Here is a 72,089-nt window from a genome sequence, read left to right on the forward strand (position 1 = left end):
CCTTATCAAGGAGACTGAAGCTTCTAGAAACTAGACACGGGAGGCTCAACAGACAGAGCCCTCCTGGTGTTAGTTCGCCGTGTGGCGCGTAACGATGAACTGGAAAGAGCTGCTATCGACCGAGTCATGTAGGTTGATGTTGCTACTGAAATCAACATCGTTCACATTCGCAATCTAGAAGACAGTCATTATGCGACAAGGGATCATGCTAATTTCTTGCAAAGAGAACTGGCGGCATCCCAAGCCGAAGTTAGACAACTGCTAGAACGACAAATAATACAAGACATGTGTATGTACAAAATAGAATGTCAGTTAGCCAAATCCAGGGCCGGATCTAGTAGGAAGTAGATCATACTCTACTCGTTCACAACTTACTCTTTTGGTTATAGTTTAAGTCTACGGATATGTTTTAGTGTTATTTTTTATGTCTTTCTGTACGACCGCGAAAATTTCATTTTCGGTAGGTCGGTTTGATGTCGATGTTTTCCCAGTATTGTGGTGTATTGTAGACCTATTTAGGGTCAAGTTTTCCAAACTCTATGTAGTTAATATGCCAATACAATCGACATGTATTTTCATACTCTTTAAAAAATAACCACTCAAATTCATATTATCTTTAAAAAATACAATCAACATGTATTTTCATACTCTTTAAAAAATAACCACTCAAATTCATATTATCTTGTTGCAAGTTGTACTTGTAGTAGAATTCTATTTCCAATTCCTTACAAGATTCATAATGAACTAAGTGTTTTAGTTCTGAGATATCAAATTCATGTTCATTTTTGGTATCTAACTATCTCTTTATCTTTTAATTCTTAAAGTGAAAGATGCCTCCACGGAGAAACCCAAGGCGTTTCAATGTTAATGAAGTGACAACACCACCTCCGCCACCACCTTCTCAATTTGACGCTGCCATGTTTCAGGCGGCGGTCACTGCAGCTATTGCATCTGCTATGTCTCATATAACCACCATTGTTGCAAGTGGATCGGGGAGTGGCACACACCCTTCCAATCAGGGTGATAGTCACGGGTACCATCGTTAGTGTACCTATAAGGACTTTTCAAACGCCAAACCCAAGACCTTTAACGGGACTGGTGGAGTTATGGCGTTAAGGCAATGGATTGAGAAAACAGAGGCAGTCTTCGAGATTTGCTCATGCCCAGAAGGTAGCAAGGTTAAGTTCGCTGCTTTTACCTTTGCTGATAGAGCCCTAACATGGTGGAACAGCCATGTTAAGTCACTAACTTTAGTAGTGGCTAACTCAATAAGTTAGGAAAACTTGAAGACAATGCTGATGCAGGAGTACTGCTCGCAGGGTGAAATTCAGAAGCTCGAGCAAGAGCTATGGGGTCTTACTATGGTTGGTTCAGACATAACAACCTGCACTAATAGGTTCTGTGAATTAGCGATTCTATGTCTAGAAATGGTTGTTCTGGAGAGCAAAAAGATTGAAAGGTACAGCGGGAGGCTGTCGCCTCAGATTCAGGGGAGTGTCATTGCTTCTAGGCCTGTTACCTTTGACAGTGCTAAAGAGCTAGCACAGTCGCTTATTGACCATGGAGCTGATCAAAACTTTGTTGTTGCTGCTCCAGAACAACCCAAGGGAAACAACGTCAACAATAACAACAACAACAACAACAAGAAAGCCTGAAATAAAAGGAAGGGCAAATCTTCTCAGGAACCCTTGAAAAAGCAACAGTTAGTAGCAGTCCATGCTGCTACTGTACCAGGTGTTGTTCCTGCTAACCCCACACCAACTAAGCCTTATGCTGGTAATCTCCCTAAATGTAACAGGTGTAATTTCCACCACAACAAAAAATTTCCGAGAAATGCAGTTTCAAAACTGCAACAGGAAAGGGCATACAACCCGATTCTATAAATCACCACCCCGACCGATTAACCAAGTACCTGCCGCTGGAGTAGGTCAAGCATGTTATGGATGCGGGGAAGTTGGACATTTCAAAAGAGATTGTCCGAAAGCTGGAAATGTCGGTGGAGTTGGAAGGATAGTAGCAATAGGTCACAAAGAAGCTGTGGCAGACCCTATGGTGGTCACGGGTACGTTTCTTCTCAACAATACTTATGCATGCATTCTATTTGATAGTGGTGCTGAGAAGAGCTTCGTGAGCCATAATTTCGATCACCTACTAAAACAAAACTCCCAACTGCTAAATGAACCCTTCATAGTAGAAATGGCCAATGGGAAATCCGAATACACTAACGATATATACATAGGATGTACCGTTACCTTGAATAACTTTTCTTTCCCAATAAACCTTATGTCGGTCTCTATCAAACGTTTCGACGTCATTATTGGTATGGATTGGTTGTGTTCTAACCATGCTGACATCCTATGTTATGAAAGAGCTATTCGCCTGAACTTGCCGAATAACGAAACTCTTATCGTCTACTATGACAAGCCCGGAAAAAACCTTCAGATCATTTCTTGTATAAAGGCACAAAAGTATCTTCACAAGGAGTATTGTGCTTTCTTAGCTCACGTGGTAGACAAAAAGCAAGAAGTGAAAGAAATCGCGAGCATTCCTGAGGTTTGAAACTTTCCTGACAAATTTCCCGACGATCTCCCAGGAGTGCCACCTGAACGACAAGTCGAATTCAGAATCGACTTAATCCCTAGGGCTACCCCTGTAGCCAAATCCCCATATCGTCTTGCACCATCAGAAATGCAGGAATTGTCCAACTAGCTGAATGAACTCCTTAGCAAAGGATTCATAAGACCAAGCTCCTCACCATGGGGAGCATCGGTCTTGTTCGTGAAGAAGAAGAATGGATCATTCCGTATGTGCATAGATTATCGCGAGCTGAATAAACTTACCGTTAAGAACTGATATCCTCTACCTCGCATTGACGATGTGTTCGAGAAACTTCAAGGTGCGAGCTACTTCTCGAAAATAGACTTAAGATCTGGGTAACACCAACTACGAATTCTGGAGCATGATATTCCTAAAACAACGTTTAGAACTCGTTATGGTCATTATGAGTTTATAGTGATGCCTTTCGGATTGACGAATGCACCTGCTGTGTTCATGGACTTAACGAATTGAGTGTGTTGTCCTTACCTGGACAAATTCGTCATAGTCTTCATTGACGACATCCTTATCTACTCAATAAGCGAAGAGGAGCATGGCCAATATCTTCATCAAGTATTACAAACTCTGAGATTAGAGAAGCTTTATGCGAAGTTCTCAAAATGTGGATTTTGGATCAAGAAGGTAGATTTCCTGGGCCACGTGGTCAGTCAAGAGGGAATACATGTGGACCCTTCTAAAATCAAGGCAATCGAGAACTGGTCAGCACCCAAAACACCTAAAGAAACCCAACAATTCTTAGGTCTTGTTGGCTACTATTGCAGATTTATCTAGAATTTCTCCCAAGTTGCTAAACCGCTTACCACCCTGACACAAAAGGGTGTAACTTTTAGCTGGGGAGAGAAGCAAGAAACAACTTTCCAAACGCTGAAGTGAGCCCTGTGCAATGCACCGATCTTGTCTCTTCCTAAAGGGACAAAAGACTCTATAGTGTAGTGTGATGCATCTAACCAAGGGATTGGATGTGTTCTTATGCAACAAAGAAAGGTTATATCCTACGCCTCGAGACAACTTAAGACACATGAGGTCAACTATACAACACATGACCTTGAACTAGGAGCAGTGGTATTTGCTCTGAAGATATGGAGACATTATCTATATGGCACGAAATGCACAATATTCACGTACCATAAAAGTCTTCAGCATATCTCTGACCAAAAGGAGCTAAACACAAGACAACGATGGTGGGTGGAGCTACTAAACGATTATGAATGCGAGATTCCTTTATCACTTTGGTAAAGCTGATGTAGTAGTTGACGCCCTTAGCAGAAAAAAATACCCGGGGCGCCAAGTAAAGTCGTTGACCATGACAATCAATTCACATCTGTCCACACAGATCAAAGAGGCTCAACTCGAGGCCTTGAAACCTGAAAACGTGGCAGGTGAAACCTTTAGAGGAATGGATAAGAACTTCGAAATCAGGGTTGATGGAGTCTATTGTTTCATGAAGCACACAAAACCCGATACTCCATTCATCCAGGTTTAGACAAGATGTATCTAGACCTTAAGAAACTTTACTGGTGGCCTAACATGAAGGCCGAGATTGCTACATTTGTGGGCAAGTGCCTTACTTGTGCCAAAGTCAAGGTAGAGTACCAGAAACCTTCAGGTCTATTGCAACAACCTGAAATCCTTGAATGGGAGTGGGAGCGGATTACGATGGATTTCATAACTAAGTTACCCAAGACATTGGGTGGTTATGACACTATTTGGGTAATCGTCGATAGATTGACCAAATCCGCACTCTTCTTGCCAATAAAAGAAAACGACGAGATGGAGAAGCTAATACGAACTTACCTCAAAGAGATAGTTAGACTGCATGGTGTCCCAATATCTATTATTTCTGACCGTCTTTACAAAACTCTCTGGGAACTAGGTTGGACATGAGTATAACCTACCATCCACAGACAGACGGACAAAGTGAGAGGACGATTCAAACTCTAGAAGATATATTGCGAGCCTTCGTGATAGACTTTGAAAAGGCATGGGATACTCATTTACCCCTTGTCGAGTTCTTTTACAACAACAATTATCACACTAGCATAAAGGCTGCTCCATTCGAAGCCCTTTATGGCCATAAGTGCAGATCACCTCTCTGTTGGGTTGAAGTGGGTGATACCCAACTAGATAGAGGTCAAGTTCCTGACAGTACTCTCACTGGTCCGGAAATCATTCGGGAAACCACAAAGAAAATTGTACAAATACGGGAGCGACTTAAAGCTTCCAGAGATAGACAGAAAAGTTATGCTGACAAAAGAAGAAAACCCTTGGAATTCCAGGTTGGTGACCGCTTCTTGTTGAAGGTCTCACCCTAGAAGGGCATGATACGCTTTCGAAAGTGTGGCAAAATGAACCCAAGGTACATAGGACCATTCGAGATTCTTGCTAGAATCGGTCCAGTAGCTTACAAACTCTGACTACCTCAAGAACTAAGTAACATACACCCTACCTTTCACGTCTCTAACCATGTATTCTTTCTTATGTTTATTCTAAGTCTGTGGTGATATGCTTATATTATGATATGCGTAGGTACATTTCTTGTATGTTCTGTGTCTGCCTTGGTGTTATTTGACTCGGGTGCGAGTCGGTCTTTTGTGTCGTTAGCCTTTAGTCAGCACATCAGTATTTGTCGTGAGGCATTGAGTCGACCTTTGTGAGTCTCCATAGCTGACGAGAGAGCAGTGTATGCCACTAATGTGATTCGAGGATGTGTACTCGAGATTTTCGGCGTAGGGTTTCCGATTGATTTGGTCCCGATTGCTATGGGAGATGTTTGTGTCATTCTGGGCATGGACTGGTTGAGCAGATTTGGAGCGGTTATCGACTGCGAGCAGAAGCTGGTGACTATACGAGACCCTAGTGGGGTAGTTCTTACGGTATACTGTGAGGGTACGCGTTCTGGGTCGGCATTTTGTTCGGCCGCTAGAGCGAAGCAGAGTCTACAGCGGGGCTGCAGTGGGTTTGTGGCGTATGTGATGGATACGAGGGTTGATTCAGAGAGACCGAGGTCAGTTGATGAGGTTTCGATAGTGCGAGAGTTCCCGGATGTTTTCCCTGAGGATTTTTCGGGTGTGCCTCCCGAGAGGCAGGTAGAGTTCCGTATCGATTTGGTTCCGGGGGCAGCGCCTATCGCCAAGGCGCCCTATCGCCTTACACCTCCAGAGATGTAGGAGTTATCCTCGCAGCTTCAGGAGCTGCTGGGGAAGGGGTTTATTCGGCCGAGTAGCTCGCCGTGGGGAGCACCGATCCTTTTTGTCAAGAAAAAGGATGGTTCACACCGGATGTGCATTGATTACCGGGAGTTGAACAAGCTGACGGTCAAGAACCGTCACCCCTTGCCGAGGATCGACGATTTGTTCGATTAGTTGCAGGGAGCGTCTTGGTTCTCCAAGATTGATTTGAGGTCTGGATATCATCAGATGAGGGTGCGTGATGAGGATATCCAGAAGACGGCGTTCAGGACTCGTTATGGGCATTATGAGTTCGTGGTGATGCCTTTCGGGCTCACCAATGCACCGAAAGCGTTCATGGATCTCATGAACAAGGTGTGTAGGTCGATGTTAGATCGTTCGGTGATCGTGGTCATTGATGATATATCGGTGTATTCGATGTCCAGAGAGCAGCACGAGGAGCATTTGAGGGAGATCCTCAGAGTTCTGAGATCGGAGAGGCTGTACGCTAAATTCTCCAAGTGTGATTTCTGGTTACGGGAGGTCCAGTTTCTAGGGCACCTCGTCAACCAGAATGGGATATTGGTCAATCCGGCCAAGATTGAGGCGGTGATGAACTGGGTAGTACCGAGATCCCGTTTGGAGATTAGGAGTTTCCTGGCGTTGGCCGGATATTATCGGAGATTCATTCAGGATTTCTCCAGGATTGCGTTTCCTCTCACCAGGCTGACCCGGAAGGGCGTGACTTTCAGTTGGGGCCCGGAGCAGCAGGCCTCCTTCGAGACACTTCGCCAGAAGTTGTGCGAAGCCCCAGTGTTGGCCCTTACGAAGGGAATGGAGGACTTTGTGGTATATTGTGACGCGTCGATATCAGGTCTGGGCGCGGTGCTGATGCAGAGAGGGCATGTCATAGCATATGCATCGAGGTAGCTGAAGCCTCATGAGACAAGATATCCTACGCACGATCTGGAGCTGGGGGTTGTGGTGTTCGCCCTCAAGATCTGGCGTCACTATTTGTATGGGGTTTGGTGTACCATATACACGGACCACAAGAGCTTGAAGTATTTGATGGATCAGCCCAACCTGAACATGCGCCAAAGGAGATGGTTGGATGTGGTAAAGGATTACGATTGTGAGATCCTGTATCACCCGGGCAAGGCTAACGTTGTAGCCAATGCCCTGAGTCATAGGGCGGAGAGCACCCCGATACGAGATGTTTGTATGAGATTGACAGTGATGACTCCGGTGTTGGACACCATTCGAGGGGCCCAAGATGAGACCGTGAGACCGGCGAACCATAAAAGAGAGCGGGTTATCGGATAGGTATCAGAGTTCGTCACCGATAGCCGAAGGCTTATGACCTTCCAGGGTCGGATTTGGGTGCCATTTGTGGGCGGGGCATGTACCATTCTGATGGAGGAGGCACACCGATCGAGGTTTTCAATCCAACCCAGGGCCACTAAGATGTATTTAGACTTGAAGAGAGAGTATTGGTGGCCCTGTATGAAGAGGGTTGTCGCATGGTTCGTAGAGAGGTGTTTGACCTATCGCAGGGTTAAGACCGAGCACCAGCGTCCGCATGGTAAGTTGCATCCTTTAGAGATTCCCGAGTGGAAGTGGGAACAGATTACCATGGACTTTATCACCAAATTGCCAAGGACTGCAAGAGGTGTTGATGCAATTTGGGTGATTGTGGACAGGTTGATGAAGAGCGCTCACTTTCTTGCTTTCAGTGAGAGCTCTTCTGCTGAGAGGCTAGCAGAGTTGTACGTGAGGGAGGTGATATCGCGGCATAGAGTACTGATCTCGATCATCTCAGATCGAGATGTGCGTTTCACTTCCAGGTTCTGGAAGAAATTTCATGAGGAGTTGGGAACGAGGATGCATTTTAGTACTACATACCACCCACAGACTAATGGGCAGAGCGAACGGACGATTCAGATGCTCGAGGACATGCTTCGGGCATGTGTATTGGACTTCGGAGGGAGTTAGGACACGTATTTACCCTTGGCTGAGTTTTCCTATAACAACAGCCATCATTCGAGCATTGGTATGCCACCCTTTGAGCTGTTGTATGGGAGGAGGTGTCGGACTCCCATCTGTTGGGGAGAAGTAGGGCAGCGAGTAATGGGCAGTACAGAGATAGTGCTCCAGACGACAGAGCAGATACAGCAGGTCAGGCAGAGGTTGTTGACCGCCCAGAGTCGCCAGAAGAATTAAGCGGATAGGCAACGATCCGAGCTCGAGTTTCAGGTCGAAGATTTCGTACTCCTGAAGGTATCTCCTTGGAAAAGAGTGATCCGAAGATGTTTGGTTGGCAGGTACGCGGGGCGTACGCTCAGCGTACTTGTCTGCGTTCGGATCGTGAAGGATTGCCAGGTACGCGGGGCCTACCCAGCCCAGAAGAGAAACCCTAATTCCTCGAGCCTCCTTATTTAAGCAACCTTATGGCCCTTTTGTTGGCCACCTTTCCCAGAGAATTATCATTCCTAAACCCTAAATCTCATTCATATAGCAAGGGAGTGTCTAGGAGAGCTTTGTAGTGTGTTCCTGGCCATTTGGAGCAAAGTGAAAGCCTTGGAAAAGGAAGAGTTAGAGCTAAAGCTTGTAGATCCGAGATTAGCAGTGAAAGAAGCTTCATTTTGAGGTAAAAAGCTTCAAGGTTTACATCTTTTCTATTCATACCTTGTAAGAGAAGTTTTAGGGTTTTTGTCCCCAAGTTGATAGCTTTATGAGTTAATGAGCTCTTAGAAGCCGAGATCTGTCCCATGCTAGCCCATTTAGGGTTGTTATGTGATAAAAATCCAGTATTGGTTGTCAAAAGTTGTTCATGCATGAGATTTGGACCTCTAAAGGTTGGAAATGGGGTGGTTTGGGTGTTAGTGACTTCCACATCCATACAAAGGCTTAAAGTCGCCAACTTTATGGATTAAGTCGTATTAGAGAAGTCAGATCTGGAATTTGGACGCAAGTCTTAACTGATTAAGACCCAAAAATCAAAGAAGAATGAGACTAGGAGTTACGTCGGGCGTAATCCCAGTACGCGGGGGCGTAGGGGTCGCGTTCCCCCATTTCTGTGAGATTGTCGGGTACGCCCAGCGTATATGTTTGGTACACGCAGCGTAACCCGGAGAGGGTTGACTTTTGTTGACTTTTAGGGTTTGGTCAATATTTTGGTCGTTGAGCCATGGGAGGGGTATAATGGTCTTTTGCCCTTCTGAGAGTGCCAAGGGAGAGTTTAGTCTAGCCATTGAGAGTGATATTGATTAGGGTGTTTATCCATGTGATTAGACGGAGGCTAGACCAGATTTTACCGAGTCAGAGATTTACCGAGACACCCGAGGTGAGTCTTCTCACTATACTTTACCTTGAGTAGGTAACCAGAGTTATGAGATAGAGTATCTTGTATGCTATCTATGTGATGTGTTGCACTGCATTATTTCTATGTGACTTATGTCGTGTGTATATCAGAGTTAGGACCAGAAGGTCCCCAGAGCTAGGACCAGAGGGTCCACAGAGTTAGGGCCCAAGGGCCCACAGAGTTATAGCCTCGAGTGGCTAATATGTGTTATATGTGTTATTTTTAAGAACTCACTAAGCATTTATGCTTACAATGTTTTGTGTTATGAGTGACGATCGCGGGAAGGCGCCGACATGATTCATACACACACACGAAGTTTTATATGTTCTTTTGATCTTGGGATATGTTTTATGAATTGAGATGTGATACATTGAGATTTTTATAATAAATATGAATGGGAATGTGTTTTGAAAATGCGAAAAATTGTTTAAATTTTTACGGTGTTACAGTGAACTCAATACAACTTCCATTTTAGCTTCTAACACACATATTTGTAAGTTATACTTACAAATTAGTCCAATTTCCAATCGTTCCTATGATTATATTAGCTAATTGGTTGCATATATACTATACAAATTGCTATATAGGACTTGTTTTGCTACGGGATTTCACTTGTGGAAATAAACTGATGGGTTTGAGCCAAAAGAACATCCTATGTGCTCATGCAAACCCTAAAGCTTGGATCTAGGTTTCTCTATTGTACATGCAATTCATCCAAGATTTATAAACCCTAGATCTAGCATACATATTTCGAAATTGTCATAAGAAAATAGATCTAGATGATTACCTCTTCTTCAATGGCTTGAATCTTCTTATCTTGGAGCTTAGAGTCACAAATGTCACTCCTCTAATGGCTTACAAACACCACACAAGCAAGGGGATGATATTGGAGAGAGAAGAGAGGCACAATTTCGGCTTATGAAGACTCATAGAGTTCAAGTTGCCAAAAATCGGATGCCTTGGGGTCTTATTTATACTAGTGTTACTAGGGTTTTAGTCTAAACCCTAATGGACAGAAATCCAAGGAAGCTTCTGGAATAGGCCCCTTATGGCCAAAATTAGGATGGACACATCCCTAATTTCGTCCATGCCTAGTCCATGAGGCTCCTCAGCCCAATATTCATCTATCACACATTTGACAGTTTAAGTCCCCGATATTTAATTAATGTCTTTTAGCCACATAATTAATTCTTGTCTAATATTAATTAAACTATATGATTTCTCTTTTAATATATTATTCATATAATATATTAATAAACCATATTAACCTCTCTATACATAAATCACCCTGTCAAGTTGCTTTGGTGAAGGCAACCCAAAAGGACCATACACAACCGGGTCAAGTACTTACCAAATATAGTTAAAGGCTTAGACACTAATACAATCTGATTAGTAATCGTAGCTCTCAAAGAAGCTATCGATCTCTAATCCTATCAGTAACATGCCCTTTAGATAAGGGATCGTATAGTCCTCTGTTCTAGATATCGTGCAGACAATCACATGGAACATAGTCATACTTATTGTCTAGTAGTTTGTTTCTCGATCTCTGATTCGTCTGGCATAGAAATTAACTGAACACATCAATTCAGTCCTGACCGGCCCGACACATAAGTCAAACCAAATCATCAAGGGGCCCTGATCTCACTTTTACCCTCTTAGGATAAAAGGATCAGATAAACTTCGACTTATATGCATTTACTATTCATTAATCAAATCATACTGTAACGCTCTTAAAAATTCCAAACAATTTTAACTTTTCAAAAACGACCCATTTTCATAATATTATTACAAAAAGGTTTTCAATACAATTATTATCAGAGTTTTCCTAGAACCACATCATAAAACATAATCATGAAGAGCGGTACGATCACGCCTTTGCCTTGCCACGGTCTCCTGAAGAACCTAAAAAACATTAAACCACAACTGTAAGCCCGAAAGCTTAGTGAGATACCCCCAGAATACCAACCACATATACCATACACGCACAACATGCCATATCATAACAGAACACAGAACAGCCATGCACTTCGGGTCTACTGTGTGACTGGTCCGCCGTACCGGCCTTCAGTCCACTTGGTCCACCCTCCGAGTCTAGCCATACATATCGAGTCTACAGTGTGATTGGTCCGCCCACACCGGGCCTTCAATCCACCTGGTCCACTCTCTGAGTCTACAATATGACTGGTCCGCCCGCACTGGGCCTTCAGTCGGCCTGGTCCACTCACTGAGCCTCAGCACGTCTGGTCCGCCCTCTTGGGGCCTACAGCCTATCCGGACCACTCGCTGGGCCTTCGGGACAACCGATCCGTCCTGGGTATATTGGCCTACATCACAATGCAGGACCCGCCTCAACCCAACCCCAGTCCAACAACCATGTGCACATAAACATTCAAACATATGACAATTCGCATACAATCAAACCGATCTAGCAGCTCACATAGCATAACATCATCTTATCCAGGATACCGACCTAACCGGGTCTCTAACATATACCATCCTAACTACCAAGATGTAACACAACAAAGCAATATCATAACAACGATACCCGGATCTCAATCTGATAAAAGGGTCGGCCTTGGTGTCGTAGACCCTGCCGATATAGTGAGGATAACTCACCTCGCAACTGCCGACTGAACGGATAAACCCAAGTTGCTCCGACCACTGATGCAATCTCCACCACTGGTCAACACCAAAACACTAAACTCAAAACAAAAGCCAACAATTACAAAAATGCCCCTGGAAATCAACTGGTCAACCCTTGGTCAAAGTCAACCCCTAACTGACTCTACTCGCCGAATCATCCCGATGACTCGCCGAGTCCCCATGCACAGAACTTCCCTAATTCGCGACTCAACTCGCCGAGTCACCCCGAGACTCGCCGAGTTCCACAACCCTAAGTCCTTTCACACTCGACTCACCGAGTCATCCCTTGACTCACCGATTCACAGCTCAACCAGAAGAAGGGTTAGGGCCCCACGACCAGACTCGCCGAGTCCAAGGCTATCTTCAACAGGCTCGCCGAGTTGTTCCTCCAACTCGTCGAGTCGCTAATTATCTTCATCCAACTCGCCAAGTTGCTCTTCCAACTCGTCGAGTTCCAGCCTACCTTCACGCAACTCGCCGAGTACACCCTTGTGACTCACCGAGTACCCTTAGATCTGAAACCATACAGAGGCTTTCCAAGCCATGCAGAAGCTCTCAACCATAGATTTACCCTTCTACAATCCATCCATCACGTAAAGTGGCAAACTTTACATGAATTCAAGTAGATCTAAGCATGTTACACTCTAGGGTTTGGGTTTGGGACAAAAGAACTTCACCAACAACTCTTGAGCATAGACTTTATGGCTTTCTGGATCATTAGCAACCTAGATCTGAGGTAGCAACCTCAGATCTTACACCAAACTTGAGATGGACCTCATTTATGCCCCAAAACCCCCACAAATGATAGATCTAGATGCACAAAAGCTCAAACAGAGGATTATTATCTCAAATGAAGGCTCCCACTGATGAATGAACCAATTCTCTGAAAATCCCCTTGCTCCAATCTTCTTGCTCTTCAATTTCCTTCCAAGGTTACCTCCTCCAAGGCTCTAATCTCTCACCAAGGAAAGCTCACACGAATTTAGGGTTTCTGGAACTCAAAGGGAAGGTAAAGAGGCTGGGGAAGAAGTGTTACGTTCTTTATATAGGGCTCAACCCCCGGAATTAGGGTTTTCTCCACTCAGCACCAACTCGCCGAGTCTACCCATGCTACTCGCCGAGTTGGTCACTTAACACGCGACCAGAGTCGCGACCCTACTCGCTGAGTCCACTCGTGGACTCGCCGAGTTGCCCTTTCACACTTACACTTTTAGCCCTTCAACTCTACTTCTGATACTCCGGGATTTTACACATACACAACAATGTGTTTTATAACATCAAGTGATGCGTTTACGCATTATCAATGCACAACCAATTAGCAAGGGTAGGGCGGAGTCCCCGAGGGCTCAAGGATGTGCTATCCAGTTTAATCCAGAAGAGGCCAGGGTGGCGCCGGACGTCGTTACTTGTATGTTTTCATTTATTTTTCTATCAATTATTTTATGGTTTGCTTATGTTTATAATTATGTTAGGTACCTTCTTAGTGAACTCCTTGCATGCGCTTATACTTTTTGATTCGGGTGAGAGTCGGTCTTTTGTGCCTTAGTCCTTCGGTAGGAATTTTGATATGATTTCTGGAGAGTCAGAGTGTATGTTGTGGGTTTCTATTGCTAACGAACATGGGTTTTCGGCATCAAGTGTTTATCGAGCTTTTATGTTAAAGATTTTTGAGGTGCCTTACTTGATTGTCCTGATCTCTATTCATAAGAGGGATTTATGCATAATAGTAGGGATGAACTGGTTGAGCAGGTTTGGTGCGATGATTGATTGTGAGGGTCAACGAGTGGTGGTTCAAACCCTAAGTGGGAGAGAACCGACCATTTATGGACATGGTATCAGGGTTGGATCAGCCTTTTGTTCTGCAGCCAAAGCTCGACATTATCTTCAGCATGGGTGTTTGGGTTATCTTGCATATGTGGTCGACACTGGGGTGGGAAGGTGGTTTTAGTTTCAGATATTTCAGTGGTCAGAGCGTTCAAAAATGTGTTTCCAGAGGAATTTCTTGGTATGCCTCCTGAGAGGCAGGTTGAGTTTAGGATCCATTTGGTCCCTGTTGTGGCCCCGATTGCTAATCCGTCGTACCGATTGGCATCACCAGAGATGGAGAAGTTGTCCTCTCATCTTCAGGAGCTATTGGGAAAACAGTTTATCAGACCGAGGAGTTCGCGTTGGGGAGAACCGATTCTATTTGTGAAGAAGAATGATGGGTCTCATCGCATGTGTATTGATTATCAAGAGTTAAAAATTGGCGATGAATAACCGTTACCCACTTTCACGGATTTATGACCTTTTTGATCACGTGCAGGCTACATCTTGGTTTTCCAAGATCGATTTAAGGTCTGGGTTGTTGCATTAGGTGTCTAAGCCCATAACTATAATTGGTATGTACTTGACCCGAGAGTAGCAAGGTCCATTTCGGGTTGCATATCACCAGGACAATTTGAGGATGGATATTTGAGTAAGAGGTTATTTATGATTTATTAATATATTATAAGTTCTAATATATTAATATGAAATCATATTATTTAATTAGTATTGATCAAGAATTAATTTGGAATTAATTTAGTGATCAAAAGAGGCTAATTAGATTAACGGGGACTGATTATGTAAATCAATGATATATATATGGTTTGGGCTATTGATCCATGATGGGCTAAGCTTATGTAAGTTTCCATGAAGGGTTAGCCCACATGAAATATGGATCATAACCCAAAGTGTATGGATTAGGGTTTACCCACGACTCTTGGATTCTTACATATATATACATAACCCCATGGCTAAAATCGGATACAACAAGTGTTCTTGGAGTTCATAACCGATTTGTGTGCCTAGTAATCTCTCTCAAGTCATCCAATTGTTCAAGGGTGTGTTGTGAACCGTTTGAGGCATCACACTTGGGGTGCTAAATTCTTAAAGGCCAAAACTACAAGCTACAACAAAGAGGTAATTCTATAATTCACTTTTATGTTGATTATGTCAATTTTATGCTAGTTGTAGGCTTATGTTTTGGATATAATATTGCATGTATAATTAGAGAAAACATAGATCCAAAGCATTTAGGGTTGTATGTGCACCATAGGATGTTGTAGTATACAAAACCCAACACGGGTATCGTCAGACGAGGGTTATAGAAGAGAATGTGGAGAAGACAACGTTTTTCACTCGTTATGGTCATTACGAGTTCGTAGTGATGCCATTTTGGGCTCACTAATGCGGCTACGTCATTTATGGTTTTGATGAATCAGGTATGGAAGCTGATGCTCGATCGATCAGCTATTGCTTTTATTGATGATATCCTAGTCTATTCCATGACCAAGGAGCGAAATGAGGAGCACCTTCGAGAGCTTCTGGGAGTTTTGAGGCGAGAACAGTTGTATGTCAAGTTCCCGAAGTGTGAGTTTTGGTAAAGGGGGTCAATTTCTTAGGACACCTTGTTAACCAGAATGGGATTTTAGTCGACTCGGCCAAGATTAAGGTTGTTATGCGGTGGGAGGTTCCGAAGTCTCCCTCGGAGATTAGGAGTTTTCTAGGATTAGCATGGTATTATCAGAGATTCATTCAAGATTTCTCCAAGGTTGTTGCAGCCCTCACTCTTCTGACGAGGAAGGGCATGGATTTCTGTTGGGGGCCCGAACAGCAGGCTGCATTCGAGACTTTGAGGCAGAAGTTATGTCAGGCCCCAATGTTGACCCTCCCTGAGAGTGTTAAGCATTTTGTTGTATATTCTGATGCATTCATCACCAGTTTGGGAGCAGTTATTATGCAGCGAGGGGGGGTTATTGCTTATGCTTCTCGGCAACTGAAGTCACACGAGGTGCAATATCATACGCATGATTTGAAATTAGGGGCAGTGGTGCTTGCCTTCAAGATTTTGTGACATTATCTGTATGGGGTCCCATGTACCATCTACATGAATCATAAGAGTTTGAAATATCTCATGGATAAGCCGAATCTTAACATGAGACAATGTAGGTATGTTGACGTGGTCAAGGATTACGACTGCAAGATTCTGTACCACTCAGGGAAAGCGAATGTGGTCGTTGATGCCTTGAGTCGCAAGTCAGCTAGCTCTTCTGCTAAGAGCTTATGTATGAGGATACCTTTCGATTCTCTGCTTGTGGACTTGACCAGGGAGGCTCGGTAAGGAAGATTCAAGAAGGAGAATTGGAATCAGGAAAGGATCAGGGTGATATCGATAGGTTTTTTTACCAATAGCCATGGATTTTTGACCCGGTACAGTCGGGTTTGGGTACTACATTTTGGTGGGGTCTGGCAGATTGTGTTGGAGGAGGCTCATAAGTCCAGGTTTTCGATACACCCTGGAGGCACCAATATATATCAGGATTTAAGACTTAGTTATTGATAGTCGTATATGAAGAGGGAGACAACCTAGTATGTTGAGAGGCGCTTAACCTATCGGATGGTCAAGGCTGAGCACCAGAGGCCACAGGGAAAGTTTCAACCATTGGAGGTTCCCATGTGGAAATGGGAATAGATCACCATGGATTTCATCACCAAGTTACCTCAGACGGCTAAGGTGTTTGATGTGATTTGGGTTATAGTGGACCGTCTGACCAAGAGTGTCCACTTTTTAGCCATTCAGGAGAGTTCCTCGGCTGAGAAATTGACCAATGTTTATGTGTGCGAGATCGTCGCCTGACATGGTTTTCCTATTTCTATTGTATCAGATTGAGATGTCCGGTTCACTTCTCGATTTTGGCAGAGGTTCCACGAGGAACTGGGTACGTGATTACACTTTAGCACTACTTATCATCTGTAGAATGACAGCCAGAGCGAGAAGACCATTCAGACACTTGAGGATATGTTGAGGGCTTATGTCATAGATTTCGGTGGGATTTGGGACTCGTACCTTCCCCTTGCTGAGTTTTCTTACAACAACAGCTATCACTATTGTGTCGATGCACCGCCCTTTGAAATTCTTTATGGGAGGAAGTGTCGTACCCCGATATGTTGGGGAAAGTTCAGTCACATGGTTATGGGGAAGACCGAAGTAGTTCTTCATACGACCAAACTTATTCATTAAATCAGGAAGAGGTTGCAAAAAACACAGAGTCAGCAGAAGCGTTATGCTGACAGACGTTGATCGGACTTGGAGTTCCAGGTCGGCAACATGGTTTTACTGAAGGTATCGGCCTGTAAGAGTGTAATATACTTCAGGAATAGGGGAAAGTTGGGGCCTCGATATATTCGGTCGGTTCAAGTGATTTCTAGGGTTGACAGGGTAGTCTACCAGTTGGATTTGCCTAAGGAGCTCAGTTAAATTCACAACACCTTCCATGTTTCCCAACTTCGAAACTGTGTGGTTGATGATTCAATAGTTGTTCCTTTGGATGATATTCAGGTTGACGATTGCATGAATTATGTTGAGAAACCACTGACGATTTTGGATAAGAAGACGAAGGTCTTGTGCAACAAGGTGGTACCATTGGTCAAGGTCTGGTGGCAGCATCAGAAGGGTTCCAAGTGGACCTGGGAACCTAAGGCAGAGATGAGGGAGCATTACCCAGACTTGTTTGCAGCAGCGGACTTCGAGGATGAAGTCTGATTCAAGTGGGGGAGAATTGTAACCTCCGGATTCTTGGAGGTATTTAAATTTAATGTATTTTAGATTTTGGGCGGGGCCATGTCGTGGTGAGGGAATCCTACAACGTAGTGATGGTCGATGTATCACGAATTTTAAATGCCCGTCATGGCATGGCAGCCTATGGCCATGGTGTGGCAACTGTTTAATGAGAAACACTAATATTCGGGGTTTGCGCCCCTATTTAAGGAAATATGATGGCTAGGGTTGCTCACCCTCAACCTCCATCACACCCTATCAGCCTCCAAGCAAACCTTAACCTCCATTTTTGCTCTCTAAGCCTTTTGTGTTGATTTTGGGGATTAGAAGAAGAAGAAGGTTTCATTTGAACTTGGAGTCAGCAACCAACTCATCTCATCATCTTGTTATAAATCTTTTGGACTCTTGTAAGTCCCTAAGTTCTAGATTTTTTAGTTTCTTGTGCATAGATCTAGGTTTCTATGCCTTATTCTTCATATTGGGACACATTAGAGTGTTGGTATTCCATAAAGTTGGCAACTTTATGGATCCATAGAGTCCTTTTGTGGTTAGGAGTGTTGGATCTGAAGTTTTATAGAGTTTTGAACTCTTGCATGAAATCTTCGCCCCTTTTAACTCTATTTGACCTAACTTGAGCTCAATACATGCATGTCTATAAAACAATGATTTTTGTGGTGCATTGGATGATAAAATGCCTTCTGTGAAGATTGAATGGTTGGTTTTATTAATTAAGAGCTTATTGGATTAATCTGCTCTGAACAGTCCCCACAGTGTGGCGAAGGGTCACCATGACGTGGCAGATGGCGGCCATGCAACTATTTTGTCATGTAGTCCCCACGAGGTGACTAGAGGCTAGCTACGACATTACGACTGACTAATTTGACTTTTGACCAATTCTGACCTAGGGGTATTTTGGGTATTTTGAGCAGTAGTTTGAGACTAGGTCACTATTTGTTGTACATGTGACCTATAGAGTTGGTATCCGGAGTCGTGTTGTGTTCAACTATCTTTTCAGACTAAGATGTGAGTTTCCTCACTGTACTTGTGGGTCGAAGGCACCAATATCGACCCACTAGGTTATCTATCTTGGTATATAGGATGTTATTATAAAATATTGATTTTTAGATTTGCTTTCTAGTTTGTTGACTGGTTATATGATTATATGCTTGATGGATTTATGTTATTTATTATGTATATGTTGATATAGTATGGTTGGGTTGAGGCAACACTGCTCTGTGCGGAAACTAACAAACCCGGGAGCAATCCAGACATAAGTTGTGGGCCAGGAAGGCAAGCCTGACTCATGTTGCGGGCTCGAGAGCAATCCAGACATGAGTTATGGGCCAGGAAGGCAAGCCAAACTTATGTTGTGGACTCGGGAGCAATCCAGACATGAGTTGTCGGCCAGGAAGGCAAGCCAGACTCATGTGGTGGGCTCAAGGATAATCCAGCCTGATGGTTGTGGACCCAGTATGCATGTTGTTATATGTTTGTGTAGTATTTTTTTGTGGAACTCACTAAGCTTTGGCTTAAAATTTAAGTTTCATGTTTCAGGTACTTCAGATGATTGGGGGAAAAGCAAAGGTGTGATCGTACACATTCTTAACATGTTTGGAGATTTTATGATACATTTGTTTTGGTACATTTGTATTTGATCTTCGGTTTTTATGACTTGAGTTTGTTTGAAAACAATGATTTCTCCTCAATTTTAAAATGAAAATATTTTATTGTGATTTTTGGATGTTATATATATATATATATATATATATATATATATATATATATATATATATATATATATATATATATATATATATAGTTTTATTCACTTTAGCCATATTTAACCTCTTGAGCAGGTAATGTGAGCAAATCGTTAATTTTTCTGAAAATAATGAGATTATATATATATATATATATATATATATATATATATATATATATATATATATATATGGTTTTATTCACTTTAGCCATATTTAACCTCTTGAGCAGGTAATATGAGCAAATCGTTAATTTTTCCGAAAATAATGAGATTATATATATATATATATATATATATATATATATATATATATATATGAGATGAGATGATTAAAATGAATGCACTAAATAAAGTGAAGACGTAAAAACACTACTTTTATTTTATTATTCTATTATGAATTTTGTATGTGTATAGTGTTGTAGTAATTCAAATGTGAATGCTAATGCTTGATTATTAATATATTCATTGTGAAATAAAGATTCATAGCAAAATAATAATATAAAAGTAGTGTATTCACGTCTTTACTTTGTTTAGCGTCTTCATTTGAAGCTACTCCTATCAATGTTGTAAGAATCCCGATTAATCTATGATTAGTACTTAGGCACTATCCGACCAAATAGAGGGCGCCTCGTGATTAATATCTCCATATATAATGAGTGAAATAGTAGCAAACGAGGAAATGTCAACACTTTGAAGAACTTATATCTCAATAAAACTATTTGAGGAATAGTTTGTGTTGTATTAATCATATTAACCTATTTTGTTGTGATATTAGTCATATTTAGTTTTTTAAAATTCAACAAATTAATAATTTAGCGTCCGTGATTAATCTCTGTCTAGTCAATTAGTCCCTTAACTTTAGTCTACCACTAACTAACATTGAGCGTTTTTCACAATCTTGATATATATATATATATATATATATATATATATATATATATATATATATATATAAGGGAGGGTTCATGCGAAAATGCAAATATTTTGCAAAAACGCGAAAACAAGAGAAAACTATGAGATTGTGCCACCTCAACCTTATATTTTGGACAATAATCCATCCAAATTTTGAACTACATGATGATAATCGATGATATATGAGAAATTGTTTCATATTAGCAAAACATGATTTTTGACATTTTTATTATGAAAACATGAATTTAACAGTGGTTAAGGACGTGAAAAAAAATAGTTGTTAAAACCATCTTTAAATCTATACTATCATAGCACAATCCAATGTAAACTTATTACCTTTAATTTACTGCTAATAAATTTAATTTTTATAGTACTTGTGTTTGATTCTCATAAGATAAAATCTGTTTTTGCGTTTTCGCAAGATATTTATATTTTCGCATGAACCTACTTGTGTGTGTGTGTGTGTGTGTATATATATATATATAGAGAGAGAGAGAGAAGAGAGAGAGAGAGAGAGAGAGAGAGATTTTTCAAAAAACAATGTTTATTTATTGTTAAAAATGATTAGATGTCAATGTTTAGACAAAAATAGTATATTAGGGTGTATATATACAACAACATCCACCAAATGGCTTCTAGCCTTACGGTATCAGGTGGTGCCCTTCCTTCTTGAGGTCGAGTGTTCAAGTCTCGTGGTGGACATAGGTGGAATTAGGTGTTCGTTTAGGAGTAGATTATAATATTTGTATTTGCCAGTTGAAAAAAAAATGTACAACAACATCCTTGTGTAAGACCGGGGGGAGTGGACTCGACAATGGCTCGACAATGGTGACATGGACTCGGCAAATATCGGCTCGTAAATTCATCATGATGTGCTTGAAAGGGCAAGTCGATAATGGCACGTCGAGCTTTCTTCTTCTTCCTCTCATCTTCACTCTTTCTTCTCCCTCACTTGGTAGCCCACGCCATCTTTTCTTCTTTCTCACTTCTTCCCCCTATCTTCCTTGCTATGGCTGAGGTGGAGCTCGACAAAAGCAACATGAGTCCCTCCAGCCTAAGGCCCTGTTTGTTTACCACTTAATACCTATTAATAAGAGATAGATTTTAATCTATAAGATTAAGAGTGTTTGTTTACCACTTAATATATCGTCTGAATATGAAAAACACCACTTACCGAATCAGATCTAAAAACTCATCTGAAAAAAAGAGACGCTTTTATCCTAACCTAAACCCACGCATCCTTTTCTTTCTCGCTTTTTTTTTGCTCGCTCTCTACCTTCTCCATCTACAGTAGATCGCTCATCCCCATCGTATCTCTCCGGCCGTCGTCAACCTGCCTCTCCTTCGGCGTTATCGTCCTTCAGCAACAAAGCAGGTTCATGCTTCATTCTTCAGGAATCATTGTTTCTCCTCTTTCTTCTCTTGTTTTTTCTGCTCGCTCACTACCTTCGCCATCTACGTGTTGATTTGTTGATTTTCTGCAATATATGTTTTGATTTGCTGAAATAATACTCTAAAAAATGTGTTGATTTCTTGCTGGAAAAGCTAATAGGTGTCGTTTTTGTGTTGTTTTTGCTGCTTTTTGTGTTGTTTAAATGAAAATATGGAAGAAGAATGAAGGTTTTTTTAGATTTAGAGGTTGTTTGTGTTGTTATGTGCTCATTTGTGCTGATTTTTGCTGTTATGTGCTGATTATGTGCCGATTTTTGCTGTTTATGTGTTAATTTTTGTTGTTATGTGTTGATTTATATTGTTATGTGCTGATTTGTAATATTATGTGTTGATTTGTGTTGTTATATGCTGATTTGTTATTGAAATTATACTATACATGTCACAAAAGAAGCCTAGGATTAGTTGGAAGGTAGAAGCTATTGAAAGAGCTTTTCTGAAAGCATGTTGGCAAGAAATTACGGTTAATGGTCGGGAAGGGGTAGTTTGAAAGCACTCTCTTGGAGGATTATAGCTGAAAAATTAGCAAACTAACATAATTTTTTTTGGACCAAAAGCAAATGAAGAATCGCTACGATTACTTAAAGTCAAAGTTTTCAGCTTGGTTGAAGTTAAAAAACAAAATCGGGAATGTTTGTAATCCCGTAACCAACAGCTTTAATCTTTCAGAAGAAGAATGGCAACTAGAAATCAAGGTATTTTGTATTTTTATTTATAAAAATTATTATTAGGCTTTAATAATCTAATATAAAAAATTTCAAGCAGTCGAACAAACATGTTGAAACTTTGAGAAGATCGCCACTTTCCTTCCCCGACCTTTGTACACAATTGTTTGAAGGCGTGACTGCGACAAACATTCATAGTTGGGGACCAACTTCTACCCTTCCCCGTCCTACTCAAGAGTCAAGCCACTATAGTTTGCATGACTTTGATGACATCGATTACACTCAACAAGAAACTGCAGGTCTCAGTGACGAGTTATTCGCTCAATCAAAAAAACAAAAGACTACAGATACGGCAAAGAGTCAAAATAAGAGTAAATATAAGGGTAAAGATGCATCGAATTCAAGATTGCTTAAAATCGGGGAAGATATTGCCACAATTGCTAAAATATTTGTGGAAAAGCATGCTTCTTCAAATTTGGATGCGTGTATGGAAAAGTTAGAGAAGTTAGGATGGGGAATATTTGATCCAAAATACACTACTGTTGTTGCTCTTTTTGGTGAAGGTGCGGATAAGAGGCACGTGTGGTTAACCATTGATCCAGCTATTTGTGAGAATTGGGTCAAGACTGTTGGAGCACATTATGGAATGTTTCGCTAAGTAGATGTTTTGAATGTTTTGATGTTTTTTTGGATAACTAGATGTTTGGTTTGAACTAGATGGTTTTTTTGGATTACTTGATGTTTGGTTTGATCTAGATGGGTTTTTTGGATTACTTGATCTTTGGTTTGAACTAGATTTTTATATGACATGAATGACTTGATGGAACTCGTGTACATGCAGTCGTGCCTGCTAATCAACAAACTCGCTACAGGGGAAGAGGAAAAGGTGAATGCTTTCAAAATGTTTTAGGAATTTGTGATTTTGATATGATATCCACATTCGTATAGGCCGGTTGGGAGGGTATAACACATGATTCGCGAGTTTTGAAAGAAGTTGCATGTAACCCGACTTCAGGCTTTCCGTTCCCTCCTCCAGGTTTGTAATTCTTTTTAAATTTATTCTAAAATACGATTTTAAATTTCTATATATAATACTTCCTTCACTCATGTGTATAGATAAATATTACCTTTGCGATGTTGCATACACCAACACTCGTGGATTTATGACTCCTTACCACAACATGAGGTATTGGTTAGCCAATTATCGACGGCGACGTGCGTTAACTAAGGAATAAAAAATTCAATCATGCACATGCGCAACTCAGAAATGTTATTGAACATGCTTACGGTGTTTTGAATGTGAGATTCCCAATCCTAAAGCAAATGACTTCTTTTCCTTTTTCAGTGCAAAGAGATATAGTCGTTGCTTGTTTTGCAATCCACAATTTCATAAGGAAATGTGATATTCATGATGAGTTGTTTACGGCGTTCGAGGAGAACAATGCTCAAGCACAAGGGGGAGAGAATGATAGCCAAAACGTACACAATATGAAATGAGGTTCACAAGGCAATGAATACATGCATAATTTGTGTGACCAGATTGCGAATCAATTGGGGTTAAATTAATTTTGTATGATTTTATTTGGATTTTAGTATGATTTTGTGGATTTAAAAATATTTATGTTTGATTTGGATTTGTGTTTAATTTTGATTAATGCTAAATTTGGATTTTATATTTTGTTTATATTTTTTTAGTACATATTTAAGAAATTTATTAGGTTATTTTCTAAACAAACTGTTGAATTCAATAAAAAAATAAAACCGTAGGGTAAAATGGTCATTTTAATAATTCAGGACAGCAATTCAGAAGACCCAACCAAATAGCATGTTAAACATTCAACTCTTAAAATTTCAGACCTTCTTAAAAATTCAAACCTCTTAAAATTCATATCTTAAAATTTTAAAGAGCCCCTAAATAAACTAGTCATATATTGTGAAATTGCTTTCTCGATGGTCCCATTACACTTATTTTTTTTTATTATTTATTTATTTATTTATTTTTTTAAGAAAGTTCTAGTTTGCGATGATAGTAGTTGTGGAATTGTTCTATTGTGAAGTTGTCCAGATAATTGCAAAATTGTTCACAATTTCTAAATTTTTATGCAGTTGTTTTTTTGCCGGTGAATGGTAATTAATTAGCACTTTGTAACCAAAAATGGTGTGACACCTGGTTCACTTTAACACAGCCAACTAAGGAACATGTATATGATTATAAATGGTCCACTTTATCCTGTTTCTGTTGTGGAAAGCATATTCATATATTTAAAGACCATTCTATAAACCTGTCATGCCTTCGCATTTTGACACATATAAATTAAAAGAAGTTTGAGATAATATGTCTTGGGTTAAGTGTCTCATCGTCATCCACATTTGAACTTGTCTCCACTCTTTTTTAACTTTTCAAGAGAATAAATTAAGATATGATGCACTAAAAAGTGGTTGCCAAATGTCAGAAAGTGTTGGTAAATTGGTAATTGGGACCCAAATTGGTTGGTGTGTCTTAAAGATTAGTTGACATGTGTTTTAAAGTCGAAATATTCAATTAACATGGATTGAATTTATGATGCCTGTGTGTTCGTGAGTGGGTCAAAGTTTTAAGGTGCATGTTTTGTGTCTAAGAATCCTAAATATGATCACTCTTTAGGCCTGTTTCATGTAGATCTATACGGTCTAGGTTTTTTCTTTCGACACGATCTGAGTCAGTTGGATCATCATATTTAATTAGAGTTGTTTGCACGTGAGATTCGGTGCGTGCTCCAAAAAAAGCTACCAGTTGGATCCTTTTCACCACGTATTTGTCTTTCTCCTCTCCTTGCCCCCGGTTGTATTTGTCCTTTTCACCATGTATTTTGTGTCTAAAATCCAAATTATGATCCAGGTTTTTTTCTGACTCGGTCCGAGTCAGTTGGATCATCTTGTTTTATTAGGGTTGTTTGCACATCAGATTCGATCCAGTGCTCCAAGAAAAGCTACTAATTTGGTCCTTTTCACCACGTATTTGTCTTTCTCCTCTCCTTGCCCCTGGACGTGACTTCTCCTTCAATCCACGCACAACTTCTCCTTCCACCACCACCACCGGTCCTCTTCATCTTCAATCGATTCATTCGAAATCGATTTTGAAAGCGAGTACAAAGCGGCCTATTCAAGTAATCGAGCAATGAATTCTCATTATTATGTCTAGAAAATAATAAAAGAGAACATCTTCGATACAAAAGGTAAAGGAGAACCACAACATCTTCTCCCTTCCTTTCTTGTTGACTCGTCATTACCCTGTCGACAAACCTTTGTAATTTTCAGTAGTCATCTTTCTCAACTTGTTCATTATGTATCATCGCTGTCGACAAACCTTTGTAATTTTCAGTAGTCATCTTTCTCAACTTGTTCATTATGTATCATCGCTGCTTTAGGTCTCCCTGTCTTCTTGTTGGCAGTTAACTATGAAGGGACATTCTTACAATTTAGTTTCACGTGTTGTTAAACAATTTTATAATCATAAATCACCATATCATCATATCATATCATATTATATTATAAAATAAACATTTTTTGTAGCACCATATGGATTTGAAACCTCCATAACTTTTTCTTTTTCATCTTAATATAAGTAATATTTTAATATAAAATATGTTATTAAATGCAAAATATTATCTTATTATTAGTAGATTTTTAACATGATTATTATAATACACTTATTTTTTTCATTTAAATATTATGTTACATCTAAAACATAAATCAAACTTTACATAAACTTAAAAATATATAAATTCAAACACTATTTATCAAAATAATTAAAAATATTTAAATATTGTAAATATAGAACGAACAAGTCAAATTAAACAAACAAAATCAAAAAATTATTTTTTATTATAATTCATTTTCTTTCAAATAAACGGTTTTTAATTAATTAACCGTAATAATTACATTGCATTAACTTATAAATAATGGTTCATATATCAGTTAACCATCGTCATCGAAATTAAAATAAATCAGTAGATAAGTAAATTTTAAATTAATCAGTCATAACATTAAATTGTAATACTAAATCGAAAACCATGTTTAGTTTTATTTAAATGCAAAATGCGGGTAGATGCTATCGAATGATATTATTCTTGCTAGATGTATATTCTATATAATATGGTTCAAAATAATTACAAATTTATATATCAATTTAATATAAGATTTATACTTAATATCATATTACTATCAACAGGTATATATATATATATATATATATATATATATATATATATATATATATATATATATATATATATATATATATATATATATATATATATATATAGTCTAGGCAATTCTTAGATGCTCCCTAGTTACATCATAATCATTTGTTTATTTTGTTAATGGGTGATTGAATTTTGTTTATTTCAATTACTTTTGCTAATTAATTCTTAGCGTTTGAAATTGAAACCTTAGAAAAACATGAATGAAAGTCGAAATCCTTTAGATTTTATATACATTTAAAGTAAAAATTCTTTTGAAATTGAAACCTTAGAAAAGCATGGATGAAATTGCAATTTTTATATACCCATAGGAGTATAGTCCAAGAGCTCCTTAAATATAATGTAAGCTGCTATAAAAATATAATGTTATAAATTAAATTGTAAATCAAACGACTATTTTGTTGATAATAGTTTTGATTATCACATTACAACCAAAAAGAATGTCCCCAAAACATTTCTTGTTGCAAACTAATGTAGTTTTTTTTTTCTCGTAACTTGATTGCTTTAACATTAGATTAGGTGAATATCCCTTCGCAGTGCAAAAAACAAAAAAAATGTGAGATTTAAATAGAAAAAAATCAAAAAATGTAAAGTAATTTATAATTTTAATCATATTTTTTCAATAACATATGTTTGTTTATATTTTAACTAAAAAATTTTATTTATATAATTTTATTTATGTGCAGTGAAGTTTACATAAAAACGATTGATAGTTGAGGATAATTTACTGCCAAGTGAATATTCTTATTTTTTTAGTAATATTCTATAACTATAATGTTATATCTTATAACCATCTTAATTAGAAAATATTAAAATATTTAAAGAATAAATCGTATTAGAATGAATAAATAAAACAGGTCATTAATGTTTGGTTAATTCCATCTCCTTTGTTTGGATTAGAACTATTATTGGAGTCTAATTCATTGATAAATTACTGTTTCATAAAGTTGAGTTATTTTTTCATATTGATCTTTAAGATAAAATTAATAAAGGATAGAACTGTAATAATCAATAGCATGACACACATAGAACTTCTCGCTGCTACCACTTATAAGATATTGAAATTTTGATTTGAAGGACTTAGTTGCTTGTTGTTTGGGATGGAGAATTGATAAGAAAAAAAAATGTTATAATGATATAAAAATATCGAATAAGAGGCTATTTAAAGGTTTTAGTATGAAACAATTGTGTTTAATGGAATTGATATATGGGCTTAAGTGAACCAAATATGTGGGCTTGTTTAATTGGTTTAATGTCTGAAGCGTGAAACAATCTATTAATGGGCTCATATAGAGAACAAAAAAAAACGATTCTAACTTTATAAGGCATTGTCGTCTTAAAAAACGATAAGGAAGTTTTTTTTTTTTGTAGAATCCATCAAGTAGAAGGTATTTTTGGCTTAAAAAAGATCGATTATGTGGAATGAAGAGATCGGTCAAGAAGATCGATCAACCTATAACGACGACAAGGTAGTTTAAGAAGGAACGCCAAACATGTATGTGTTTTCATCTTTAAACGTTTTGAATACCACTGATTATAAAATATATAAACACAACTAACCATAAAGAACACAACGAATCTTCGATGGCTTGTATGTTGCAACACCTTTATTTCGACAGTTTTCTGAGCATATTTAATATTAAGCATACAAAGTTGAAGTAAAAACTTAAACATACATATGAAGTATCGATGTAAAGTTATACATCCTAAGCTTTGACAACGGTTTCCACAGCAGTAGAATGTATCATCATTTGTTCTGTATATTCTTCTCCTTCACACTCCCATAATTCAGGCAATGCTTCTCTCATATTGTGGATGCTTCGTAAGGCATGATCTGCACCTGGCACAAGACTTGACCTTCCCACCTGTACAACTTATACTTATATCATTAATATTAGAATTACTCAAAGAATTACTTAGTTTTTTAGGTATAATTACATTAAAACTTCCATATAATGAGTTTCAATTCATATATATAAAGCCATGACCATAAAAGTGGAAGCATACATGTTTGACACATTAATGGATGAAGGTGTAGCGCAAAAAAATGTTTACAACTTACGATGACAGTATGAAATCCAGCGGCCTTTCCAGTGGCAATGTTCCGGATACTATCATCAAAGAAAATCTGAGGGAAGATAGATAAACTAAACATTAAACAATGTTAACCTTTTTAATTATGCAATCAAGAAATATATAGTTCCCATTTTCTACATTATATATATGCTTTCTACTTCTACTTCATTTAAAGGATTAAACTTTAAGAACGAGTTTAGCTTACGGTTTTGTTAGGGTCGATATTGGCAATGATAGCAGCGGCTTGGAATGATTCAAGAGCTGGTTTGCATATGATTCGAGTTGCAGAGCTGAGCCTATTAATGTCGTCAGTTTCATTAATGCTACATTTCATTGATTGTGGTTCTTCTACTGGATTATTATTAAGCGTTTCAAAGCATATGACTCCTTCAAAGCAATCTTCTAAGCACATTCTACTCAGGACTTGAGCTGCATGCGCTTTGTCCGCATTTGTGAAAATCTGAAACAAAAAGACAAACTAATTAAAACAACTTAGTAAAATCTAATAATAGAACACTAGCTTCATATGACTTTTCATAGTCAAATGAGTATCTTATTCCAGATCCAAAATGAAATAAATTTTTTCCTTCGGATTGCAAAAATATAATGATTTTTTTAAAAGTTGAGATATATAACATGTTATATTTTTATCTTTAAAGTTGTAATTGGACATATTTTTAGTATAAGGTATAAAAAAAAGATCATCTAGTAGCTTCTAAGGCGTACAATTTTTCGTTGTGGCATCGATAGCAAAATGTTCCTTAGCACCAGATCGGGTTTAAGAGTGTGATAAGGTAAGGTTCCATGAACTAATGCATGAAATTCATCATCATCAAACTTGTAACCAAGAGCCTGTGTCAAGAAAAAACCATGTACGATATTCAAATTAGACATAATCATAAATGCGCATATAGTACTTGAAAAAGGTACCAGAGTCAGCATTCTACTATCTTTTTACTTGAAAATATCTTTAGAGTTTTTATTTGTGAAATGTGAAGTTGTAATGTAACATTTACCTTGAGACCAGCCATGGTTGTCCCGTGTTCTCTATACAAGTCTAAGCACATAGTGGGGACTTCACATTCATCTATGTTCAAGTGTGTCAACATGAATTCTGGAACAAAATTTTTATATGTTATAGCCATTTACAATCAAAATTTTATAATCACATCTTATGCCATTAGATATGTATATAATGGGTTCTTGGGTACCTTCAATGTTCTTGCGACAAGCAGAATTAAGACCTAAGCTCATGGGGTATAGTGTATCATCCATATCTAAGAATGATGGACAAATTAAATCATGTTAAGCGTAATCTCTTTAACTAGTTTGAACTACATGACAAAATGCAGAAAAACAAAAAACAAGGAAATTAATTCAGTTTCAACATACCAAAAAGCAAACACTCGTACTTGACTGTTGTGGATGGTCCAACTCTTTCCATTATCAACACCAAAAAACTTTATCGTTGTGAAATTCTGTAAGGCATTAGAATCAATGGTGCGAAAATTAAAACATAATATTGAAGTTGTGAAAACTGAATTCGAACTTAATTAATGATGAAAAGAAGCATACAACAATGGTACGTGTAATTAACATACTACAAACTTAATTGTCATGAATACATGAACAATAAAGTCATTTTCATTAACAGTTAAATGTATAGTTACCTAGCAAACAACTAATGTCTTATTGAGCATGTGTAGTACCTTTTCTTATCGTCTTGAATATAAGGACTCTTAAATAAACAAAATCTCCGAGATATTGGTATTCACAAACTAAGCTTATTATATATATACATCTTATAATGATGGTGACATTACCATGTTATTGGAAGTTTAGCGTTGGAATCCCACCCATGGTTTATTGGTATATACGTTGCATTAAGTATATTTCTTTGTTATCCCTGCTTTAACTCTAGCTTTATTCCATTTTCAGAATTGAACAAATTGTCATATAATATTTTATTCTAATTCTGTTTGTGTAGTAAAACATGGTTTTTATTAGTTGCAAAACCAAATATGTTTGTAGTTGCATTTATATTATCTTGATATATACAGTATAATTTTCTATTATAATTAATACCTAAGCTATGTTAATTCTACTTAATCACTTTGACTTCAATGATACAGTGTACAACCAAAACCTTGAAACCAATAAGAAAATGAGATGCGTGTGGATGTGTTATCCTACGTATGTCCACACTTCCATTAATTATTTGTTGATATCCAACGTATGATCAGCACTTCCATTAATTATTAATTTGCTTCCAATGTTCATTGTTAATTTCCAATGGTGGGATTATCAATTATGTAGATGGGAAGAAAAATGTATCTAAAAAGCATATCTTAAGTATATTTTTGATTTGTTGTGCAATAAAGCAAAACAAAAGAGTCAAAATGAACAACACATGGTCCAATCAATTGACCTTATGTTTATAGGGGAGGATATATTTTATCATAAGGTAAACCTAACACTAAAAGAATCATGAATTTTTCTTTTATTAGGTTAGAAGGTATGGCAACAAAGTTTCTCTTCTCTCATCCATTCCTAGAGGGGGATGGTGTTCTAAAATTAAGTTTTTTATATAATCCATAGAAGTTACCATAAAATATATCTTATAAACAATATGTTCTTATATATGATTCTTTTATTTCGTATTATACGCTAATAATGACAATACTCACACAAACACAAATCGATGTTTGCATATTTTTATTTTGGATTAACCACTAACATGACTAAAAAACAGTAACGTTTCATCATTTGATCATTTATTACATGATAACTAGTTATTACATATTATTTTACGAAAAGAGAAATTAAATATCTTCCTACTTTTTGTTCCTACATATCCTCCGTATAACATTTAATGCTCATTTAATGAAATTTAATAATATTTTAGGATAGCAATATTTAATTTCTCTTACGAAAAATGATGCTTTTTGCACATAATTAATAAATAGATTTTGAAAAAAAAATGGTTATATTGTTATTTTCACATAAGAAAACATAGTCGGAAAGGGTACCAAAATAGTTATTTTCCAAACATAACCTATCTTCCGAATCTGGATATATACTCCACTTGCAACATATGCCTTCAAGATCATATCTTCAAACACATCACGATGCTTTTTCAGACTCATAAGGAAATTAAAGAGGCATATACTAAAAAAATATATTATACCATAGCTTTTCGAATGAAGTTGATAAAGATATATTAAAATACTACACAATAACTTTTTTCATGAAGTTGATAACGATATATCTGTCCAATAAAAAAAATGATCAATAATTCATGAATGATATTGAGAAAAATATGTCAAGATAGCATTAGCAACAATACGCAGACACACATGAGTTTGAACCCTGGATCATAGAGATAAAATATCCATTTGTAATGGAATTGTATGATATAGAAATAACAAACAATTAAACGATGAGTGTGATTTCTGTATAATATTATTGAAGAAAGAGAGCATAAAAGTTTTTTTTTTATATTTTATTTTAAAGAGTGCTGATATCAACTCGGCTTCTATGGAGCTGAAAGGCTGGAGTGATCCAGCTCCCGCAGCTACACTGAATTCCTGACCAATTAAAGTAACCCAACCGCCCTTCACAGTGGCTACACCACAGCTTTCCTTCCAATGCACCTTCTTCCACTGGATCATATTTCACATTTCTTAAAAATGTAAATACGATGCTTTTAATATAATGCACAAATAGTAAGGGTCAAAGTCAGTCAAACCTGTTTTCATCCAACGAAGAGGCTCAACAAAAATGGAGGTGCATTCAAGCTCATCATATTTGTTAAAATAGTTATCACTTCTCCTTCTATGCCACTCAAAAGAACTCTCCCCTTCCCCTGGAACATGACTCACAACATTCTCCTCCAATGCAACAACTCTCCGACATTTTTTACACCGGAATGCAGATGCCGGAGTCGGAGTCGGAATCGGAATCGGAATCACTTCTTTCTGTGATGGCGTTCCGGTCCCGATAGTGACTTCTTTCTTGGACAAGCCAGGGTCAGCAGCAAACTTTGTGGTGTCGATTTTCTCTCCTCGGTTGTATGAGTCGCCTAAATACCACAAGGGCATAAACGTCAAATGTTGAGAATTACAAAATATATTTAGAAATTAAAGAATTTGGGTAAGAAAAGAGTCAAACACGCACCTAAAACCTTCAAATGGAAGCGTTTATATATAGTGGTTGAATGGTCAACCTTGAAACCCATATCTTCAAACATGGTCAACTGCAAGCAGAAAAAGAAATATAAAATTGTTTATTATTATTATTATTATTTGGACTTAATTTTTTATTTACCTGTTCTAAAAATCCATCATTAGGGCAAACAGATTCATTGCTTTGGCGTAATGATTCAAGTGCATCTGGAGGGATATTTAGGTGGACAAAAATGGAAAGAAACATTTCATATCCAATGAAAGAAAATGTAAAATGATTAATAAATAAGAAGATAAATACTGAAAAATTTAGCTGTTTTCAAACCTTCTAGAGAAAGTCTTTCAGTTCTCATCAGGTATGCTGTGATGATGGCTGCACTGCAATGAACACAATATATATAGGTGTATAAACATGAAAGTAATAGATAAAATGAGAAATTAGTATTTAGTATTTAGTATGTAAGATTTTGATTTACCTTCTGGATACACCTGCAAAGCAATGAACTAAAACTGAACCCTTTTTCCTACTTTCATCAATGAAATCCAAACAAACTTCTAAAGAATCAAGCAAATTCTCGCTCTCCATGTCTCTCAATGGCACAGCCATCCTCACCAGATTCAAATCCTTTCCTGCATTCTCGAGTACATAAAGAATCTTCTTGGAGGATAATGCGGTTTTATCTGATACATCACCCTCGGAATTTTCATTTGAATCTGAATCCCCCATGTACACAGTGCGAATCTCTTTGGTAGGAACTGAGAAACTCGATTTCCATTCTGAGAAAAAGCTGATAGAAGCCGAGCTCAGAACTGATAAGATATGGGTGATTCCTTCACTGCCATTCAAAAGTACTTCTGCAGCTGCATTGATGTTGCCGATAAAGAGGTTCTCACGCACCAAGTACAACATATCATACAAAAGCGCAGTTCTTTTTTTTTTATCAACCAAGCCCTAGAATAGTTCCTCCTTCCCCTGTTTGTAGAATCACACAAAATAAATGGAAACCCGATACTTATGAACAAACTTTAATCAGTTCGAAGTAAAACATTTTGATTACTAATTGAAAAGTAACATATCAGATTGTTTGCTGATTGAAAGCATGAAACGGGGAACCAAAAATCATTCTAGCATATGGATTCACAATCAGAAACAGATGCACGCACATACAGATATAAAAGCTGATTTTTAAGATTGAAATCATAAAAGCAAGATAAAAGTACCGGAGCTGAGTAAGAATCAAGTTTTCCGGCGACTGTGGTCGGACGAAGCTGTGCGTTTTTTTTTTCTTCTTTCAGTTTACTTCGTCTTTTGGTGGCTAGGAAAGCGTGCTTATCATCATCGACTAGTTAATTACCGACGGATACGAAAGTTTATACTTTTTACCGAAAAATAAATACAAAATCGTGTATTATTTTTATCAATATACAGTAGAAATTGAAAAAGTAATTTCAATTTTTTTGAAAGGTGACGATATCATGATCATCCGCATTTTGCTTACGAACATTGGGTCAATGTCTCTTAAGGGGTGTTTGGTATAAGCCGTTGTGAACGTATGGCTTATAACCAAAGTTCAGGCGTGGTGTGGCGGTAAGGCTAAGCCTCAAGCTTAACGAGCTATGGCGAGCCATAACGTTTTTCAAGGCGTGATGTAAGGCGGTGATTTTGTATTAATTTAAAATTATATTACCATATAAATATAAATTTATATTAAATATAACTACTTTTTAGAAGTGTTAGATCAATAACTAATAACAAAAAGTTAACAAAAACCATAATACTTGTATCTCCGATTTGAAAAGACATAACAATGAGCAAAAAACTGTGTCTCAAACGAAAAAACGCGCGCCATAACACGTCATAACGCGCCATGGCGCGCCATATCACGTCTTGCCACGTGTCACGCCTAACAGCAACGTTATGAAGCTTTTCGTAACGGCGAAGGCACGCCTCACGTCATGGCGCGCCTTTTAGAACACTGCTTATAACTTATAAGGTAATAATTACTTATAGATTTTAACTTATTAACTTATTTTCAGTACGACATCTTGATAAATTATTTCTATCCAAACATTTTTTTTGTTTATACTATATAAACTAAAAAGGAGTTTAAATAAGTTTAGCTAAACACCCTTTAAAATAGAGCTTCATAGGTTCAAATATATATGATGGTTAATGTTGCAAATTTATTTGGTCAAATATTGAATATCAAAATAAATTGGTTACTTTACATTGAACAAAATGCTCATTGTGCCGAAAACATATGTAAGAAGTAACAATAAAAAACAATTAAGACCCGGTATAGATAGCATACCATTAAGATTGTGAAATGGTGTGATCTTATAGACCGTAAATGGTGTGATCTTATGGACTGTGAAGATGAAGATTGTACATTTTAGCTTCATTGCCAATTTGGATCGAAAGGGTCACATTAGTGATAGTACATTGTGTATAGACAATGGATTATGGCTAAGTTAAGGGGGCTTAGTGGTGAAAAGAACCATATTGACTTCTACATAACTGGTAGGGAGATATTGTGGCTTCCATGATGAGTTCAAGGTATGGTAAACCCGTTGGCATGTGTATGTAGGAAGATTGGTCTTGTTGTCATATGAGGTCAAGACGTCCCACAAGTAGGAAGAAGGCATCAAACTCTCAATATGTGGCTAGTGGTATTAGAGCGGAACATACTCAGGATATATGTGTGCATTATGTGGAGTCCTTCAAGGAAGGGCTTACGAGTGTGTTTCCCTTAGGGGGAGACAATATGTCGAGGATTGATCCACCTTTATTGGGTAGGATATTGGGTAGACTCGGAGTAGGCACAATAGATTCTCGCATATTGGTATGTTTTGATACTTTGGAGTGTAGTATGTGGCTACACAGTATGTTGATCCTTTGAAGAATTCGAAGTTCTACTCATCAATATAATGACTTCTTGCAAGTTGGGGAGGAGTATGTCATGACCTATAAATGTTGTGACCATTTTGATCAAGGAAATAAATATCATGCCAGTTGGTTAGCTTATTGACCACTGGGATAAAGGAGTTGTATTGGTGATAGTGTGTTTTTCCTTAAACGTTGTATTCTAGTTAAATTAAAGGTATGGTGTAACACCTGGTTCTCCGTATCGGATCGATTTAGGGTTTCAAAGAGTCAAGGCAAGGTTTTGGGGTAAAACCAAGGCTCACAACGTGAGCCATAGAAGGGTCACGACGTGAGGAGTGGTTAAATGAAGACTCTGATTTAGACTGAGCTCACGACGTGAGATACATTGCAACCCAAGACCATGATCTTTAGGGTTTTCCTTCGTATTTAAACACCATAAAGCTCATTTTAGGGTTTCTAAACAACCTCCTTCGTCCCTAAACTCAGTAAAACCCTAACCCTAGCCTCTCATTGTTATTCTTGAACTTTTGGTTGAGTTTTGGTGCCTTGAAGAGGAAAAGATCATCATGAAAGTATAGTTGCAGCTTGGAAGCTTCATTTGCAACATTTAGCTACACTTCTGGACCAATGTGAGTAACCAAGATCCAAGCTTTATGTTTCCATGTTGCTAGATCAAAGGTTTTATGCATATTTATCCAATATCTTAAGAGTCTAGGTGTTGTGACTCCATAAAGTTGGCAACTTTATGGGTCCTTTAGTGCTTATATGTTATAGATCTGGAGTTTGAATGATGTTAGAGTTCATGCATGAGAATTTATCGTCTTTTTCTCCATGAATGACCTAGTTTGAGCCCAAGTCTTGTATTGGACCTACAAGACCTTAAAGCATTGATATTTATGATGCTTGGAGTGTTAGGAAGCCTCCTAGAAAAGATGGATTAGTGGCTTAATGGATTCACAAGTTTTTGGATCAAAATGTCTTCCAGACTGATCTCACGACGTAAGGAGATGCATGTCACGTCGTGAGGGTCGTGAGACTCGATTATTTTGTCCTGTAGTGGCTCACGACGTGAGCCATATATGGTCACGTCGTGCGAATCTGCTGACTGTTGACTTTCGTTGACCGTTGACCGTTGGCTTTTTGAACCAGTTTGACTTTGAGTCCAACTTGTGGATTTTGGGCTGTTGATTGAGATTCTATTTGGTTTTGGTGTTAGTGGATTCACGGGATCGAGCAGCGCTGAAAAAAGGATTGTATCGCAGTGTCCAGAGTTCTTTGATTCAAGTGAGTTTCGCCTCATTGTATCGTGGATCAAAGGTACCTATGTCGGCCCACTAGTTTTGGTTATCTATTAGTAGAGGGATGCTTTAGGGACTGTATATATTCATGTAGGATAGACTGAGGACTCTTGGTCTAGGCTCTTTTACATGTTCTTTATTTGGTTGTGGTTCTCGAGTAGGACCACCAGTTCGGGTGGCTATCTCACCTCTGAATATATACGGTCATGCATTCTTTGGATTTTTGATACTTAGTATGTTACTATGTTATAGTGATCTGTTAGATTGGTATCCTGTTATATAGGATGTTGTTATGTTGTAATGATCTGTTAGATCGGTATCATGGTATATAGGATGTTGCTATGCTATAGTGCATTGTTGGATCTGTATGTTATTTGTACTTGTTGGTTATTATCCAGTGGAGTGCCATACGGATTGTATGTTGTCATGTAGGATAGCCTAAGAACTCTTGATTTAGGCTTTCTTTCATGTTCCTTGTTTGGTTGTGGCTCTATAGTAGGATCATTTGTTCGGGTGGCTATCTCACCTCTGGTACTTATGGTTACACATTTCATGGAGGTTAGTTAGTAGAGGGACAGGATGTTGTGAGAGGGATAGTAGGCGGTAGTAAGCTGTAGGATTGATGTTTGCTTGAATTATGTGCCTACTTGATCCTGATTGTTTATATGTCGACATATGGTGGTAGTGGGTTGAGGCAGTTCTGCTTTGTGTTGTAGGCCAAGAAACCCAGTGCAAGGCGGTTGTAAGCAGAATGCATGGAGGGTCGGGAGGAGCGGTTAGGTTGAGGCGATAGGCCAAAAAACCTTGATATTCCGACTCGGATAGACTAAAGGCCTGCGAGGCGGTCCAATCAGCCCGAAGGCTGAAGAGCAGCAGTTATGCATGCTTGTATGTTTATCGTACGGGGTATTTTGGGGGAAACTCACTAAGCTTTGTGCTTACCCAGTTGCTTATTGTTTCAGGTATCATCAGTCGTCATGGGAAGGCGAAGGAGTGACTGTACACATTCATCAATAACAATGAAGATTTCACGCTTTAATATTATCCTGATTTTTATAATTGTATTTCAAATAAATGGTTTTCTCCATAACGGATTTATAATGGGAAGATTTACTTAAATAAAAATAAAAATTTTTGGTTGTGAAAATTGTACGTTACATATGGCTTGATAATGAAGGTAACTACAAGCTCAATACAATTAATTTGGAGCTATTTTTTCTTCCATGATGAGCCTATGGCATGATGAAACCAATTAGCATGTATCTGTGGGAAGGTTGGTATAAGGGTTATGTAGGGTTCCTAGGGACATCACATAGGCATGCGATATGTATGGAATACTCAGTATGTGACAAGCATACATAACGTTTATGACTCAAATTCAAACAAATTTCATGTTGAGTGGTGGTATGTAGTGGCGTCATGATTTATCTTCATTAAGGGCATTATAGAGCCTTTTTTTAAACATTGAGGGCACTCACATATATCTTTTAATGGATATGTTATAGTATATATGTGAATTTATAGTTTTAGTGAAATCATGAAACAAAATGTGAACTTGTGTTGTATGAGGGTAATATATTTGTGCATTGTTTGCTGAAATATACCCCTACCTAAAAATATATTTTAACCAATAAAGGTTGATGTCAAGTTTCACAATTAGGATAAAAATGAAGGAAATTAAGTTCCAAATATGAAATATGTGAAATATGTGGCCGTTACAATTCAAAAATATATTTTAACTAATAAAGGTTGATGTCAAGTTTTCTAGTTGAGCTCAAGGGGAGATGTTAGTCTGTGGCCTTTACAATTTGAGATAGTAAACCCTTAAGGAAATTTAATGTCTAGTGACCATGAGCCATTTGGTAAAGGACCATCGGGTAAAATTATCATTACATAGATTGTATTGAAAGTCATGGACTTCTTTTAGTGCCTTTTGGGAGGAGCAATAACATGTACTCAAAAATCTCCCATAGGAAGTCACAAGCTAAAGTTAGTAAATTTGGTACTATATGCAATAAAGTTATATCAAGGAGAGAGTTATGTATCAAAGAAATGTGGAAAGTGGTATCCTATATAGAAACATTACTACGAGATAATATCTAAAATATGGGAACTTGAAAAAAATACCTTGAGGTTAAGGAGTTTTTAATAAGGGTATATTTTAAGGGATGCAAAAGTTCGTATTGTTCATACTAAGTGGGGAGCATTTATGAAGATTGTGAGTATTTAAAGTTAGAAAAGTTATTAGGATTTAGACACAAATATGTGCATTGAAACTTAATAAAATTGGTGGGTTTCGAATAGGGTTATCTTATGTAATGAAAATTTCAAATTTGACTTGAGTTATATATAGTTTGCTTAAGGACAAACAAAATCCAAGTGTGAGATATTTTGATGTTGGTGATTTAGTAGCTGAAAATGGTCATTTTTGGTATTTTTACGAACATAAGGTGTTTAATTGGTTTGTATTTATATTTTGTAGCTGAAAATGACATGTTGGTGATTTAGTAGCTGAAAATGGTCATTTTGGACATAATTTTGTTAAGTATTGAACAAGGAAGTCGGTTGGAGTTAGGCATGGAAGGAATTCAGAAGATTCTGAATATATTTTCCGATTTTAGTATTTCTCACCGCGATTTAAGTCAATTCTAAGAAACTATAAATATAGTCTCAAAATCATCCAAAGCATAAACACATCATAAAATAAGAAGAATTCTGAAGGAAACGTCCAGAGAAGGCCATTTTTAGGGTCTAAGGGCTATAACAATCGGGTGGATGATATGGAAGCAAAAATCCAAAGATCGAAGGAAGAATCATAAGGTTATTAGTTTGTTTACTTTTCTATCTGTAATTAGTTAGCTTATTGATTGCTTGCATGTTATTTTTAAGATTTCAGATTAAGGGCGTGTTTGGCACAGAGCTTTTGGAAGCGTTTGAGAGCTTCTAGCTTTTAGCTTTTGACAAAACGCTTTAGTTAAACAAAAAGCTTCGTTTGGCAGTACAAGTGTTTAGCTTTTAGTTTAAACAAAACACTCCAAATCTAAAAGCTACTTTATGTAGCGTTTAACAAAACGCTAATGAGCTTTTGAAATCAATTTCCATAATTACCCTTAAAAATATATTTATATATTTATTTAGTTTTAATCAACTATCCTTTTATGTAATTTTATATATTTCAAAAGTTTCCAACTATTTTTGCCAAACACTCATATAACAAATAAAAGCTACAGCTTCCCGCTTCCCGCTACCAGCTACCTACTACATGCTATCCGCTACCAGCTACCCGCTAACCGCTTTCAGCTAACATCTACTTTTGCCGAACATGCCCTAAACCCTTTATGATTATTTACTCTTTGTGAAACCCTAGTTTTAATGATTAATTGATATTTGGTATTAAGAGTTATTTAATTTATTATGTTAATGCTCAATTAAAAAACCATGTGTATTAATGTAGGTTTTGTTATGTTTATGTAAGTGAGTGCAAGATCTAAACATTAGGTTCAGATTATGTATCTTGAATCAACTATTTAGTTATAACAACTGGGAGATCAAAATTTGATCAGTTGAGGCGTAAACAGATCTGAGAAGTTGCCACTAACCTTGGGACTAATCATACATATTGAGTCATTACATAATATGATTGAATAGATTGAGTCTATGGAGCTATCTTTGCTGATAGACAACTTAGAATCATAAGATTAGTGACTTGACCATCTGATTAAATCAATTTAAGAATCAATGGATAATTTACCAATATCATTTAAATGATATTAATTAATTGAACTAAGATGGATTAAATACAAGTATGAGTACCTTCAGATTATGTTATCTATATAGTTAGACGTGGTTGTTATGTTTGTTTAATAATTTGTATGATAATGCTAGTGACACTATTTAATTCCCATTATATGTTTTCTTTTGAGATTGAATAATAAGATTATATTAATATATTAGTAGACTTTTGTTCCTTATGTGTTCGACGTCTTTACTTATCTAACTTATGTTATTGCTGATCAGGTCTAGTGGTGTAGATAGTCAGTTTGGTTTGTTAGGAATTGTAAATGTAAAACTAAATTTGTATTTCAAGTATAAGCCCGATGCACTTATCAAAGCTTTTGGCACCATTATTAAATAGAATGATTTTCAAGTATATCTTATAGACTATCCATTACACATCATATGTTAAAATAAATATCTACTTGTATTTGTCTATAAGGAAATCTAGAGAGGTTAAACTCAATAAGTAACATAGCATGTGACGTATAGATATACGACTTCAAAGTTTTGTACAACAAATTGTCTAATATGGGCTTGAAGCCCCAATATATCAAATATCACGTATGTATACGAAAAGTTGTAGGATACAAGTATGCAACTTCTAAGTAACATACTTGGATTTATTTAGAGATTGATCGGATGACTTGTACAAGTATCATACATTAACAAGATTGCATAAATGGGTTTAGGTGACGTTTGTTTTTTGTCTATAGATCTTCTTGATCTTTTTTCTCCGCGTCGTGTAGACCACGCGTACACATTAGACTTCGCAGTCTGCTTATCTTTAAGAATACCGCAGACCTTAAAATGTTGCACGTCCTCTTATTAACGTAAATGTTGACCAGAATCTTCTAGCCTAAAAAGCACCCTTGACAAATAGCTACGTTAATTTATTTAGTATGCTTCTTTAATGTGGCCAACAAAGTGGAAAAACATTACATTAACTACCAATAAACAAAGTAGTATATGATTACGCAAACTTAAAACATAAACTTGTCTTTCAAATAAACCTAGCTTAAAGCGATTGTTTTAGTTTTTTTTAAATATCTTTTAATATTGTCACCTTAATAAATTGTAAATCATAATTTGATTTCCAAGAACATGTTTGGTAGTAATTTTTATGAAGATTGTAATTGTTTTATTATTGTCCAAATATGCCATTTTAGCCATTTTAGTTTTGTTAACCGATTATAATAAAATCATAAAAGTTCTAAGTTCAAAAAATAATTTTATTATAGAAAATACAATAACGAGTTTATGTTTGATGAAGCCCCACCTAATTTTTCACATAATATAGAGATTTATTTACCAAAAAAAATATGACCCACTTTACAAATTTTGAGTGAACTATGTAGTATTTAGAAGGAACAAAAAAAATTTAGAAGCCTAAAATTTATATTTCAATACGCAATCAAATACTCAATCTCTATGTAGTAAGCCAAAAAAAACAATGACTCATTAAATTTTTTTAATTAAACAGAAAAGGAAAAAAAAAGTCATCAAAAATTAAAACAATTGTAAAGGTCGTTGTGAATGTGATCGATGCCCTTGGCGCTATCTATGCCCTCAACCAGCCGACTCTCGTCGCTCGCCTGCCCGCCTTTTTACTACGACACCACAGACCGACCGACCAGACTCACACTTGAGCATGTTTGTACGATTCTCACTTCAAAATTGTATTACTTTTGTCTTTGATTTAAGGTCTTTGTAACTTTGTTTAATTACATTCAATTAATCATTTTCAATGTTCATTATTATTTGAATTTTTTACCGATTCAACGAGATTGACAATTTTGTTAATGTATTTGATAAATGACAATTGTTTATTGTTTTCCAAGTTACAACTTCCAAGAGCTTTATTATTTGATTTAAGGGGGTATTTTCTTAATGTATTTGACAATTTCAAAATTCATTTTTCATCTTTTTGGTTTTTGTTTATAACTTTATTTGAATTCACTTCCAAATTTCAAGCCTTTGATTCACATTTCAACTTCCAAGTTTTAGGGGTGTTTGGCTTGGCTTTTCAGGGGGCAAAAATCCTTTTTGGAAAAGTCACAAAAAGTCAGGTTTTCCTGACTTTTCCAAAAAGTTCATTTTTCCTTGTACCCAAATCCAAAAGTAGCTTCTAAAATGCATTTGTCAAATATCTTTTGCTTTCTATCTTTTCCTAAAAGGACTTTTGACTTCTAAAAAGCTAAGTCAAACACCCTCTTAGAATTGTGTTAGTTAATTGTTGGTTTGTTAATTGTCATTTGTTTCAGAAATTAAAATAAAAATGTTTTTATTCAAGTTTTTTTTAAATGAATGATATATAAAAGTAGAAGAAGATAATGATCAACATTAACATATAAGAGTTGATTTAAGTTCGTTGACATAACGACCAAGTATAAAATTTTATCATGTGAATTAGAAAGACTGCAACTAAAAGAGCATACAAAAGTAATACTTTTTCATTTTTTGTTTTTTATATTTTCTATCATGTTAATATGGTCCGACCTAGACCCCCAACTAATATTTTTTTTTTCATTTTCTAACGGTTTCACTTAAATAGTGAACCATGTGGTGTTTAGTTCTAGACCTGCTATTGAAAAAATATTAACCAAAGATAAAATATATAGTTTATCATTTTGTTTATTTTAGCAGAATGCAATCTTTAAAAAACAAACAGTCTTTTTTTGCAGACTTTAGATATTTGATCTATCTCTTCTACTACAGATGTATGTAGATATGGTCCAAAGCCTGCATATCTATTTTATATGAAAAAACAAACAACATCTTGGTCAAGTTTATTAATTGTTTTCCTCTGTACATTTAGTCGTTTTATCTCAAGAAATTTTTATGAGTTAGAAGCATCGGTTATAAGCTAACACTTTGTAATTTTTGTTTGTACCAATAATATCGGCTTTTATTTCTTCTTGTGGGTGTTACTACCACATCAATAATGAAGCCATGTTATATGCTTATCTTCATTTGTTACTACTCCATCCATAATGAAACCGCGTTATATGCTTATCTTCATTTGTTTTCGATTTGATGTGTTGTTTCTATTAACATATATTGTCGCTCTTGTAGATATATTCTTGTTGTTGTTTGTTATATGATGTTATTTGGTTGATATCAATCGGTTGTTAGGTGGCATACTTATTTTTCTCCCGATAGGTAATACATCAACTTATATGATATCAATCGGAACCGGGTACCCGCTTTTAGAACCGGAACCGCCTCGGAACTGCCGGTTTTGGAACTGGAACTGCCTTAAGTAGTTCCGGTTCTGGTTCCTAAAGTTATGGAACCGCCTTAACCGGTTCCGGTTCTCGTTTTTTCGGAACCGCTATCCGCTGGGTACCCGCCGGAACCGGTTTATATATATATATATATATATATATATATATATATATATATATATATATATGTGTGTGTGTGTGTGTGTGTGTGTTACTTAGACCAGTTTAGAATATATTGGTCCGATTTTGTCCGTCTTTGGTCCAAATTGATTTGATTTGGATCGAACTAAATTGCGGTTTTGTCGAAAAAAGTTAATAAAATTAATGCGACCGGGTTATCCGCTCCCGGAACCAGAACCGCCGGTTCCGGGACTGGTTCCAAACATTTAAGAACTGTCTAGAGCGGTTCCGGTTCCAGTTCTAACTTTCTAGGAACCGCCGGTTCCGGTTCCGGTTTCGGTTCTCGCCAAATGAGGCGGGTACCCGCCTACGCTCATCCCTAAACAGTACCATGTATTGTTGAAACAATGTATCTAGTCAAATGTTGACGGTTTAAGTCCGGTGTTTTTTGGATCTGTGTCTATCAGTCAAAGTTTAAAGATTCAAGTTAGTGTTATCGAGACAAAATGTATTGATTTAAGAGCATAATATGGGATATGTTGAGTAAGTCTTTTTCTAAAAAAGAATTTGTCTAATGCGTTGAAACCGCTCAATAAGAATATAATTAATTTTGAAAAGAAATATAAAATACAAAATCAAATAGCCAAAGATTATACTATCTTCCATCAATATCAAGACTTTGATATTCACTTAGATTACTATAAAGTGGTTGGCTACATAATCGAATAATTAGCACTTTTGATCCAATATCTCTTCATTAAAACATTGATCTCATCAATAAAGTTGCAAACATGGTACCAGAGATCCCTAAACTATATATTGAGAAAAGAAAATAGTTAATTGGAGTTGAATACCAAGTTTAGCATAAATAGTAAAGTGAATTTGTATTTTGTTCTTTGTTTTAATATATAATATACATGATTTTTCTTTATTTTTTGTTTGTTAGCAACCGACCCGAAATCAATTCAGAATCGTGATTTTTGGTCCGTTAGTATTTGTATTTTGTTCTTATTGAACATTTAATCAATAATTGGATAGTTTTATTAATTAAGCAACCATCAAACTAGTAATATTTCCATCATAAAATAAGAAGGCATTTGTTCTTTCTTATGATGGGGACACGTGGGGTTCACTTTTTAGAATCAAATTAATTCTTTTTGCCAACTAAAGCCTAATGAATTCTTTGCATTATACCTTCTTGTGGGGTCCTTACCCATGTTTTAGTTGAGTTAGTGTTCTATAATTATTGAGTGGGTGCGTATAACATACCCATGTGTAGAAAGAAAGAGTTGAAAACAACAACTCGAGATGTTGTGGGACCAGGTATGGATCCGAGTAAAGAGTAATAGTGTTTTTCACCTTACAAACGAAAAGAATGGGATGAGAAACAATGGAAATATTTATGCAATAACGACTTAAGAAAATATCAATCAAGTCTATTTATATGTACTTAAACTAAGAAATAAAAAAAAATCCAAATAGCTTGTACTTTAATCATGATCACTTAGATATGGTTGCTATGCAAGAGAGTACAAGTAATAATATTGTATTTAACATACATTGAACTTGTACATAAACTGATATCAATAAGACAAAATGTAAATTTTCATTGAACCAAAAAAAATAGAATAAAATTACTATTGATTATCGTATATGCAAAAGACTATGCAAAAGACGTAAATACCAAGAGATAAAAAAGCTTATCCAATCATGCTCCATATAACAATTATGTACAAGGAAACAAACATGCCCCAAAGAAGTCATTTCGACCATTATTAAGATAACATATATAAAAGTGTTTAGTACACAACAAGAAGCCATCTTAAACACAAGCAACCTAACGAAAAAAGAAAGAAAAAAAAAAAGTTGACATAAAATCGGCACAAAACTCACTCAACCATTACTTCTACACTAAACACACTGAGAAGTGAGACCTCCTACCTCTGTACAATTCTCTAGATTTTAACAAACAATACGAGACTTTGTTTGGCATAACTTAACATACGTACGTGTTTCCTTGTTTCTATTTCTTGAAAGACTTTTATATCCTCGAGCCATTTTTGTAATGGCATAATATGATGTATTGTTATTTTGACATAAACTCATGCCTTTTGGAATGCACGAGATGAAGCTCCATGTAGAAGCCTTATGAACCCCAAGAAACTAAGCTTCCCATCCGCATGTCTTATCCAATCCTGAAGAACCACATGAACCGGTATCGATGGGCTAAGCCCAAGTTCCTGCATTTTTACATCAACAATATATCTATATGTTATAATCTTTAATCTTTAATACATAATATATAAATATATATTATATAATATATCCCACAAAAGTGGATTGGGTGCCTTGTGGGCCGTTCGCTTTTATGTCAGCCACCTAGCAGACCACTGTGTACATGATCTGCTGATCTGCTCAGGGGTTGCTAAAAGAATAACTTTTTTACAGAATCTTGAATAGCAAAAAGTAGGGTAGGGGGTGTACCGAGGCAAGTTCTTCAATCATGATAGGGCGGTTGCCATCTTTCTCAAAAAGGTCATAGGCACGACGAGCAAGTTGCTCCCAATTTTCCATTGCTTCTAGCTGATGAATGCTAATGGCTGCTGCTCCAAATTCTTCAAAATCAAATTTTTTATATTGAAGAGAACTCACCTGTTGTAAAACAAAAGATAATATTTTCTATTTAGCTCTTTTATCAGGATTCTTTCTACTAGATTATTTATCTCAACCACTAAAAGGGTATTTGAGGAAATTACCATATGGACAAAATCTAGCACGCGGGAGTCCTTTACAGCATCCGTGCAATTCTTCATCAAAGCCTTCAGAATGTTATAAAGTTTAGAACGACACAACAAAATATAAACTTTCATTTGACCCAAGAAAAAAAAAACTAACCGATTTGAAATTCTGCATGGATATGAATCCGTTTTTGTTTGGCCCTAGTGACATAAATTGGTCACGAAGATAACCTAGCTCGGTAATTGTCAGTGTCTTTGCAACAGCCTGCCACGTGGCATAATAAATATTTTTAAACATCATTTATCCAATGAGAAAAGAAAAAAAAAAAAAAAAGGAAAACATATTACATACCCCTAAAGCAGCTCTTCTAAGAGGAGACGAACATATATACGCTTTTACAGTCTTGAAGATGATCATGTCTAAAGGTATTCTCACATCATGATAATTCGCAAGCCATGGATGACCTAATCACAAGATTCGTTTTAATATATATATATATATATATATATATATATATATATATATATATATATGATATAGTAAAAGGGTATTTGAGATATATATGTATATATTTATTTATTTAGTGAAAGCGTTACTTAGGGCTTGTGAAGCTGTAAGTCTCTTGCGATAATCTTTGTTTAAAAGCCTTTTGACAAAGTCAACTGCATCAGATGATAAAGAGGGCCATGGAGCTTCCTCAAAGTTGGGGTCCGCCTTAAGAACAGCCCGGAAGATTCCGGACTCTGTGCGGGCCCAGAAGGGTCGACTTCCACATAGAAGAATATATGCAATAACACCAATACTCCACATATCAGCTTCAGTCCCATATGATCTATGCAGAACTTCAGGTGCTACATAATATGCACTTCCAACAATATCATTCAACCTCTCATCTGCACATAAATAATTATCATTATATGATAACAATAATAATAATAATGATAATGATAATGATAATCATGTAATGATAATGATAAGATACCTGGCTTTACGTAGTCAGAGAGTCCAAAGTCAATGGCTTTAAGGAGGGAATGTTCGTCCTTTGATGTAAATAGAAAATTCTGAAGTGACACAAAAGAAATATAAGTAACAAATTATAAATTCAAAGTATAAAAAAAGTGGAATTTACTTTCGCCATTTTATCGAATTAGCTCATGAACATTAGCTTTAATCGATTTAGCCACTAAATTGTTGTTGAATTAATCGTAAAAAATGATAGTTCAGTGGCTAAATTGATATAATGGTGAAAGTATGTTGTGTTATTCTGCATTTTACACTACAAAAAAACTGTATTTGTCCCCCAAAAAATGCATATGACACATAGTCAAATTAAAGTCTTTTGACTAATAATCAAATACTTAAAATAGCCTTTGACAAAACAAAATTAAGTAAACCTGTGGAACACAATCAACTTCACAAATATCGTGTAATGGACTAATGGTTGCTAAAGGTCAATTTGGTAAAGTTGGATTGGACACTTTCCAAAAAATATTACAATCTAAACTAGAAAGTTTTGCCTTTTTTTAAAGGCAAAAGAATACTTTATTGAACACACAGAAGTCAAATAAAAAGATCATTTAGTATATATTGTACTATAGTAGAAGCTAAATATTGAAATAAATGACTATAAAAGTTAACACATACAAAAGAACGAAAGATTATGAAAAGTTTTTTTTTTTTTTTCTTTTTTTACCTCTGGCTTGAGGTCACGATGAACAACACCTTGAAGATGACAATAGGCTGTGACTCTTAAAATCTGGACCATAACAGCCTTTGCATCTTCTTCTGAATATTTTCCACCCCTAAAAACACAATTACAAATAATAATCAGCTTACAAACTCTCCAAAATTTATAAGATTGAATTTTATGAATACCTTGCAAGTATCCTGTCTAATAGTTCACCTCCTTTACATAACCTACAAAAGCAGAAAATAGAAGTGATTGTTATTGATCAAATGTCTCAAATACCCTCTAATAATGACAACATCGGGAAATCATGAGCACCAAAAGCATCTTTGTGTGTTCAAATCTCTTTGCAAATATATAATAGAAAAAGAAGATATTTATAAAACTATTGATGCAGTGAAAGGTTTATATAAAATAGGGAGAATTCAATGGACACTTACTCCATAACTATATAGACATTGTCTTCATCCTCATAAGCATCATAAAATTGAACTAGATTGTCATGCCCTGTTAGAGCCTTTAATATTTTCACTTCTCTCCTTGCATCTTCAATAGCAATTACTGTGGTCATCTGCATAAACATCAATCATTCAATAAGAATAAAAATAATAATAAATAAACACACACACACACAAATTTTCACTATTTGGAATCTAGTACCTTTAGATTGAATGCTTTAACCCTAATTTCTTGACATATTAAACACCAAAGATTGTTTTAGTAGCTTTTTCATAAAGTTAAAGGTGATTGTCCCACAATTAAAGTATTTAAATCAACTACAAAGTCAAAACATAATCATTTTGACCTCATAAGTCAACTACACTATGTGCTTTTAGAAATAGAAATTAGTGAGGAGCTCAAAGGTAGTGAAGGGTCCACGGAAATTAGTGAGGAGCTCAAAACTCAAAAGTGTTTAAAATTGACTTAAACACAAGAAATAGCATCCTACTTTCATCTTTTTCTATAAAAAAATGTATTAAGACATTTACTTTGAAAAATCTACCAAATTAGATCAATTAAAGCAATGAAAGTTGTTTAGTATTTGAATGAAAATGCTATTATAAACAAATGAAAAGAAAGTAGGTTGCTATTTCTTGCATATAACCCTTCAAAATTTTTACCACATCCACGTAATTTTAGCAATTCAACTATTTTATCATGTTAACATAAGAAAACTAGGTGATGAAGATGATGAAGGTTTTATATATAAAGCATAAACAATGGTGGATGAAAATCAAACCTTGGATTTGGGGATAACTTTAACGGCAACATCATGGCCCTTCATACTCCCTTTCTTTCCTTTAGCAGTACAGGTATACCCAAAATGCCCTCTACCCACTTCTTCTCCAAGCTCATAATGGCTTAATAACTGCTTGGAATACCCGAAATTTTTATCCAATCCAACTTCGAATTCATTCCCTTCAGGAATCGAGGCCTCGTTAGGCTTAACAGACCCATGTCGCCTTGCAAGCAACGATCGAATATGCTTTGCAGGTGATGGAGGTGGGAAAGGGCGTTTGAATATGCGAAGAGGTGTCGAACTCACACTTGAATTCGAATTTGCAGGTGAATTCTTGAAGGCGTTACTGTTATGGAAGGGACTTGGACTGTAGTAAGGGAATGATGATTTCCCTGTTTGGGAATTTTGTGTTGTTGGTTCGATTTCATTCGGGAAATTGGAGTTTTCGAGTTGGGTTTCGAGGGTTTGATTGGGTTTTCCATGACAAAGTCCCATGGATTCACGAAACCAAAAAAAAGAACAAGAAAGAGATTAAAAAAAAAATAAGGCTTTATGGTATGGAGTTTCAAGAAACTCAAGAACAAAAGCTTAATAATTGAACAGAATGCAATCTTTCCACAATTCAAGGAAATTGGAGGTCCAATTGCTTGAAATTTCTCGAAAACCGAATTCCTGCAAAAGAGAGGGGATGAAAAGCTCAAGACTTGAAAAGCAAATAAACTTTCTGATCATACAAAAAAAAATAAGGATAATAATGTCAGAAAGAGAAAAACTTACTAAAATTCAGAATTGAACAAGTGTTTCCACCTGAAGATTATAAAGAAATGGTGGAGGTATAGAACCCAGAGATTTTATTTTTTACAAGGTAAAGTGGCAAGTGTTTGAGAGATTGGGAGACTAAGAAAAGAACCCAAAAAAGTGAAGGAAAGAAAAGATGCTTAGCAGAGAGAAACAAGAAAAAGAAAGGCGCAATGGAAACCAACCATTCCTTCTTTCTTTGCCTTGCTTTTTCAAGCTTGGTTTTCTTCCTTTTTCATTTAAATTAACAAAAAGAGCAACCATTTGAACCCTCTTTCATCAAATTTAATACTTGTTATCTTTTGTAATATATATTGTTTAATCTACCATATAACTTAAATAAACATTTTAAATGAATAGTCTTTAACGGTTTAACTTTTGTTTTCTTAAGCAACTACATTGTGTGGTGACTTGATAATAGATGTGTTTGATGTTGTGAGTAATTTGATTTATATTCAAATCCAGATACTTTTTAGTTTTTATGGTCATGTAGGTTCGTCTGTAGTGACTTTAAGACATAAAATACGACCTTATTTTTGCAGCTATGATTAATCGGTATGCGAAATCTAGTCTGAAAACTCGAAAGTCCCCGATCTAAATAAATATGTTTTTATTTTTGCCTTTTTATAATATACATACAAATACATGGTTTAATGTCTAACTTTTATCAAGAATATGCTAAAATTTTAATAAAAATATAAAATTGAGAAATGGGTGTACTGTTGGGAGATGATTAGATGACCCTATTATTTATGGGGTGTATTTATTTCGAGTGTAATGGTGGTGAGTGGGGTTGGTTCTTTGGATGCTTCCAGGCTGTCCTTATTAGCGGGAGGGACAAACTCTTTTATAAACATTTTGCTAACCAACAATTTTAGTCTTTGAGCTTTGACCAATGGTTTTTGCTTTTCCCAAATTTAAATCTACTTTTAAGAATTTTTTATTATTATTCAATTTGTACTAATCATGTTCCGGTTTCCAAAAATCAACAAATACCATCAAAACTTATCGCAATTTCTATGAAACTGAAATAATTGTGTTGGTATAAGATAAATAAGTGATAATGTACTTAAAATTATGACAAAACTGTAAGATTGGTCTATGTGATATTCAAATAATTTTAAATAAGGTCCAAAAAGTTTTCAACTTGCACCGAATGTCTAAAATCAAGATTTTTTTTGGATTTTGGATCCAAAAGAACCTGAAAAAACGATATATCCTTTTATTTTCTTTTTTGTATTTTTATAATTATTCAAATACTAGTTTATTTAATTAAAAATAAAAAGAAAAAAATAATTATCCCTCATCAACCCAAAGTTCTCTCTCTCATATACAGACTTCTCTCTCCACTATACCCTTCTTCTCTCTTTAACTCTAGTTCTCTCTCTCTCTCTCATACAGAGACTTCTCTCTCCACGATACCCTTTTTCTCTCTCTTTCATACACAGATTTCTCTCTCCATTATACCATTTTTTCTCTCTTTCATACACATACTTCTCTCTCCACTATACCCTTCTTCTCTCTTTAACTCTAGTTCTCTTTCTCTCGTCTTCTTCATTTAACCTTTCACCTGCAAATCCTTTGCAGATGAAAAAAAAAACCTCAGATGGAAAACACCTTCCTTTTTCTCTCTGTCTCTTATTTATGTCTTATACATGTAAGAATGAGTGATCCAAAATAACAAAAACTCACATTAACACTCATTGTAACAAAAACCCAACACCATCGAAGATTTCAATACAATAACATCAACAATGTCCATTTCAACAGCAGTCACTTTGTCACGCCTCCCTCGCCGATGACCCTTCTCCTACGACGCATATGATTTCAACCCACATCCCGATGTCTCTTTCTCATTCCATACCCCTCCCCTTTGTACCATATCAATGTGTTTCTCATATTTCACTGCCTGTGTTTAAGGTTTTCAAGGTCTGATTCAAAGGTTTTAAACAGAAGACGAAGATGAAAGGACATATCTCTACCGAATCCGATATTATTAAGTCTGGTTATTCTCGGTTTTAATGATGGATGATGGTGAATTTTTGGGATTCGAGCCGATGAACATATGAAGAACAATAGATTTTTTTTCTGTGAAGAACATCGATGAATGAGCATACTGATTTTTTATATTTGATTTAAAATGATGAACTAAAGATGGAGACTGTGTGTTTGTGCGATCTGATAATTTGAAGAATACAATTTTGTAATGTTTCAAAAACACGATGAATACAGAGAATGATATTGAAGAATGAAATACATAGGAAATAAAGATCTATCTGTTTGAGCTCTGATGGAAAGGATATTAAAAGAAATACCCGATTGGTCAATATTCACTAGTCAACGTCAATCTTATGGGCCTTTTACGGTGTTTAATGAACAAGTTGTGTGTAAGAGAGATAGAGGGGTAGGGGTGGATATGATCCAAAGTTTATTTTTAATTATTCAAAATACCAAAATATATAAAGAAAATAGAAAAACGAAATGAAAAGGGTAAAATCAAATTTTCAAGTGTATCAGGGACCAAAACCCCCCAAAAAAAAAACTTTGATTTTGCACGTTTGGTGCAAGTTGGAAACTTTTTGGACCTTATCCAAAGTTTTTTGAATACCACATTGACCAATCTTGCAGTTTTGTCTAAAATTATGTTTCTTAAGCTATTGGGTGTGGTCAACATCTTATCACACCAAAAAAGTATCACATCATCATCATACTCATACTTTGGTGTTATAACACCCAATATGAAAATGGACAACACCAAATAACGAGTAATAACACCCCTTATTTTATATTTATTCTTTTTATTTTTTAATGTTTTTAATTTTCTGTTTTTCCCATTTGTTTTTTATTGATGTCATAATATTTAAAATTATCATATAAATTAAATCATAAATTAAAAATAACATTTAAAAACTAAAAATAACATTTTAATAAATCCTAAATTAAAAATAACATTAAAAATTTACAAAAAATGACAAAACATTTAAAAACCTAAAAAACAATAAAAGATGAAAAAAAAATATATTTTTCCCTAAATTATTCATCTTCGGTACCATCATATATATGATCTCCCACAAGATAATTTCTCTTGTGAAGCAACAACCTCTAATAGCAACGAAGGCGATCCAAGATGACCACTTGTGTATAGACATTTCCACACCACAAGATAATTTCTCCATATCCACTTTATGCAATCAATGCTTCCAAGCATACCCGAAAAATCATGACGTTCTTCATGCGCTGCATATAGTTGTTGCATATCATTCAATGAAGGGTTGCGTAAGTATTTGTCACCGAAGGTTTCGACAACACTCTCGCAATCTATATAAACTTTCTCATGTAGTTCGCTCCGACATTCTCATATAGTCATCAATAGAATCGAGCGACTCCCCCATAGCCATAAGCTTGATTGCAGCAACACATTTTTGCAACAATGTAAAACATCGTTTACCTCTTGCATCATACCTCATTAGGAAAAATTCATACCTAAACATATATTTAATTTGTAAAAAATATGTACTTATGTTATCTAAAAACAATTATCTAAAAAGTCTATTTACGATATTTGCTTTCTAATGCATTGGCTATCCGTTGAAACACATTTTTTCGCAAACGAAACCTTTCTTTGAAATCGCTAGGTTGGTAGACACAAATATCCGCAAAATAATCGTGTACTAGACGTCTATGCCCTTCTGTACAATCTCTGTTTGACGTCGCACGTTGTGTCAATAGTGGAGTTGGCTCTGGCAGTAACATGTTCATAGAATATCGGTACATCATACTCACGAATATATCATCGTTGTCGTTATCATCATTGTATGGATGGAACAAATCAAAATAATCCATTTTTTGTAAATAGAAAAATATAAAACAAAAGGAAATTGAAAGAGATGTGTAATTGAGAGAAATTGATGGATTTTGTAGGTAAAATTGAGATAAAATATGTGTATTTATAGTAGATATAAATGGGAAAAAATATTAGGTTTGTGATCGTTTAACAACGGTCTAAAAATGAATGTGTGACAAAAATGCAAGCAAATTTCTCCTGTTCCCTCCCGTTACCATGAACACGGCTAATGCCATAACACCAAAAAACGCCACCCAGGGGCAGTGTTTCCGGCATTATGGCGTCGTTATTTGATTGCCACCTCGGAAGAACGTAAAGGCTTGTTGCCCATAACGAGCGGTCTTATTGTTGTAATGGACTTAACAATTCTATGATTTAAACTGACAAATATATAATAGTATTTTTTTTATATGAGAGTAAATTATAGTTTTGGAAGTCTCGAGGGTTTTGTTGGAAGTCGTGCCTCAGGCCTCGAGACACGGAGAAGAAGTGGTTGATATGATCGACTTGGAAATCGCACCTGGGATTTAAGTGGCATTGTCGAATTAGATTGTCGTTATCGGTGCCAAGGATCTTTCCCTTCAGTCTTTCGAGTGAGAAGGAGTGGGCAGGCTTGTGACCTCCCGAGTTAGGTTGGATTCTTAGCTTGGGGTCTGTTGGTAAAAGTGGTTGGCGACAGTATGTTAGCATCGATGTGTGTAGATGGATTGATGTGGCACGAGTGCCTTAGCAATGCGAGCAAGGGCCTGTATTCTTGGGAGATAGGAAAGCCAGGTGTTGGATTGTAGTTGGACTGCAAATAAGGAAGGTATGTCTGGATCGTAAATTGGTAGTTGATTATGCTTTGTAAGTGGTTATAATTGGCAAATTCATAGGTCTTTAGTTGGAAATTAGGTTTCTCTTGGGGTTCGTTTGATCTGTATCTGGAGTACTATTTTGTGTACGTTATTCATTCCATGGTCAAGTATGGTACTGGTTGGGCCGGTTAAATTATGTTTTGGTTTCACCACCAGTGGGTGGTGGCTCGAGTTCTAAGTGGGGGAGAACTGGGATTCTCAGGTTGAGTGTCAGTCATTGAGGGGTTTTTTAATTCGTTGTTCGGAATTCTACTTTCAAATTTGTTAGGTAGATGTTGATCGGTGAACCATTTCGAGAGGCAGGCATGTTTAGCTCCAGGTGGGTTGTAGTTATATGGTTTAGGTGTCAAGGTGTCCTAGACCATTGGTCGTTGAGTTTGTCATTCAATGGGAATTCCTCGAAGGATTTAAGTGGTGATAGTTAAAGATCAAGGAATGCGTCAGCTATCCTCATTTGCAGTGGGTTTATGTTCCTTCGGTCTTTGGGTATGTTTACCCTCAATGGTGCAGTGAAATTCTGATTTGTAGCAGACTCAGGTTTTGGCAACTTCCGGGATCGCCTTGGAAGCCTTCTCGGTTTATTTTTGTGTTGGTAGAATCCGTTCAGCCTCAATCAATTATGGGATCTTGTTTCGATCAATCTTGAGGTTAGGGGTGCCCTAAGAATATGCATGACAGTAATTCTTTTTATGTATTTGTGGCTTGTTCAAGGTAGCATTGGGGTTAGTTTGACTTATGTGCATGGTTTGGTTCATTTATAGCCTTCGAATTGGATCAAGAATCCGATCATTATCCTATCCTCATGTTGTGTGCGACCATGGTTTCTTAAGGTTTTGCTTGGGTAGAAGCTTGTTCTATAAAATGAATCGTGCGTGATAGGGTTGTAGCATTATTGTGCTCGTTCGGTGTTATGTCGGACATTAATTAGGTCCTTCAAGGCAATGGAAGGAGGTGAGTATCTTTAGGCCCAGAGTGTTGGGTAAGCAATGTAATGCCGACAGGGTCAGTATGAGATCGGGAGTATTCCGGTCATGGGCTGAGGGCCGGGGAGGGCATTCCAGACTCATGTTATGCGCTCAGAGGCAATCCACACCTATGTTAAGGACCTGGTAGGGGTATTCCAGTCATAGGTTGTGGGCCTAATGGACAAGATTATTCATTTCTTTTGTTTGTGATACTCTCAGTATTGACGTGTTGATGGGGGATCGGAAAACCCATAAATCAGTTGGTTTGGATAGGGAGCGGTCAAGGGTTGTTGGGGGTATCAGTCAGGTATCATAAAGTATTTGTGGAATGTATGCATCGTATTTCCGTTTGTTCGCAAGCTGTTGTTAGGGATTGAATGAAATGAGAAAATTCTTGGATTGATCATCTTCAGGTCGGAGGTTGGTAATTGCATGGCAGAGAGTCAAAGGTTATTTTAAGGTTTTGGTACATCATATGGATTTGTATTGGGAGAGGTTTGTGATTGTTGTGATTTAAGGATCTTTTCTACATGTTTTGTGGTGTCTCCAGTCATGGACTGGGGGTAGGATTCATGAATGGACGCTCATCAGCCTTAGGGAAGATCTTATGAGAAATTTTATGGTTGGCCAATTCGGGATGACTTTTGGTGGGAACTCGTGTTGAGAATCGCATGTGTATCTGTGCAAGGGTTGTAAGTCAGGGAGGTGTGAGTTAAGGAGTCGGTATGTCAAGGGCATCAGCTGGAGGGTCAGGAGTTAGTTTATGTGTTTGTACTCTGGGATGGTTCTATCGGTATGAAGGTCGGGCAGGTCATGGGATTTTCAGGATTATAGCAGCCGCATATCATTCTGAAAGTTAAGGAAATTCATGTCATGTATCTCATTGTATTCATGGAATTGTTATCATTCATCATTTGAATATATAATTTGATGGATAAGTGTCATGAATTTAGCATTGGTTCAGTAAAGGTGGTCTGTCAAGGAATCAGACCTATTTCTAGTCTTGAGGTTTCATATAAGGAAGGGTTGGGTTGCTGCATGGGACTATGGATTCGTCTTCTTCGGGTTGAAAAGATTTCTTTTGGGTTTGGTCGTCATTGGAAGGTCATTGTATGTTCATGGTTGTGGTTGTGCCCCTCAGGATTTCGGGCTTGTTGGGGATGGTAAGGAATAATTTCGAGGACAAAATTGAATTTAAGTGGCGGAGAGTTGTAACACCCCATATTCCAAGTAACTTCAAACTCATCCCATGGGTTTTAATTATATCATTTATGGTCCTTGGATTGGAAAGAAGTGTCCATGGAAAGCCCTAGTGGCAAAATGGTAATTTTGGAGCATGAGTAATATACATGGCGTACATGTGAGTACGCTAAGTGTACTAGGTCGCACCCTAGTATGTTGGGAGTACCCATATGTACGTTGGGCATACGTGTGTCCGGGTAAAACCCTAATTTTTAGGGTTTATGGAGTATTTAAGCACCATCTTGGGTCATTTTGACTCACTCTTTCAGCCTCCAAGTACTTTAGCCATTTTGAGAGAACCCTAACCCCCCCCCCCCCCATAAAGTGAGCATATTGAGCTTATAGTGTGATTTTGTGTGCCAAAAGGAGAAGATAGTGCATCAAAGGAGTCAAGGAAGGAAGCAAGCTTGTAGATATGGGATTATCATCTTCTTGTGAAGCTCCAAAAGGTATAAAGCTTCTACCTTTATGCTTGGATTGCTTAGATCTTGTTTTGGTTGTTTTTTGGCATTCTTCTTGTCCCAATATTGTGCATGCTTTGTTTTGGACGTGTTGGGTTGTCCTTTCAGACCCTAGATGGGTCCTAAGGCATAAAAATGAGGTCCCTTGAGCTAGTTTGGTCCCTTGTTCTTTGTAGGATGTCTTTTCTAGACGACCAAAGTCTTAATGTTTAAGACTTTATTGTTTTAGAGTGCCTTTGGATCATGGATCTGAAGTTTGAGCTCAAGTGCTTAATCCGTTAAGCACTTATGGGAGTTTGAAGCCTTGAGAGTGTGTGTCCCGCATACTGAGTCAACCACCCCGATGGTGGTCAATGCAAGGCAAAGTACACCCAGTGTACCGAAGGGGTAAGCCCCGCATACGCCTTCTGTTTGGGTTTCGGACTTAGGGCTTTGGGTATTGGTCCATCTGTTGGGCTTTGACACTTAGGCCCTAATGAACCATCTGGATAAGTGCATTTTGGGCTAAACAGAGGATCGGACCTTTCGATAAGGCCCAATAAGGGGTTGGGGCCCAATTTGGAAAATTGGTCCAATTATGGGCCTTGAGGTAATTTGGGCCTTTTGGATCAAGAATTTGGATTGTGTCTTGGCCCAATTAGGGATATGGTAACATGGAAATTTACCCTAAGTATGGATCATTAGTCAAGGATGGTAATCCAATTGTTAATCGGATGTTTGTTTTGTTGTGTTAGTTTGGGATTTTTGTGAGCCAGCAATTGGAGGTTTTCAGTATGATTCGACATTTTGAGGTGAGTTTTCATCACTATACTTTCGGGTCGAAGGCACCAAGGCCGACCATTTTGGTTGATAACTTGCTATTGCTGATATGCCAAGTATGGAATAGATGTGCCTATGTATAATAGTTCTTGATATGCTAGTCTGGTAGATTTGTAGGACTACCTATGATTCTATTTGCATGATTATTTGCGTATGTGTCAGTATATTGTTTTAGGTTGTGGTTGTACTGCTTTGCGTTGTAGCCAGCAAACACTGGAGCATTCTAGATACTAGCTGAGGACCCCGGTTGGTATGCCAGACTCGTATTGAGGGCTTGAGGGTATTGGAGCAATCTATATATGAGCTGAAGGCCGGGTAGGGCATGCCAGACTCATAATGAGGGTTCAATAGCATTCCAAGTATGAGCTGAGGACCTGGTTGGTATGCCAGACTCGTATTGAGGGCTAAACATTGATAATTCAGTTTGATGATTGATCGGTGTAAGGAGCAAGCCATACATAAGCTGTGGACCCTGAGGGCAAGCCAGGTTTATGTTGTGGGTTAGGAGCAAGCCAAATGTGAGTTGTGGGCCCGATAGGAAAGCCAGGCTCATATTGTGGGCTTAGATGGTAATCCAGTCTTTTAGCCGTAAACCCATTGCATGTTGTTATTCTATATATGTAATCGATTGTGTGATTAGTATTTTGGAGGAACTCACTAAGCTTTGTGCTTACAGTTTTGGTTTATGATTTCAGGTACTTCAGTGGATCGTGTCAAGGTGAAGGCGTGACCGCACACATCCTCGCATTTTGGACTTATGATTTATGGGAAGCTATGATAATGTAAATGTTTTGAAAATTATGTTGAAAGCGATTCTAATTTTTAGATAATGTTTCGGGAACAATGGTTTTTGTAAACACTTATTTAGAAAAAGGGTTGTTTTGAAAAGTTTAAATTTTATGAATTTTTATGGATGCTACATGAGTGGTCCAGAAAGTGACAGCTTAAAGTTACTAACTTGTAAATTTAATATAAAATCAAAGAAAAATCATTAGAACGAGATCTTTATATTTCTAAAAAGATAAAAGGGGAACTTTACCAATATTATTTTATTGAAATTTAAGAATGGTTTGAAAGGTAAGAAAACAAATCCCAAAAAGATCACTACAATCAAATAGAAAATAAGAAAATATATACATAAGTTTTATAAGAGTAATACTATAAAGCACAAGCTAAATAATGTTATAATTGTTGTGTAGGTTCTCGGAAAGGAAAGGATCCATCTTGCTCACCCTAGCTGATTTTCAAGTTCAAGGAGGTGAGTTACACTAACTATCTTATTATGTAGGCATTACTTGTTTTATGTTATTGTCACAGATACCCTATTCCGGTAGAGTGAACAAGGAAAGGCATAATATAGTTTATTTTCTAGTGAGACATGCAAACAAGATTCATTTCCACGTTCTGAATTCGTTAATTGTTCTCGTGTATGAATTCACATGTGATTATATGATCTAATCACATATGAATTATATGCACAAGATTCATTTTTGTGTTTCCGATTCAATAGTTTTTCTTTGTCCATATTAATCGTATGTGATTAAATATATAAAATGACATATGATTAAATACATGATAACAACTATTGACTTGAGAACGCGACTTTGAATCTTATTCACATAAATCATATGTGATTAGATATGTATAATCACATATGATTAAATACACGAGAACAACTATTGAATCGAGAATACGAAAATGAATATTGTCTACATAAATTATATGTGATTAGATACATATAATAACATTTGATTATGTGTATCTAATCACATATGATTTATGTGGCTAAGATTCATTTTCGCATTCTTTATTCAACAATTGTTTTTTTCCTTTGTAATCATATGTGATTATGTACATTTAATTAGATCTGATTATATGTTTCTAATGACATATGATTTAATTTGGAAAAAATGAATCTTGTCTATATAAATCATATGTGATTAGATATGTTCAATCACATATGATTATATACATGATAACAAATATTGAACCAAGAACACAAAAACAAATCTTTATCCAAATTAATCATATGTGATTAAATACATCTAATCACATGTGATTATATGACTCTAATCACATATGTTTTATGTGGACATAATTCATTTTCTCTTTGTCGATTCAATATTTGTTCTCGTGTATTTTATCACATGTGATTATATGTATAATCTCATGTGATTAAGTACATGAGCACAACTATTGAATCGAGAAGGAAAAAATGAATATTGTCCCCCCAATAATAATGATGTCTATATAAATCATATGTTATTAGATGCATATAATCACATATGATTATATACACAACAACAACTATTGAATCAAGAACACAAAGATAAATATTGTCTACATATATCATATGTGATTAAATGTATATAATCACATGTGATTATACGTATCAAATCATATAAAATTTATGTGGAAAATATTCATTTTAGCGTTCTTGATTCAGTTGTTGTTCTTGTATATTTAGTTACATGAGATTATATGTATGTAATCAAATATGATTTATATGGACTATTCATTTTCGCATTCTCGTTCAATAGTTGTTCTTGTACATTTAGTCACATATGATTTATGTACATAGGATTCATTTTCGCGTTTTCGATATAGTAGTTTTTCTTTTTCCACATTAATCATATCTGATTAAATACACACAATCACATATGATTAAATACATGAGAAAAAATATTGAATCAAAAATGCAAAAATGAATATTATCAACATAAATCATATGTGATTTGATACATATAATCACATGTGAAATGAGACATGAGTACAACTGTTGAATTGAGAAAGAAATAATGAATCTTGTCCGTATAAATCATATGTGATTAGGTACATATAATCACATGTGATAATATTTATTTAATCACATATGATTTATGTGGACAATATTAATTTTTGCGTTTTTAATTCAATAGTTGGTCTCGTGTATTTAATCACATATGATTTATGTGAAATAGATTTGTTTTCACGTTCTTGATTCAATAAATCATATGTTATGAAATATATACAATCACATGTAATTATATACACGAGAACAACTATTGAATCAAGAAAATTAAAACAAATTTGTGTCCACATTAATCATATATGGTTAAATAGTTATACTCACATGTGATTAAATATATCATAAACATTATTGAAATGAAAACTCAATAATGAATATTGTTCATATAAATCATATGTGATTGGATACATATAATCACATGTGGTTTTATGTATCTAATCACATATGATTCAAGTTGTCAAAAAATAATTATTGAACCGAGAACACGATAATGATATATGTGATTAAATATATCTAATCGCATTTGATTAAATATATCTAATCATACATGATTATATGTATCTAATCACATGATTTATATGGACAAAAAAGAATATTGTCCATATAAATCATTTGTGATTAAATACATATAATCACATGTGATTATAGACACATAATCACAGGTGGTGGCGATGGGTGGTGGTGGTGTGTAGTGATGTTTAGTGGTGGTAGGTGGTGGTGAAGGTTGGTGAAGTAAGGTGATTTTGATAGGTGGTGGTGGTGGGTGGGTGTGTGGTGTTTGGTGGTGTGGGTGGTGATGGTGTATGGTGGTTTTTGTGGGTTAGTGGTGGCGGGTAGTTATGATGGGTGGCGGTCGGTGGTCGGTGGTTTTGGTGGGTGGTGGGTGGTAGTGGTGGTTGGTGGTGATGAGTGGTGGAGGCGGGTGGTGGTGATTGGTTGTGATGATGGGTGGTGGTGATTGGTGGTGGTGATGGGTGGTGGGTGGTGGTAGTGACAAGTAATAGTCATAATGATGGGTAGTAGGTGTGTGGTAGTGATGAGTGGTGGAGGTGGGTGGTTGGTAGTTATGGTGGATGGTGGTAATGGTGGTAGGTGGTGGGTGGGGGTGATGGTTGCGGATGGTGGTGATGGGTGGTGGTGGCGAGTGATGGTGGTGGGTGGTGGTTGGTGGTGATGGATAATGGTGGTGGGTGGTGGTAGCGAGTGATGGGTGGTGGTTGGCGGTAGTGGCGGGTGGTAGAGGTGGATGGGTGGTGGTTGTGGTGGGTATGGTGATGATGGTGGGTGGTGGGTGGGAGTAATGGTGGTGGGTGGTGGTAGTCGATGGTGATGGGTGGTAGTGGTGGCAGATGGTGGTGATGGGTGGTGGTAGTGGCAGGTGGTGGTCATAGTGTTGGGTGGGTGGTAGTGATGGGTGGTGGAGGTGGATAGTGGTGGTGGGTGGGTGGTAGTGATGGTGGTGGGTGGGGTTGGTGGTGGCGGGTGGTGGTGATGGGTGGTGGATGATGGTCATGGTTGGCGGTAACGGATGGTGATGATGATGTTGGGTCGTGGTTTTCGTGGGTGGTGGTGATGGGTAGTTGAGGTGGGTCGCAGTGACGGGTGGTGGTGGTGGATGGTATTGTTTGGGTGGTGAGTGGTGTTGGTTAGTGGGTTTTTTTTATTTATTTTTTTTATTTTTTTTTATTTTTTTTACTTATTTCTTGGTTTATATTAATATTGTATGATAATTTTAATTTAAAAAAAAAATTGTGTGGTCAAAATTTGTTTTCAAATGTTCTCGCAAAAACAAATGTTCTAGATTGGATGCTTCCATATATATATATATATATATACATATATATATATATATATATATATATATATATATATATATATATATATATATAAAGAGAGAGAGAGAGAGAGTGTGTGTGTGAAAGAGAGATAGACTTAGGTTCAAATGAGAACAATTATATAATTGAGAACAAATCTCGGTCACATATATCTTTTTGTCGTAAAACTCTCCCGCATACCGGCACGACAGAGGAATTCAATATTCATATGTGATTATAAATGTATGTATATTCTGGCGTTTACCACCCTCGCCACCGTAATCACTTGAAAATAGATACATAAACACTCACACACTCACACACACACACACACACACACATATATATATATATATATATATATATATATATATATATATATATACTTATTTATATATGAATATCCATCATAGTCACCCACCGACACCACCAACGCCAGTACCACTATCTCTGCCACCAACCACCATATTCATACATGAATATACTTATATATTCATATATTCATATATTTATTCATATATGAATATTATCTGTTCCGTCGTCCCGGTACGCTAGAGCACTTAAGCAGAAGATTTGAAATATGCGAGAATATACGTACCTTTATACTCACATATCAATATTACATTCCTCCATTACTCTGGTAAACATGAGGGTTTTGTGGAAAAAAAATTATGTTTCCAGACATTTTAAGGATTATAGATTATAAATATATGTTTTATTGAATAAATAAATCTTTGAATAAGATAATCGTAAATAAATAAGAATCTTTCGTACGCGATACAAATTATAAAAATGATATTTAGATATTGTGTATATGTTTTAGGGAAAAATATTATGAGCTTATCAAATTTTTATAAAACATTTATCATACAACAAAATTCCAAGGATGCTTGTGAATAGTACCTTGGTACAGTTCATCGGCTCTGGCTAAAAGCGTGTTGAGTTATCGACTTCTCTTTCACCGTTTGTTACGTGTTCTTCTGTTGGTTCTTTTTCTGTCTCTCTCTTACCCAATAACACTAATCCGATCCTCTGAGTCCTTTCATCTTCTTCAGTCATAACTTTCTTCCATTGTGTTCAATCGTAGCATCAATGTCTGATGCTTTAAAACTGAATGGATGGTCGAGATGATAGTACACAAATTTTCATACCATTGCTTTACAACAAGTATGACTGAAATTAGTTCTGTTAACAGATTGAATCAGAGTCAAATTTCAATTATGTGGGTTTGTTGTGAATATATTAGCTGGTATTGATGCATCGATGCTTAATATTCCTCTTCCTGCTCTGGTACAAAATTTGAAACCCTAGTTTTGAATTTTTTGCTTCACAATTAAACTTCTCATAGCTTCCCATGTTTATTTGTCACGTTCTTCATGCCAAATTATGGTTTGTAGTTTCCCTCTACATGTGTCTCTTTGTGTCTATGGCCACCACCTATTTGTAGAAATGCCCAGCTAAACCAAATGCTAAAAAATGCACAAAGGTTCATTTTCTTAAGTTTCGTGTGGGTTTATTTGGTCTTCGTTTGTGATTTTCATAGAATTTATGCTTCTCAAAATTAATAAAATCATTAACTGTGTTTGTTGTTATGTAAATAGTTGTTTCTCCTCCCTTATCAATTATCTAAGAGCGCATCATGCCTAGGCCAGGTGTGCGCCCTGCCCTGGCATGGTCGAACCTCTTAGATGATGACATGTGTTCGATTTTGGTAAAGTAGTGTGGAAGGGAATAAGTGCGGCCATAAACTTCAAAAATTCATATCTCGGCCATAATAATTCCAATTTCGACTTTGTCTATATTCATGCATAGGTATTTCTGAGTACTACAACTTTCATTTAGATCCCGTCAGCTAGTTCTCATCCAATCTTAAAGTTAACAGTCTACAAGGATTACATTGTTAACAACCGTGTACAATTCATAACTTTTACATATGAACTCTATTTTCAACTATCTTTATATCGTCGGATTTGATTTTTGTGCTAACACAACTGTGCTGAAACTTCAAAAAATCATAACTTCTCATACGAAGTCAGATTTGGGCGTTCTCTATATTCACGCTCTCAGTTTTACGTCTACTACGAATTTCGTTGAGATTGCTTAGGCTGATAAGCAATCTATTAAGAATTTACTTTTTACAATACGCAGAGTCGTGCCGGTTTAATCGCAAAACTTCGAAGAAGCATAACATTTTCATACAAAGTTGGATTTCAGAGTTCTTTATGTGTACAAAATCCTTGTCACATATACTATGAATTTGGTTAAGATTATTTTTCCTAAATAATCTTCTATCAGAAAGTCGTTATTCGCTTATTCTATTCTAATTAACTAGCCCAAAGCTACGGACATCACACTATATATATATATATATATATATATATATATATATATATATATATATATCAAATTTTAGCTGTGAATTCGGAGAGGGATTCAATATTTTTAGAGAGTTGAGACTAAAAACTTCTGAGAAACCTTTAGGAGGTAAGGATTCAATTTGAGATCAAGCATTCGAAGAGATCTACACTAAGAGCACAAGAAATCAGTCGGTTTGCTAGTTTACGCCATGTATACCCTAGTTTACTTCGTTTTTTATTATGTGTTTGAGTTAATTATGGGCTAATAACACTTTACTTTTGTTTAGATTAGATGAAACCTTATACTATGTTTGATTCTTATTTTGTGGAGTTATGAATTTAGACTTTACTTGTGTTTGATAGATCATCATTCTAGTATATTAAAGTTCTAAACTTTTTTGCTTTTCCTTCAAGTTTTGTTTAGTTAGATGATTAATTTGATTGCATGAACTTGTTATTTAGTTGTTTATGACATATAAATTGCTAGATCTAAACATAGAACATACCCTAGAGTTAGGTGGTAAAAGTTAGTTGCTATAATTATGCTAGAGAGCATTATTGGTACATAATATTATTGGGGTTTTTAGGTTACACTTACTTTGTACATGTGGAATTTCACTTAAATATTAAGGGTACATGCTTCCTAAATTGGATCTATGTCTTTTTACTATTAATAACAACATACTTATGAAACAAAAGACTATAAACACTATGAAATAAAATTCATGAATAGAACCACATACTTTGTGCTTGATTCGAAACAAGCTAATCAAACCCTTGTAGTCTCCTTGGAAAACTAGCTCCAAAAGTATGGCAGCCTCTAATGTGTCCAACCCAATACTCTTACGAAATTTTCAGAATTCTATTATAGAATAAGTTAGGCTGAAAATACAAGGATTATGTAACACCCATAAAATTTGAGCCAAATTAAAAACATTTTATCTCATTCAAATACCATTAAGTTCATACATCTTGTTTTCAAAATAGTTTAAACATCAGAGTATCCCCCAGAACCATATCACATAAATCATAAAACACGAGGAGCGGTACGATCACGCCTTCGCCTTGCCAAGATCTCAAGAAGTACCTGAAACAATACACTGAACTGTAAGCCCGGAAGCTTAGTGAGTTACCCCCAAAATACCAACCACACATAAACATACTCATAACATATCACAAATAGAACAGCCATGCACATCGCGTCTACTGTGTGACTGGTCCGCCCGCACCGGGCCTTCAGTCCACCTGATCCACCCTCCGAGTCTAGCCATGTACATCGAGTCTACAGTGTGATTGGTCCGCCCGCACTGGGCCTTCAATCCACCTGGTTCACTCTCTGAGTCTATAGTATGACTGCTCCGCCCACACTGGGCCTTCAGTCGGCCTGGTCCACTCGCCGAGCCTCGGTATGTCTGGTCCGCCCTCTTGGGGCCTTCAATCTATTTGGACCGCTTGCTGGGCCTTCGGAATATCCGGTACGCCTTGGGTATGTTGGCCTACAGCACAAAGCAAGACCCGCCTCAACCCAATCCCCGCCAAACAACCATGTGCACATACAACAATTAATCACATAACAAATCCCTAACCAGACAAACAATCTAACAGATCACATAGCATATCAACATCCTAACCAGGATTCCGACCTAACCGGTCACTAGCATAATATTACTCTATATATCGGGTACTGACCTCAACCAGGTCACTAACATAGCATTACCCTAAATACCGGGTACCGATCTTAACCAGGTCACTAACATAACACTATCCTAAATACCAGGATGCAGATCTATCAAAGTAGTAACAAACAATACTCGAATTTCCATCCGATAAAGGGTCGGCCTTGGTGTCATAGACCCTGTCGATATAGTGAGGATAAGTCACTTGCAATTGCCGACCGAAGAGATAAGGCCAAGCTGCTCCATCCACCGACATGAATTCCACCACAGAACACTACCAAAGAACCAATTCCATAAATACCAGAATTACCAAAATACCCTTGGAAGTGAAAATGGTCAACTCTTGGTCAAAGTCAAAGTCCTCAATCAAAGTCAACTTTCCTGGTTGTAACTACTCGTCGAGTCAACCCATCGAATCGCTGAGTTCCCATTCCCAGAAAACTCTCATAACACAACTTAACTCGCCGAGTCGCTCCAAGACTTGCCGAGTCCAACGATCTCTGAATCCCATCCTGTCCGACTCACTGAGTCACCGACCGACTCACGTAATCCAAGGCTTTACCCAAAAGAGGTTGGGGTCTGCAACCAGACTCGCCGAGTCCAAGAAAAAACTGGCCGAGTCCAAGGCAATCTTCAACAGACTCGTCGAGTTGTTCTTCCAAGTCGCCGAGTCCATGCACATGTTCATACAACTTGTCGAGTACACCTATGTGACTCGCCGAGCCTCTTCAGTTCTTAATCCATTCAGAGGCTTTTTGAGCCATTAAGGGGCTCCAATCCATAGATCCACCCTTCTACAATCTAACCCTCACATAAAGTTGCAAACTTTATGTGAAACCATGGAGATATAGGCCCAAAACACACTAGGGCTTGGGTTTTAGACAAAGGGGCTTCACCAACAACTCAATGGCTAGAACTTTATGACATTATGTACCATCACAAGCCTAGATCTGAAGTAGCAATCTCAGATCTAAGCCTCTAACTCGAAGTAGCTCTTAATCATACCAAAAATGCCCCAAATCTCACATGATAATAGATCTAGATGAAAAAGAGCCCAAGAAACAGATTATTACCTCCAATATAAGCTCCAACTGAAGTAGATCCCGAATCTACACCCCTCCTTTGCAGCAAACCTCTTGATCTTCATGCCCTTTGCACCAAAATCACTTATCTAGGCTCCAAATTGCTTCCAAGGGCTCTCACTCACGATTTAGGGTTTCTGGATCTCAAAAGGGTAGCAAAGAGGCTGAGGGTGGGTTATAATGTGCTTTATATAGGGAACAACCCCCCGGATTAGGGTTTTCTCTCTTTAGCACCAACTCATCGAGTCCAAGCCGCCAACTTGGCGAGTTGGCTGCTTAAACTGCGACAGAATCCCGTTCTGACTCGGCGAGTAAGCGGACCTACTCGTCGAGTCCCTTTCCTAAATTTACACTTTTGGTCCTTCATTGAACATTAGAAATTTGGGGGTAACTCACTAGTTTCTATAGCTGCCTGATAATCCCAGAAACCCACGATTTATATAGCCGCCTGATAATCCCAGATTAAACCGCTTTATATAGCTGCCTGATAATCCCAGTAACCCACGATTTGAACTTAAAATAATAATATTTCAAATCAGTAATGATCTAGTTTCTTTTTATCAGTTGGATGCTTCCAAAATCTCCATCAAGAGCCTCTAAACCCGTCTATACTCCAGGGAGGTTCTAAATCCTCTCTTTTGTTCAAATATTGATCAATTACAACTCAACTCTTGCACCTTTAATTAATTCCATTTAACCCAAAATTAATTCCAAGTTAAGTCTAATTAATTACTACTCTTTCTAATTAATATTTTAATCATATACAACCTCCCTCTATCCCATATTTATTATCCAATTTTGATTTTTGAAATCTTTTTTCTTCAACTTTGACCTTAAGTATTTTTGTTTTTGATATATAGTGCTTGATGCAAAATATATGAATAGGTTGTCTTTTAAATGTCTTTTCATTGTTATAAGTTTCATCAAGTAATATATAACACATATAAAAATATTTAAGGTCAAAGTTGGAGAATAAAGACTTCAAAATTCAAAAGTGGACAATAAATATGGGACGGAGGGAGTAATACATTAATAAATCATTATCTCTCCCCTTTGATCAATCCAAGCCATTCCCTAGTTATGAGGGAAACCCAATAAGGAATTTACTTTTATTCATCAACATTATACCAATTTAGTTAGGACCTTAGCAACCTAGTCTAACTGTCTCCCACTTGGATATGCGTTAACTACACTTGCAAGTATAACTCCGAATAACCAATAATAGTATTTTTGAAAGACACGAACAAACTCGTATTAGACGTTGGTCCTAATATAAGTGATCAGTTATCCCTTCGTTATTCCTAATACCATATGGACATGAGACATGGATTAGAATTGATCTCATTATCCAAGATTCTTTTTCACAGTTTCTGGATTTATGATGATACATCAGCCTACTAATTGAACACATAAATTTAGTTCCAGATGGGCCCATCACTATAATGTCAACATCAAATCACTGGGGGGCCTAAAGATACCGTTGTTCCCGGTAAGGCAAAAGAAACGGATAAACTTTGACTATATAATCATACAGTTTACTAAGAAAATCATGCATGGAATTACACTTTATGACATCTAGTTACGAGATGTGTTGTAGTAAACAAATGCACAACAAATTTACAAACTATGACTTATATATCACTATCTTAAGAATAGAAGATATTTTCATCTTAGAATTACTCATGATTAAATCCATGAAGTAATATCTAAGCACGGGTTTGACCAATACTAGAAATTCCTATTTTCTAAGTACTAATGTATATCACAACAATACTTATGTAATCTTTAATCCCTATGGACAATCTATGAACATTTCATAGCAGTCGTAAATCAATACTCACTCCTAAAGTATGAACGACCGGGGTATTTTGAATAAGTTAATATAGAAGTAAAACAGGTAAAGTGAAACATAATAATAAACTAATTGGCAAATGGTATCACACACTTTGAATATAAACAAATCTATACTTAATTGATCACCATTATATAACAATTTATTATTGTTACGTTGTTTCATAAATCAACTAACTACTAAAATCAAGAATCTAATATCATCTTTAAGCTCCATGCTCCTAGCATACTCGAAGTTCTTAATCTTGCTCAATCCCTTTGTAAGAGGATCGACAGGATCATCCTCTGACGATACACGTTTTACCATGAGTACGTGTTCTTCGACTTTATGTTTGATGTAGTGGTATTTCCTTTTGATATGCCTGGATCTACCATGATCCTTTAGATCTTTAGTTAGAGCCACTGCACCGTCGTTGTCGCAGAATATCTCCAATGGCTCTTGGATTGATGGAACAACTCCAAGATCCCCAATAAAATTCTTCAACCACATTGCTTACTTTGTTGCCTCGCTTGTTGCGATGTACTCTAATTCACAAGTATGTTGCTTGGAACTCTTCCAAGTCACTGCTTCACCATTCAATAAAAATATCCAGCCAGATTGTGAATAACTATTATCTTGATTTGTTTGAAAATTAGCATCACTATACCCACTCACCTTAAGTTCATCTTTGCCACCGAAAAGTAAGATCATATCTTTTGTTTTTCATAAATACTTAAGAGTGTGTTTCGTTGTAGTCCAATGTGCTAAACGAGGATTTCTTGATATTTGATAACCATACTCAAAGCATAAGACACATCAGGTTGAGTACATGTCATAGAATACATGATCGATCCTATAGTAGAAGCATATCGTACTCAACTTATCGTATCTATTTTCTTATCACTACTTGGACATTGAGGCTTGCTTAAGTTTACAAAATGATTCATGGGTAAGTCCCCTTTCTTGGAATTATCCATAATGAACAGTTTCAAAAGTTTATCCAAGTATGTACTCTGGCTAAGTCCTAGTAAACGTTTATGTTTGTTTCTGTCAAAACATTTCCCAAGCCAAGACTTAACTTTTTGCAAGTTTGGAACATCATTTCCTGTAGAAGTATGCCATCCACATACAAGACTAGGAAGGTCACTATACTCTCAATAACTTTGACATACATGCAAGACTCGTCTTCACTTCTAGAAAATCGAAACTGTTAGGGTACAAAGTTCTCATTGGATGTGGCTTACCCTCTTGTGATGTGTAATGAGTTTAGCCTTTCCTATAAATAGGAAGTGAGTGGATCCCATTTTATGTAAGACCCATTTTGGAGAGATTAGACTAGTGAGAAAATTATTGCAAGACCTACTTTTTAATAGTTTACTAGATCTAATGAGAGCTTAAACAAATTTTATTTACTCTTTCTTTTCTTCATGATTGATTGATTCACTTGATCTTTACTATTCCGCACATGTCATCATAATCCGGGTCACTACAATTAGTATCACATTAGGTGTTCTTGAACTTTTCAAGAATTGATCCATGAGGACATTTTTGATTTGGTGAATCTTCATTGTTGTAAGTTCTTCATCTTTGAGAGATTTTTGTTCTAGAAATCGAATTTATTCCTTAATTTGATTCAAAATTCAATTTTCTCTCTCTAATACTTGTTAATTTTGCTTTCTCTCTCTAGAACTTGGTTCATATTCACTTTCTCTCTCTAGAGATTTCATTAATAATCACTTTCTCTCTCTAGAAAAATCCAAGTTCTTGTGATCTTTGTTGTTAATTCATCAAAAATTATGCGTTTGCATTATGATTCCTGGATTGTAATAATTGGATGTCAAATACAAAGCCAATGAGAATCAATTTTATAGGTTATTGTTGAAAGGCAGGTTGATTACATGGGAAACTTTGATTTCTTATGGAGAC

The 72,089-nt window shown here is 36.5% G+C and overlaps 3 protein-coding genes across 4 annotated transcripts; all 3 read right to left on the bottom strand.

The window, feature by feature from the left end:
* Positions 1-27,895: 27,895 nt before the first annotated feature.
* LOC145054995 (Haloacid dehalogenase-like hydrolase (HAD) superfamily protein) lies at positions 27,896-30,246 on the bottom strand. 2 transcript variants are annotated; one of them, XM_079003275.1, is made up of 8 exons: positions 30,183-30,246; positions 29,866-29,951; positions 29,685-29,750; positions 29,490-29,587; positions 29,200-29,325; positions 28,679-28,933; positions 28,460-28,525; positions 27,896-28,262 (listed from the first exon to the last, which is right to left on the bottom strand). In XM_079003275.1, exons 2-8 carry the CDS (start codon positions 29,915-29,917, stop codon positions 28,104-28,106), a joined length of 822 nt encoding a protein of 273 aa, XP_078859401.1. In that variant the 5' UTR covers positions 29,918-29,951; positions 30,183-30,246; the 3' UTR covers positions 27,896-28,103. The 2 variants fall into 2 exon arrangements, with proteins under 2 accessions (XP_078859401.1, XP_078859402.1); XM_079003276.1 differs by having other exon boundaries at positions 30,144-30,226.
* Positions 30,247-31,781: 1,535 nt separating this feature from the next.
* On the bottom strand, positions 31,782-34,137 carry LOC145054996 (uncharacterized). The gene is made up of 7 exons (XM_079003278.1): positions 33,879-34,137; positions 33,134-33,630; positions 32,983-33,035; positions 32,800-32,864; positions 32,650-32,728; positions 32,222-32,554; positions 31,782-32,135 (listed from the first exon to the last, which is right to left on the bottom strand). Exons 2-7 carry the CDS (start codon positions 33,565-33,567, stop codon positions 31,981-31,983), a joined length of 1,119 nt encoding a protein of 372 aa, XP_078859404.1. The 5' UTR covers positions 33,568-33,630; positions 33,879-34,137; the 3' UTR covers positions 31,782-31,980.
* Positions 34,138-45,710: 11,573 nt separating this feature from the next.
* On the bottom strand, positions 45,711-50,639 carry LOC145054997 (CDPK-related kinase 7-like). Its single transcript, XM_079003279.1, has 12 exons — positions 50,407-50,639; positions 49,630-50,301; positions 48,830-48,960; positions 48,578-48,619; positions 48,396-48,504; positions 47,685-47,763; positions 47,299-47,595; positions 47,054-47,166; positions 46,859-46,966; positions 46,720-46,782; positions 46,448-46,615; positions 45,711-46,203 (listed from the first exon to the last, which is right to left on the bottom strand). The coding sequence occupies exons 2-12, from the start codon at positions 50,122-50,124 to the stop codon at positions 46,066-46,068; spliced, it is 1,743 nt and encodes a 580-aa protein (XP_078859405.1). The 5' UTR covers positions 50,125-50,301; positions 50,407-50,639; the 3' UTR covers positions 45,711-46,065.
* Positions 50,640-72,089: the final 21,450 nt, after the last annotated feature.

The sequence above is a fragment of the Lactuca serriola genome, chromosome 5 (assembly GCF_051521515.1).
Source record: "Lactuca serriola cultivar US96UC23 chromosome 5, Lser_US96UC23_V15, whole genome shotgun sequence".
Classification (NCBI taxonomy): domain Eukaryota; kingdom Viridiplantae; phylum Streptophyta; class Magnoliopsida; order Asterales; family Asteraceae; genus Lactuca; species Lactuca serriola.

What these genes read in the sequence shown, in the direction of transcription:
- LOC145054995 (XM_079003275.1), bottom strand. Translation starts at nt 29,917, where the DNA reads ATGGAAAGAGTTGGACCATCCACAACAGTCAAGTACGAGTGTTTGCTT. An exon ending in TTGTCGCAAGAACATTGAAG is followed by an intron (nt 29,588 to 29,684) that starts GTACCCAAGAAC and finishes ATTTTGTTCCAG; the next exon opens with AATTCATGTTGACACACTTG. An exon ending in CAACCATGGCTGGTCTCAAG is followed by an intron (nt 29,326 to 29,489) that starts GTAAATGTTACA and finishes TTCTTGACACAG; the next exon opens with GCTCTTGGTTACAAGTTTGA.
- LOC145054996 (XM_079003278.1), bottom strand. Translation starts at nt 33,567, where the DNA reads ATGTTGTACTTGGTGCGTGAGAACCTCTTTATCGGCAACATCAATGCA. An exon ending in CTTCCATTTGAAGGTTTTAG is followed by an intron (nt 32,555 to 32,649) that starts GTGCGTGTTTGA and finishes TGTGGTATTTAG; the next exon opens with GCGACTCATACAACCGAGGA. An exon ending in TCTTCGTTGGATGAAAACAG is followed by an intron (nt 32,136 to 32,221) that starts GTTTGACTGACT and finishes AATATGATCCAG; the next exon opens with TGGAAGAAGGTGCATTGGAA.
- LOC145054997 (XM_079003279.1), bottom strand. Translation starts at nt 50,124, where the DNA reads ATGGGACTTTGTCATGGAAAACCCAATCAAACCCTCGAAACCCAACTC. An exon ending in CCATGCAGAATTTCAAATCG is followed by an intron (nt 46,783 to 46,858) that starts GTTAGTTTTTTT and finishes AACATTCTGAAG; the next exon opens with GCTTTGATGAAGAATTGCAC. An exon ending in TGCTAGATTTTGTCCATATG is followed by an intron (nt 46,616 to 46,719) that starts GTAATTTCCTCA and finishes GTTTTACAACAG; the next exon opens with GTGAGTTCTCTTCAATATAA.